The following is a 72,089-nucleotide window of genomic DNA, read 5'->3' on the forward strand; positions in this document are numbered from 1 at the left end:
GCCCCCATGATCCAGTCACCTCCTACTCGGTCCCTCCCCCAGCATTAGGAATTAAAATTTGACCCAAGATTTGGGTGGGGACACAGAACCAAACCATATCAAATGGTTTAGCACCATCCCTTTGGTGCTTTTTTGCCATAGTGAGTTCTTGTGAGATCTGGTCTTTTAAAAGTGTGTGGCACCTCCCCTCCCCGCAACTGTCTCTCTTTTTCTTGCCCCTGCTTTTGCCATGTGAAATGTCTGCTCCTGCTTTGCCTTCTGCCGTGAATAAAAGCTCCCTGAGGCCTTCCCAGAAGCAGATGCTGCTATGCTTCCTGTACAGCCTTCAGTACTGTAAGCCAACTAAACCTCTCTTTTTATAAATTGCCCACTTTCAGGTATTTCTTTATAGCAATGCAAGAACAGCTTGATACACTGCCTAAATCCCTTTTTCCCCTAGTTCAGCTCAAAATAAACTATGTCCTATTAAAAAGGTTAGCAGTTTATGAGATAACTCCTGGCCCATATACATGAGTCTGTTCACTTCTACAAGCTCTGCTCTTTCTATGTTCTAAGACAATGGGATGGGCAATTCATCTGTTGTCTCAAAGCCTTTGAAATGGATCAGAGAAAGAGTTCTTAGTTAACCTCCTGTACTCAGGGCCCCAAATTCATCCTCTGTGGCACCTCCCTTTCAAATTGTGTTCTGTCACGATACCCATCAAAGCTCTTCAGATACCCACAATGAGCTCAAATAACACAATAAAATCTTTTAAAATTCCCATCTTCTCAGTTTTGTATTTTATGCTTTGATTGTATATTTTATATAAAATTTTATATTTTGCCCAATAGCAGACCATGCTTCCCTTTCTGCAGATAAGTTTACCTTATCTACAGAAAAATGGAAGCCATCATGTGGGGAGATTCTCCCAATTTTACATACAAAACCTTTGGCTACATCTGTAGTATTTTCTTATTTATTGTATTATCAATCTATCTATCTATCTATCTATCTATCTATCTATCTATCTATCTATCATCTATCTATCTATCTATCATCTCTTAATCCATTCACCCATTCATTTAATTCCCCCGATCATGCCTTAGAGTTAATCACTTTCTGTCTTGATCTGCTAATTACCCTATCTCTCTTAGGTATAGTCAACAGTTTCTTTTCATGGGGACAGGTGAAATTATGAGAAGCTTCCCATTAACACACATTCATGTATACACACACACAACTCTCTCCAGCTCCCAAATTATCTGTCCCTTTCCCTTGGTATTAAAATTTCTTGAAAAAGTAGTCTAAATTCATTGTCTAATTACGTCACCTCTCACCTCTCAACTGACTCTGGCTTCTTAAATTAAAACCACTCTATCTAATCACCATTGACTTCCATATCACTAAATCCAAACGGCAGTTTTCAATCCTCATCTCACACAATCCATCAGAAACATTTGAAATTGGAGTCTACTTTTTATCAGAAACATCTTCTTTACTTGAAACACCCTCACACCATTAAAACCAAGCATTAAGAGGTTTGGGGCCCATATTCCTTTGGTTTTTCTCTTCCCTCTCTGGCCTCTCCTTCTCAGCCACCTTGAAAGAACATTCATCCTTACCCATCTAGACATGAAATGTTCAAGTTCCACGAGCCTCTGTTCTATGCTCCCTTCTTTCACTATATAACTTTTCCTTAGGCAGTATCATTCATACCCATGGCTTGATTTCTGACTTATGAATAATACAGCCAAATGTTGCAAATTTATTTCTCAAGCAGAAACCTCTCATCTGAGCTGCTGGCTCATATATTGTGATTACTTGGCATATCTACTTAGACACCTCAAAAGTTCCTCAAACTCAGGTTGAATTTATGATCCTCCCTCCAAGCTCCCTCTCTGTACAGTGTTCCCTGTCTCAGTGAATTACACCAGTGCTCATCCATTTAATTACTTAAGTCAGAAACCAAGTAGCAATCTTGGATACCTTCCATACTCTAATCTCTAGTGTATAATCAAGTCCTGTCCACTATTACTTCTTTATAATAAAATGTCTAAAATTCATCAATTTATCTTCATTTAACGCCCTAATTCAAGATTCTTTCATCTCTCATCTGTACTATTCCAATAGTTACTTTAAATTTATCCTTCAGCTTCTTAACTTCTTACACCTTCAGCCTGTTGTGTTTTTGGAGCAAACTTTTCAGAACCAAATCTGTTCCCATCACCTCATTGCTTAAAATTTTCCAGTGGCTTTATAATGCTCTTAAGATAAAAACTAAAGTCTATAACATGGCCCCTGAGGTCCTACATGACTTTATCCATGCCTCTCTCTCCAGCTTCATCTCTTACCATCTCGACCTCACATTTTGCATTCCACCTACACTGGTTTAATTCATATTTTTAGCATATCAGGCCCTTTCTGTGGCAATTTTTGTCTCAAAAGCTCTTCCTCTCCTTAACCCTACTAAAATTCTACTCTTCCTGTAGATTGCAGTTCATAGCGTTTTCACAGGAGAGCCTTCCCTGATGCAGGTTCTTTTGGTAAAAGCTCTCACATTACAAATGTTTCTTCCCTTTAGAACTCCTGTTTCTATTGAAAAGCATACATTCATTGCGTGATTATTCAGCTATTGTCAGTCTCCCCAAGCACTGTGTTTCTGCTCATCATTATGCTCCAGAATTTAGAACAATTCCTGGCACCTTGAATGTGTTAAATAAATGCTTGCTGAATGTGTGAATGAATGAAGAGGAGTCCCATTCAGATGCCTGGTTCCTCTGGCATTCACAGTATGGATTAGAATAGGTGGCAGTAGAATAATAGATGCCACTCCTTCAGCATCTCTAGAGGTGAACTAATTCTACTCTGTCATTGTCCATTTTTGATTTTTCAAAGTTCCAAAGTAGTAATGGAACACATATAGCAGCAAACCCATAACTAAACAATTTAAAGCCAATGTGATTCTTGCAGCAAGAGCATTTTCCAAACAAAATCAAGAGCAAAAAGAAAAAAGTAATAGAAAAAAAAAATCTTTCAGCCGCATTGGGATCAATAAGTCATTTGGTTTTAGTCTTCTGGGAGTTGATGACCTGAAAATTCAACTTCATTTGGGAGAAATGCCCGCCAATAAGTTAAGTGTGACCCTATTCATTTCATATGCATGAAAACAAGCTTCCTTGTGTTTTTGGCATCTTTGATCAAAAAGAGGCCTTTGAGACAACCTCTCTTCCTACAAAATGGTGATATCCTCCACATTCAAGTCCCAAGGCACTCTATTTCCTCTTAGTACTAATTTACATATTTAAAGCCATTCAATTTTTATTTTCCTCTAGTGTTCCAAAAAAATCAATGTTGACTCAAGTAGAGTTTCTGTTTAGTGACCACAAGTGCCAATTCCTGTGACCATGGTATAGCAGGTACCTCTCTGGGCATTAGTCAAAGAAAGGTCTGGCTTCTCCACATACACTGATATTTCCTCTGTGTTCTTCATCCTCTGCAGGGTCTTAGGCTTCTTTTCTCTGTGCTTTAGTTGGCTGATTCCACGGACTTATGCTCTGGAATACCTTTGCCCCAAGAATCCTAGTCTCTAAAAAATGTTCCATAGGGTCCCTCAGTTTTTGCATATCAGATTCTCACACTTCCTGAATTGACTTCTCACAATTTTTGCCTATAAGATTCTCATACTTCCAGAATTTGGCTTCCTGAATTGTTCCTAGAGATAGCACTATTAGTAATTCTGAACACTGTGTCCTTAGGTGTCCATTGAGGGGTAATACGCCCTTTGCCATGTTGTTTTTTTCCCAAAATTTTGCTTTTTGTCTTATTTTAAGTTATTGGGAAACTTGCTCTCTTTCAATGTCAGCAGAAACATCTTGCTGTCTTTCCTTTGTAGGGTTCTATTTCCCTCCATTCAAGTGGGCCCTGCAGAGGCTTAAAAAATTTAAACCATTTCTTAAGATGGTTCTGTTTCTTCACTACCACATGTAGGGCAAAAAGTGTTTATGAATCAGGATATCTTCCTTTTCTTTAGGTTCCAGTCACTGGTTTTCTCATATGCTTCTCCAGATTTTGTCTGACGAGATCTGTGGTGAGAAATAGGAAGTTAAAAAGGTTGTCTCAAATGCTTCTTTTAAAATATAAACTAGTCTTTATGTCATGAATAGCCTTACCCCAGTTTGAGAATACACAGTGGAGTGGGGCATTGAGTACCCCAGGAGCCTGTGGATAACAGGATGACTCTAAGAGTCACCAAATTCCACCTTTGTATGAAACACTTGATAGTAACCACTCAAAGATCTCAAATCTCAAACATGGGTGGCCTGAACTTCTTGTGGAATTAAGCATCCCCTAGCCCCTTCAAGCATTCAAATTTTGCTAATCTAGTGGAAGATCGTAATATCAGTTGTGACGACAGTATGAACCCCTTCAGCCTACAGGAGCCAAAGGAAACCAAAGCCAGCTGTTGAAGCCACTGTATAAAGCTAGGTACTGAGTCTGTGGTGCTACAGGTATTTATATTAAAGTGAAAGAGCTTTGATCTCTCTATTGGATATTCTGGCCCCAAAATGCTAGTGCCTGAACCTATACCCAATGAACTCCATGGCAAGTCAGTGGATTGGGATAGAAGGTGCCACTAACCTTCTCATCCTTTCTAGGATTTTGACAGATGGAGGATATACATAGAAATTACAGGAAAAAAGGGAAATGAGTGCAGATCTTATCAGTTTTTGTATGACTCCAGTTACTACCAAAAAGACTAGAAAACTGTTTTAGCCAAGACATCAATCAGATACTCAGATTAGCTGCCCCTTCTCCTTGGAAATGAGGAAATAAACAAACACCAACCAAATAAGAAGAGTTTGCTATTGCAAGGGAGTCAGCCACCACTACTTCAACTTTTGCAGAGATTCAAAGGCATTCAGAGGAGTGGGAAAGCCTTATAGTGGAAAAAGGGGAATCTTTAGGTATGCCTTGTTTGGAGGCTGTTGGTATGGGGAGGCTGTTGGTATGGGGAAGCTGTAGGCATGGACAGCTAGAAATAGGGCATCCTCTGTGATGGGTGGGGGTGCATATTTAGCTTTCATTAAAGTTTTAAAATTGGAATCAGGCACAAAATGAGGGAATATGTCAATTATTAATCAAATCATGGCCATTTTGGGCCAATTATTACAGAGGTTGTTATTTGGCTTCCTGAAGTGTTCCTAGAGATAGCAGTCTGACTCCAAGTCTGACTGGTTTCTTGGTTTGTCATTACAGAGTAAGGGGTTGGTTTCCTGGACAGGTTGCTGCAGGTTGTGAATCAGAGTTCTATTTTTAAATATAGACTGGGCATTGCTGGTTTGTATATTCAGACTCCCAGAAGTAGGGAAAGGCCAGGAAGAAGGGGGTAAATGCCCTTTCTCTACTGCTATCTCATACTCCCAGAGAAGGTGCAGGTTTTAAGGGCAGAAGCATAAATGTCAGGAAACGGTCATAGGTAGCCCTCCTTTGCCCATCACTTGAAAATTATTAAAAATTCTCATTGAGGACTTGTCCCCTAAGTAATCAAGAAAAATAGCATACAAATATGAAGAACCATAAACTGAATTCAAATTAAAGTGTGCCCATAGCACAGAGATTTCTATGCAAAATAACTTTCCCTATAAACATACTAATGACATGTTATTTTGTATCAACCAGTATCACCATGTATCAACCTGTATCCCCATGTATCAACCTGGTGATTGGATGGAAGGTGCAGTATGTATACAGGTGTGCTTGACAAAGAGTGGGAAGGAGAGACCAAAATCCAGTGAGAGCCTGAGAGATCTGACTTGCTCCATCAGAGCTGTGCATGCTTCAGAAAGACTTGGGAAGTGCTCCTGTTAATTTTGCCTTTGAAATAGATTACTTTGGTTGAGATGCAAATATAAGGGCTGTTCCAGTGATGCAGAAGTGAAACTCCTTAGCCTTGCTAGTTGATTTGTGTTTCTGATCATTCTGTTGATGGGCTGGCTTTAGCAGAGTGTGCCCTGGTTGGTATTTATTGTGATTGATTTTACAGTCTGACCTTGGTCTCAGCAGACACATGGCAGTGAAAATGAAAGGTATTTAGGAGACCAGCCAAAATATCTACATTGAGGCTATGAAAAACGGAACGCTAAATGCCCTGATATCCACTCTAATTTGCCTGGTTTACCTGGTGTTAATTGCTTCCTGGCCTTACTTCTCAGAATGGACCTTTACATTTCATATCCTGTTCACTTGGAAGTCTATTGTTTTAATTCTTTCCACAGTATGGAAGTGGATGCATTTTCATTTTCTTTTTCTGGCTTCACTAAAGACAGTTCAATTAACCTCTGAGCAGTAGGTTTGACAATTCTGACTCTACATCTAACATTTTCTTGAATTTCTGCTTCTACTGGGCTCTTGGTGGTAAGATCAGGAAATTATCATGAGCAATTTATTTGTTTCCTAAATCAAATCGAGCAATGAGAGCATGAGCAAGAGTGTTTGTTTTTGTCTTTAAACTAATTTTTAAAGGAACTGATTGTTAAAGAAAATATTTCCTTTCTTCTTTTGTTAATGTACCTATTATCTTTTTTGCTATAGATTTAGCTTGCATACATTTTCCATTTGTCTTGTTTCTCTATAGAAAACGCCTCTGTAGATTGAAAATAAAAAAAGTAAGTAAACAAATTAGTCCAAGGCCTTTGGACCACCCTTTTATATAGATGGTTTGTTCCCCCGGAGCATTTTGAAACTGCACTACTGCCCTTCCCTGTATTTAATGAGACCTTTGGGCAAACACATGATTCAGTGGAAACTAAGAGGCAGAGTTTAAATATGCTCCGATGACAGCTGGCTTACTTGTGCGAGCTGTTGCAAAAGAACTTTACTAATGGTTCAAGCAGATGGACAGAAGGAAGAAAGCTGAATGTTAGAATGTGTGAGAGGCCAAAGGTCAAGGTGAATGAGCCTGGTGATTTCCTGAGGTCTGTGGGTGTTTTGTGTTGCAGTCTAAATTGAGGGTTGTTTTTAATTTGATGCATTTTTCCAAACTTTAAATAGCTTCATTAAATCTCTCCCCATCCCAAATGTCTCAGGTCTTCAATTAGTTCTCAATTAAATTTTAGCTTTTACCTTTTAAGATAATATGGTATTTACTTGTAAAGTATAGACATTTATAATGTTTTTAAGGGTCAGTTTAAAGTGGTCCATTTAATGAATATTTTTTACAAAACATGATCCCATGAGGTTTTTCTTACCAACAATGTACATATGCTATATCCTCTTGCCCTTTTCTAACTTAAAAATAATTTTTCCGCTGGTGCACGGTGATTATAAAACACCTTAAATATATTGCATAAAGAATAACTGCCATTTGATTCTTTCTGGAAAACCCTACTTTCCAGATACTTGCTGCGATTTAGGTTAAAAATCCAATGTCATTTTTGTATTTCTTCTGATTTTGTAACTCTTATATCTTTCAGCTTTAATCAAGTTCTACTGAAACCAAGACATTAACTAACTTTTAGTTTGACAATCAAGCCCTTTAAAGGAGGTCATAAATTTAAAAGGAAGATTGTTTTTGTTCCAGAAGAGAGATTATTTTGAAAGCTAAAATATATGTACCACTTATGGGAAGAAACAAAGTAAATCTTTGTTGCAAAAGGTACATTCTTTATTTCTCTGGTTCAGGCAATGGAGCAGGCTGCTGGAAGAAGTGGAGAAAGGTGCTCATCTAGCTGCCTGGGTACCATGCCTTTCTTCCCATAGGGGATGGCATTGCATTCGCAGTTTCCTTGGGGTCTAGTATTTATTTATTTAAAGATATAATTTTAATTATATGAAACCCCAAATTTAAGAGTGTGTAAAATATTAACACAGCAATTAGATGTATTGTTTATCACCTTGATTTCCAAGCCCTGTCAGACTGAAATCCATTTGGGAGTCATAAAAAATCACCAGGACTGGCCATTTAAAAAAATTACATCAAATCACAATTAGCAGCTCTTTATTTGCAGTTTTCATACATACATGGAGGTGCTGTTTGTGTTGCCATTTCAGAAATAATTCACTATGACCAACTACACTGAAAAATAAGTGCACAGGTAGAGGTTGAGGTCATTTAAAATCAAACACATTCAAAATTTGAAGATAAATAGTGTACTTGCCATAGGTGGTTAATTTTTCTCATACTTTGGTTTCTGGTGATCTTCTGAGTGAGGACTTTGAAGTTTATAATTCATTGTTAAAGAAATTCTTTAGGTGATGGGAAGGATCTCGAAAGAAATCTATAAAAGCAAAATATAACACCTGTGGAAAGGAAGGGAGGAAGGGAGAGAGGGAGGAAGGGAGGCAGGGAGAGAGGGAGGGAGGGAGGGAGAGAGAGAGAGAGAAATAAATAAAGAATACTAGTAGATATGCAGATATTTATTTCTCTTCATGTTTTCAGCAAAAGACATTGGAAAAATTTTAAGTTGTATTTAATTGTATTAAAAATGATAGTCATAAAAAGAAAAATATGAGTTCCACTGACTTAATAAATTTCTCTGCACAACTTTAACCTAACCAACCACTTTTATGAGCAAAAAGTCATTGGAGACTTGATTGGGGAGCTAAGAAATTAAAGAAAGAAAAAAATGTCAATAAACCCGACTTGACTATGTAAACTTGACTTATTTTTGAATATAATTAAAATATATATTTTAAGTATTAATACAAAATACATGTTTTAAACTACTGTGTAGTCACTGTCAGTGATATAACAATTTTTAGTTTTTGCCTTTTAGCACTTTTTAAACACATGTGCCCAGAAAATTTCCCTTTTAATTGATGTGCCACTGAGAAGACAGCCTGGTGTAGAGAAAGTAGCAGCGGACTTGGCAACAAACAAATATGGCTCCACCCACAGCTCTACATCCAATTGCTTTTGTGAGCTTGAGTAAATTTGTTAACCTCTCTGAGTTATTTCATAAAATGGGGATGAAACCTACCTTGCAGGGTCGCTGTGAGTTTTAAGTGGGTTAATTCATGTGAAGTGGCAAGCTCTGCTCAGCAAATATTAGTTCCCTTCCTCTTTAGTTCACTTGAATAAACATTTATTCAGACGCTGTGTTAGGCTAAATGCCTTACGTGTAATTGTCTGGTTAATCTTCAAAACAAAACAACAAGTCATGAGGTTGGTTCTCCAGTCATTGTTGTTCTGCACTGAGGAAACTGAAGCATAGAAACAGCTAATAGTGAGTGACTTAAACCTGGGTCGGCCTGATTCTAAAACCTGTATCCTTAACTACTGAATATGCTGTGTAAAGAGATGGTCATATGAGCACAGAGAAAAAAATAGATTAGTAGTGATATAGGGATCAAGGAGTAAGAGACCAAAAGGATTGAACACTTTTGTAACTCTCATATCTGTAAAATGAACTTGAACTTTGTTTAGATATGAGAATGAGAATAAAAAAACATATTTTAAATGCTTGGCCATAATACATAGATACAAAACAGAAAAAGTCATGCAAAAAACAGAGCTGGTAGGACCCAAATGGACAGAATGTCTGTTGGTGAATCCTGTATAAGGAGGTTATTGTGATGTTGGCATGTTGGCATTATTAAGCATTTTTCCCTAGCACATACTGTATTAGTCAGGCTAGGCTAGGTTATGGTGTGGTGCAATAACAAACAGTGCCTAAACCTCAGTGGCTTGATACAGCAAGATTTTATTTTTCATCTGTGCAAAGTCTACTGTAAGTCTGATTGCCTTCCAGGACAACTGACCTCCATGAGGTCACCCAGGAATCTAGCTATTTCCATCTCAGGGCTCTATGGCTTCAACATGAAATCTGCGCTATGATAGCTGCTATAGGGGGAGAGAATGCTAAAGAACTTTCCTGGAAAAGTAAATTTTTCTACTCCTAACCTATCAACCAGACCTAAATACATACTCTGCCTAACTGCAAGGGGAAGAGGACTGTGTATTGTGTCACAAATCTGCACCATGTATACTTAAGACTGTTGGTAGGCTGTTTATTTTCAGACTGTAGCTTTTATGACTATTTAACTGAGATAATTTCTACAAACTAAAACTCCTCCCTAGTAGAAAAGTGTCAGTTTTATCTCAGCCATTTCTGATTAAGACATATTAAAATACTTAAGATGATTTAAGTGGGAGTTGTTATCTGGAAGTGATTTTGAAAACTAAATATTCATTGCTCTTCAATCAGCAGGGATTATGTAATGTTTGCTCTCCCCTGTTTCAAGCAGTAGAATGTGATCTTACAGTTACAAATCTGTATAACAAAGAAAAAAAAAACAACAAAAACAAAAGAACTGCTCTTTCATTCTGCCATAGTTTGTGGTGGGACTTGGTTTATATCAGAGACTGTTCATGTATTCTTAGGCCATTGAGCAGCAGAATGAGTGGTGAGGCAGGGTGAGGGTTATGACAGCTTCAGGGCATGCATGTTCTGAGGGTTCTTCCATAGTGAGACTGCAAAGAGCAAATGGTCAAAGCTCTGGTTTCTACATTTCCCCTATTTGAACAATAATGACAATTTACCTGTGGCTCATGTGGTAGCATAAGCAAATAATTCCAGCCAAAGTAAACAGCATTTCAGTAATTCAGAAAGCAAAACCATCTCATGATCATGAGAAAAGATAAAAATATAGATGCACATTGGTGAGGATTTTTAAAATAATTGTTATCCATGGTGTTCCTTCGGAGATTATTCCGTTACTTCTTAAGAAAGCGGAATTTACTTCTTGTTTATGAACATGGTGAAAATACAGGGACAGCAGAGGGTAGGAGAAACTTTCTAGTGGCTTAAATCAATTGTTTTCCTTGGCTTTGAATTTTTATTTTTAACAGGTAAAGTGTTGCATTTATTAAAAGCAGTAAAGTGGACCACGAAGAAAGGTTATTTCAAAAACTGTCAGCCAAGCACATTTATTGAGCACTCAATAGCTATGATCCAAAAATGTAAAAGTAAATAAACATAATAAAATAAATCAATTAACTGAACCAAGCAAACCACACTTGAAGCTTTTATCTTGTTCTTTCCTTCGTTGGCGTCAAAGTCTGGCCACTCTTTGGAGATTTACATCTGCGGTGGTTTCATTGCCAAAATGCCTTCTTCCTAACACTTATCTCTATGAGAGGGTCCAGTAAAAAAACACTTTTATCATCACAAAATTTGGGAGCTGTAATTTCCTGATGCAGTTGCTTGGGGTAGGGCTCTGAAATTTATATTTTATAAAGTTCTTCGAGTGATTCACATATGTACCTGTTTCCAAAACTTGAATTTAGAGTGCTCCACAGTAGTGGGATTTGGGATCCAAGAGAGACATAATTATGACAACACTTTATGGCAACTGTTTTACACAAAGACTACTTTTAAAAAGCCCCACTGATATAGTTTGACTATTTGTCCCTGCCCAAATCTCATGTTGAATTATAATTCCCAGTGTTGAAAGTGGGGCCTGGTGGGAAGTGTTTACATTATTGGAGTGATCCCTCATGAATGGCTTGGGTCATCACCTTGGCGATTAGTGAGCTCTCCATCTGAGTTTACACAAGATCTAGTCATCTAAAAGTGTGTGACACCTTCCCTTCCCAATGCCCCCCCTTTCTTGCTTGCTCCTGCTTTCTCCATTTGACGTGCCTGCTCCCTCTTCACCTTCTGTTATGACTGTAAGCTTCCTGAGGCCTCCCTAGAAGCCAAGCAAATGCCAACACCATGCTTCCTGTAAAGCCTACAGAGCCATGAGCCAATTAGACTTCTTTTCTTTGTAAATTACCCAGTCTCAGGTATTTCTTTGTAGCAATGCAAAAACAGCCTAATAGACCTACAACTGGGCAGGTTACACTTTATCTAGTGCTTCTGATTCTCACCTGCCTCATGGGATGTTTGGGTTAAAGCTCTGGCCAGCATGGACAGGTGTGCATCCTTGGCTCTTTCATTTCATAGCTATATGGTCTTTGGCAAGTTTTTAATTCTGAGCTCTGGTTGCAGTTGCCTTGTCTAATAAAGGAGCTAATTTTATCTGTTTGGTAGTATTAGAATATTTGTAAAAAAGCACTTCATTTGATATCTGGAATATGGTAAATGTTCTGTTTCCATCTTACTCAGAGTAAAAGTCAAAAGGCCCTCATAACCTTTGTCCCCACTTCCATTACCCCTGACCTCTTCTATTAGTTTCCCTGTTGCTTGCTTCACATTGGCCTCACTTCTGTTCCTGAAACCCTCCCTGGACACCTTGGCCCAGCCCCTGCACCTGCACATGCTTCTACCTGGAATATGCTTCTCTCAGCTACCTGCAGGTTTCCTGGCTCCCTTCCTGGCCTGAAACAAATCCACTCTTCTCAGTGAGGCTCTCTCTCACCTTCCTGGTTTAAGTTGAAGCTTCTGCTTTCACCCTCTATTCCCCTTTCCTGCACTTATTACCATATACTGTACTATATATTTTATTAATTTACCTTGTTTATTCTATCACCAGAATATAAGCTCCAGCTGGGTGGAGTTCTTTGTTTGTTTTTGTAATTACTTCTTAACTTTCTAACAGCAATAACAATGCCTGGCAGACAGTAGGTGTTTGTTTAGTAAAACACGATTGTGAGTGGTGGTAGGTCAGTCTGGATAGGGGAGCATCATCATTAGGCCAGAGAAATTCTGGGCCAGGAAGTTTTGGTTTCAGATTGTCCTGGATGTCAAACCTTAGTATTATTTGGGGTGAACAAAATCACCACATTGTTCCTGTGAACATCCCAGCCACCTAAAATATATTTAGAAGGGTAATGACTCCGAGTTGTTCTAGATCCCACTTCCTTCCATGTCTCTCCATCTGGAATCACCTCTCAAGGCCAAGATGATACTTGGTCTACATTTAGGGAAAGGACAACTGGGAAAAGTTTGAAACTGCCAGCTCAGAGATATCTTGGGACATCTGTTTGATGACACCTGATGATCAATGAATGATATTTGATTAATGATCTTGATTCACACTTCTCACCAATAAAATTTCTGTTGTTTTTCCTGAGATTCACCCTAGTGAACTTTTCAAGCTTCCTTGGAGCCATGAAGAGAAAAAATTCTCATGTCTCCTCTCACGCCTTCTCTGTGCTGCTGAAAAAGGATCAGCTTCCTTAGCCTTCACTGTGTCCAGAGAAAGGGTCTCCCTGCCTTCCTCTATGGAAAGGGATAATCAGATGGGGAGCTACCCCTATCTTCTCATTTTCCCACTAAAAATAGTTTTTCCCCCCAAATGTAGTTAAAAGAAACCTGGAAATTATAATTTATGACAGAAATGTCAATTTGTTGAAAAAATGTCAGTTTTACCAGATGCTTCTGGTCTTGGCTGCCTCATCCAATTGCTCTCTCAACAGCTGCAAGCCCTTTGTCGGACCCCACACCTCCTCCCATGTGCTGTCTCTATCAGTTGGAGCCCAATTGGTGCCCGCTGCGGGCACTAAACTTCAGGCAAATAAAATAGCAGGGGTGAATCATGAACAAGACCAGTAAAAATAACCTTCCTCTGTGCCTCTAAATTACACTATTAAAATTGCACTCCTGACTGCTCTTAGAAAGCTGAGTCGATGATTTGGAGGATAATTTTTCAGTTGGGGAATCCAAGGGTATTGCTGAAAAAGGAAAATAACTCATATTTATGAAAGGTGTATTGCTACAGATTTTGCCATGCAAAATTAGATTATATTTTACTGAATTCTCACACACCCTGTGATGATGAAACCCTTGTTTTACAGATGAAGAAACTAAGGCTCAGATAAATCAACTAAGTTACCCAAAGTCACATGTCTAATAAGTGAAAGATTTTAGGTTGGATTGATTAGGAAGTCTGTACTTTTGCTGGCATATCATGCTGTTCTGCACTTGCCTGGCACAAATCCTGAGGGACATAACAGGTACTCTTGCCCTTGCCCTGATCCCCCATTCTTTTGAGTATTTCAAAACACCCTAAATTTGTAATATCTCAATAAATGCTGCCATGGAAAGTTGCCATGATGGAATATTGTGTACCTACAAGAGACTCTGACATTTTCAGACACTGTATATTGAAAATGTTCGAATCCTCAAATTCAGAGGACATTGTGGTTTAAACTTCTCCACAATTGCCTCAAAGCTATACTGCAATGGGCTGGCTAGGTGGTGAGTAAGGCTCAGTCACTGGTTACGTGATAGGCTTCTGCAAGCCAGCCAAAAAGATTAAAATCCAAGCCTTAGAATAATTGCAAATTATTACATTGTGAAGATTGAGAGTTGATAGTGAATAAAATGTTAAATCTAACAGCCTATGGCACTACATCAAAACTTGACTAGGACTTCTCTTTAAAACCAGTCTTAGAGTTAATATAGGATTACGGTTAAAAGCAAGGACTTTGGAGACTGACTTCCCGGGCTTAAATCCTTGGTTTTGCCACTTACTAGCTGTATTTTCCTTCCTCTTTGCCTCAGTTTTTTTAACTTCAAAATAGTGATGATGCAACCTGCATCATCGTGTTGTGTTAGCATTGCATGAAATTGTGGTTGTCAAATGCTCAGAACAGTGGCACTTAGTAGGATTTTGTGTTAGCTATTTTTATTACGTATAACAATGCAAATTTTATTAACAAAGTTCATTTGTTTATGGTTCCATTGAATTTTGCCCAACATTCTACCCTTCAATTTACTTACTCTGGTCACCAGAATTGGGGCTGTACAACTTCATTCATTTAAAAATTTCAGATTTATACTCAAAAGAAGAGGTTTTCTTTTACATTTATTTATTTAAAAAATTCAACTTTTATTTTAGATATAAGGGGTACATGTGCAGGTTTGTTAACATGGGAATAATGTACAATACCATGGTTTGGGGTATGGATCCCATCACCTATGTAGTGAACATAGTACCCAATAGGAAGTTTTTCAAACCATGCTCCCCTCCCTCCTTCCCCGTTTGACTAGTCCGCAGTGTCTATTCTTCCTACGTTTATGTCCATGTGTGCCCAATGTTTGGCTCCCACTTACAAAGACAGTTCTGTCACCCAGGCTGGAATGCAGTGGCATAATGATAGCTCACTGCCTGAATTCCAGGGCTCAAGGGATCTTCTCAAATCAACCTCCCAAGTAGCTAGCTGTGAGTCACTGTGTCCGGCCAAGAAGAGGTGTTTCCATTTCCAAAGAAAGACTTTGCTTCAGTTTCTGACAGCAACAATTAGATGAGTGTAGTGTCTTCAACATTATTGTTTTTCAATGGACAACATTCAATTTGCATGTATAAATTCTTCAATGTTGATTAAAAATTAATTCTATTACTTTATAGTTATACCTCATAGAGGATGATCTCTTTGGCTTATTTCCTAAGATTTCCAACTTCATTTGTGATTTCATGAACATACTGAGATCTGTCCAATATACCGTACAGTGCTCTGAATTAAACACAAACTCCAAAGCATCTCATCTGTAATTGCTATCAAAGACTCAAGGAGTTGAATCTAGTCTTACACTTGATACCAGCTGACGGAGATCAATAATTTTTGACCAATTACCCTTTTCTAAGTGGCTTAGACTCAACAGGATTTAAAGTTCTGAGAAACTATTTTAACTTTCTTCAAACTTAGTTTACTTTAGCAAAGAAGTAAAACAATTAGGCAGAGACAAGATGGTAACTTTTTTTTAATGTGGAGGTATGTCTCAGTTTTATGTTTTCTTAGCAATTGTATTAATAACTAAAGTTTCATAAAATGTTATGGAAAAGTTTGCAACTCTATAGAATATTTAATAATAGTTCTTTCCTCATATAGACAAATGGTTGGGTTATAATGTCAGATATTTTTGCAGTTAAAAGTTATTCACTGGCATGACTGATTTTGCTTATTCCACAAAGCTTTTTCCTCTGAAAAAGGAAAGCTAGAGAAATGTTGATATGACAAATTGCTGCTAAGTTTTGGGTCATTGGTTACACTACTAAAAACTGTGAAGAACTTCGCTTTTGCCATCTTCTGGTTTTCTGTTTTGATTCCCTTCTCTATATCTTGGCAACTCCTCTTTAGTTCCTTTTATTATAACCCTCCTTTCTCTCTCTTCTTGTCTTTAATGAGATCTACTGGTCTCTTTCATTTCCTAGTAGGTAGGAGATTTAGTGCTCCTGATGTTCCCCCCAGTACCTAGAACGGTGACCCCCAAAACTCATGGATGTGCAAATAATTATTTCTTAAATTAAATTATTTCTCAATATACTGTTCATAGCCAATATAATTTAAGGGCGTTAGCTTGTAAGGATGATAGTGGGAAAGTGGGGATAGTTCACAAACTGTTGTTAGGATTGTTTTCTTTTGAACTGTGAACTATTAGAGATAAAATATCTAATAAGAAGGAATGAATTCTGTTAGTAGACCCTGAGACCTAGTGGTGGACTAGTGAGGAGAAACCATGGAGGTCCAGATGGTGAAGTCCTTTCCTGAATTCCATAAGTATGTGATGTAACACACACACAAACACACACACACATGCACACACACATGCACACACACACAGAGAAAGAGAGACAGAGAGAGAGCGAGAGAGAGAGAGAAAAAGGATGTATAAATGCATCCTTTGCTAATAAATAAAACGATTTTCATTGCTTGGATTTTAAGAAAGCTCATGTACTTCTGAGAGCCAGATTTTGTTTGCTTGAACAAATCAGTGAGTCCAAAAATTGGCTTCCTACGCAGTTTGGATAATAAAAAAATATTGAAATAACATTATTTTTCTGTGGGAGCTACAGAATTTGAGACTCCATGAAGAGAACTAGTATAGCCTTTCTATTTGTTTTATTTTGTTTTCAGACAACTAAAACTATGAAAAATATTAATTCTGTAGATTTTTTCTTAATGTTATTTTACATGAGGAATATGACTGTACCTTTCAGATATTGTAGAAAGGCAATGCAAATGTTCTCTAACACTGGGATAAAATCTGGTTGTTAAATAAAGTGTACATCTTTTAGCCTGAATAGTAAGAAAGATCAGTCCCAGAAGAAATAAAAACTTATTTTGAAATGGTATTTTAGGCTTTAAGTATACAGAAGGTTTTCCAAAAATGGAAGAGAATGATTCCATTCTGCTTCCCTTTAAATAATGAAACTACAAAATAGTGTCCACATCATGGTGTATAATATCCTTCCATTAGAGCCTTATTTTCTTGTCAATATTTTTACTTCAAGCCTAATCTTTTGATGTGATGGAGACTTCAAATTAAATCACAGACAGTGGTTTTCATTTTCTTCCTTTAACATGACATTATTTCCAGCTCTAAAGTGATTGTGAAGAAAATGCTTAACTCCCTAAATTGGCTGTTTAAAGCGCCACAGTAGATTTGACTTCTCAAATCGCATCCGTGGTTAAAGTTCACCTTGCAATGCATTTGAAATGGGTGCTTTGTGTTGAAAAACAAAACCTGTAAAACTTTTGGGGTTTCAAGTTTTCTGACTCCAAGTTAGTCATTTTCCGTTAATACTAGAAGAATTAAAGATATTAAAAATCAGCTGTTAGTGCATGTAATTGTGGCCTCTCATTTTTTGTTTTTCTGGAAATGAAAGGAATGCTGAAAGTGTTCCTGTTTTATTATGTAGGAGGTGGCCAAGCATTTACAACTCTATATACTCCTCCAGTAGAATTCTTCTAAACCTCAGACCTGGCCAGCAGGTTTCTCCCAGACGATTTTCATTTTCATAACATTCACATCCAATAAGCTGCACAAAACATAGTGTGAGAGAAAACGGGGGACAGGAAATGGCTCTGTTGCATGGTTATTACATCCTATTGCCTGTGGGTTGCTTGTTATGAGTTTTAACTATGTAAATATGACGTATATGACATCAGAATTTAATCTTAAAACTTCTATGTGGGAGATAGAGTGTGACTTTATTGTTAGGGTTAAAATCAACTGGGTGTTGACAGGTCTCAAAAGTCACTGAGTAAAAGCTTAAAAAGAAAAAGCTCAGACTGATAAGCTGTTCTTTGATTGACAACTTCAGGCCTGACTGCCACTATTGAAAACAGTTGGGTGAAAGTTTGGTTGGGGGGAAAAAGTGTTATTTCATAAGAAACTATATTGGGAAATATAGGATGATTTATAAGCTGATATAGTGCAAAACCCAAAGAAAAACAGGTGTAAGGTTTAGAAAATCTGGAAACTGGGAGAAAGGACACTGTCTATGAATGATTTAATTAATATTGTAAAAGGACTTTACCAAAAGAATGCTGACTCAATCAGAAAAATACATTTCTGCCTACTAGCTTTGGGTTTCAGCAAATCATTTGTCAACAGTTTGTGGTGAAACAATCTAGTAGGGGGTGGGAGGAAAGAATAAAATGCACAAGCAAAATATTCCAATGGAAAATACATGTAGGAGGAAAAAGAATATAGTTCTTTTTTCCATCTTTCTAGTAGAGTAGAACCAATTGGCACTGTAAAATTCATTATGGAAACAATAAAATAAATGCATTCTAAAGTAGCCATCACTGGTTGATTGAAATGTTATGATTGTTATACATGCCATATCTTATCAAATATTATCCATAAGGAAGTATTCAGTTCCTGTTGTGCCAATTAGCCTACTATGTGCATCATAAACTTTTATGGCTTGTTATGGAATGTCACTTGGCTAACTATTTCTCCCTTCAAATATTGCATCATCAGATTCAGATGGAAAACATATTCTAATGTGGCAAAGTGTTAAAGAAATTTAATACTCTGGGGCTAAATGAAACTGCTATGGTTCATCTCCTGGATAAGAACAACAATTTATGAATGCAATATTCATTTCCTGAGGTGAACACAAGCAAAAACCTTGTCTGAAACTTAAAACCTAGATGTTTGGCCTCTGGTAGTTTCCTTATTTAACTCATTGATGTCATATATTAAGGCCACTGGTAAGATCACATCTGGGGAGTGCTCACTTTTTCAACTTCCCTAATTACTTTTACAGGGGAATCCTGGCATAATTGCATCAGCCAGCACCAGGCCACAGAGTTTATGAGATCAATCTTTCACTTTTAATATATTGCTAAAATGTCAAAATAATCGATTTGTTTTCTCTTGATTGTGAAAACTGATGAAGAGTTTGGAATTTAATTCACAGAGGCATCCATTCAGATCTAGGTTCTAGAATAGTGCATACATTCTATGGAGAAATCATGAAATGTTGAACTTAACATGTTATGTCTTTAAGACCAGAGAACCCAGAGAAGATTCCAGTCATTTGTATTTGTAGAAAAAGACAAATAACAATTGCCAAGAACCATCATTTTTCTCCTTCCAAAAACTAAACATCTGCATTATAAATTTTAGTATATTAAACATAATAAAGTAAACTTACAGTGAAATTCATTTGAGTCTTATCTGTTATTATCAGGGAGAAGTAGAGGACACATCTAGACAGCAATATTTTGAGCTTTTAATGCAAACTTCTTTCATGGACAAGAAACCACTTTTATTTAAATATTCTAGAATTCACAGAAATTCTAGGTGACAGGGTAAAATGTTCAGATAAATATATGAGAAGTTGATTATTTGTCCATCTGAGATTTCTACAGAATCAGGAGCAAATTTTGCTCAAAGTACGATTTTGCATCACTGTCAGCCATCGCAGGCACCTATAACTGGGGAAAAATGAGACAACAACAGAGACAAAAAACACATTGCAAGTTTTCATACAAAACGCCTCTTTGCCTTTCATAAACTCACCTCTTCTGACCACTAAACTAAACCACGTACAGAGTTGAAAGATGCTTTGACTCTGTTAAGATCCAGCATTTAGAGACTTCAGCTTTTGTGGAAAAAGTGCTCATTGTAAAATAATCAACTGATGTGAGGGGCATAAGAACAGTAATAATAACGAGAAGAAGAAGAAGAAACCATTTTAGGTGATGACTGGAGAAAAAAAAAACCCAGCAAAGTGTGGGGCAGGCTCTATGCATAAAATTAGAACTCAAACCTGTCATACACTTTCAATAAGTGAGGGCCATGTGGAGGCAACTTGGAGGGAGAAGAATAAAACACAAAGAGAAAAGAAGAAAGAAGCCTAGACCCTTCTGGAAGCAGTTGCATCTACCATTCTTGGCACGCAGTGTTCTTTAGTTATTCTGTCTTCTGACACTGCAATGCTCTGCTTGAAATTCCTTGCAATTCCTCACAGGTCTTTTTCAATTCACCTTTAAAAAATTCTCAATTTTTTTTCATTGGTCGGACATGCAAAGGAGAAAAAAGCAACTTTCTCTATCAGACAGTCATGGCATATTGTTTTGGCTTAGCTAGAATTTGCTAGAATGAACCCATTATTACCCTTCCTCTGAGTGCTGACAATGTCATCATCTCTGCATTCTGCAAGTAAACTTGAACTGTGAGTCAAGAATGCCTATTACAGGGAGATGCTAGGCATACATAACTGCCTTCTCATCTGCTATCCTCTGCCTCAGAGAAGAGAGGTAGAGCAGGCAGAAAGGAGGGTATGGATAAAGTATTGGGTCCTTACTAATGACTCACATATTGCAACCGGTACCTTACATTCTTGAATTATCTCACTCCATCCACATCACAATTCTATACTGTAGGTAGGCAAATATGGTTACCTTTTTTTTTAACAGACAAAGAAACAGATTGAAGAGCTCACATAGCTTATAAGAGCTCAGTTTGACTCCAAGTTTGTGCTTCTTTCACTACTTTCTGCCATAAACTCCTTTAATATATTTCTTTTCAAATATATTAAAGACGTTGTCTTTGAAATGCTGAATGGACAATGAATGAAGGTATGTTTTTAAGTGTTTTATGAATTTTAATCTTTTATGCCCAAGTAGACTTTATTTTATTTTATTCAAGACAAGGTCTTGTTCTGTCACCCAGGCTGGAGTGCAAAGACTCAATCTCAGCTTGCTGCAGCCTCAACCTCCCAGGCTCAAGCGATCCTCCCACCTTAACCTCCCAAATAGCTGGGACTACAGGCACCACCATGCCTGGCTAATTTTTGTCTGCTTTTTGTAGAGACAAGGTCTCACTATGTTGCCCAGGCTGGTCTTCAACTTCCAGGCTCAAGTGATCTTCCTGCCTTGGCCTCCCAAAATGCTGGGATTACAGGTGTGAGCCACCATGACTGGCCTAAGTATTTTAAAAGTAAAAAAAAAAAAAAAGCCGCTTTTCTAGCAGGTGATCAGGCAGACACCTTTTCTATTGAAATACTACACAAGGAGCTGCCAGTGTATCATAAAGCAGGATCAAATGAAAAGATTCAGATAAACAAAGGCCTGTGGGGGAAGTAAGGCAGGGAGTAATATAAATCTCACGTGCAGTTACAACAGTGGATTCTCAGTGGGTTGGAGCAGAAATTCCAATCATTAGAAGTTTGTCAGGGTTTACAGATCCAATCATGTGTCAAGGACATGGATCACAATATGGCTGAGGTGGTAGGCACCCATCTGGGTGAAATCCCAGGCGATTTTCTTAGTTGTATTCAAGGGTCTTATGGCCATAGTCTCTTCTACACTCTTGAGTGAAGGGTCATTCTTGTCTTCCAGGAACAGTTGGCCTTTTTGGATGAAGGTGTAATTACTGGAAAGGAGTACTGCTGGGTGATAAAGTAAGAAGACAAAGGTGCAGACAATCAAAAGCAGCCACATCAGTCTGGTGATGGGCAAGGGAACACGTGTCAAAGCCAGCTGACCTTTACATACATCACGGCTAACTAGAAAACTATTTGGTGACTTGCTAGTTCCTCGAACTTCTGGGAAAGAGAATGGTGTTATAGGTGAGAGAATGGGGTGAAATCAGGGAGGTATAAAATAACAGGATTTATTGGAAGGATAAGATTTTCAATGCAGTTGAAATAGAGGATTAAGGTGGGGGGGAATGTGGCAACAGAATTTTTATCATCACAATAAACCAAAGGCACAATAAAGTACCTAAGAGATGTTTTGCTCAAAATTGTCCAAAATGGCACAGCCAGAGCCCTCTCTTCTAGAAGTTTATCAAGAAAATGTGTACTGATACGGAACATAGTCATAGCTGTGTGGAGGAGACATAGCTAAAATGCACAGAGAGCTTTACATGTACCATCTGATTTAATCCCCATACAACTTGTTGTGTTGTATCTACTATCATTTTCCCTACTTGATTTATGTGGAAACTAAAGCTTGGAAAGGGCAGGTAACTTCCCAGGGTAAAAGCTAACCCAGAATTAGGGCCCAGGTCTTTTGGACTTCAGGGCCTATGGTGATGGCCAATAGGCAGTGCTGCTCCTCAGTACACTATTCTGTGAGTATTGTATCTGTGCCTCACTTCAATATGCTAAACTGTAGCTATCAAAGGCTACTGGATTTTTTAAAAATTCAGACATTCATAGATTTAAGAAAATATTTCCATCATTATTAACTAAGAGTTGACCATATGCTTAGTACCGGGGCAGGTTGTTTGCCTTAATTAAAGATGCAGGCATTAATCAAACATTTCCATATGAGTGTGTTGGCTAAGTTTGGTGTTCTAGTGTGAAATACAAAGTCTGTGATATTTAAACATAATTACAGAATCAAAACTGTGTGTATTCAGATGAAATTTTTCCATTGGTATTAATACATTGGATACAAGTGTAATTTTGTTACATTGATGTCTATAGTGGTGAAGTCAGGGCTTTTGGTATATCCATCACTAGAGTGACTACATTGTACCCATGTGTGTATTATCATTGTCCTATTTTCAAAGCAGTGCAATTGCTTTTCAGAATTAAGTTTACACAGACAAGTGTTTTTCCAAATTGATAAGTAAATGTCCTTGCTGTAGTCAGGGTCCTAACTTCAGTCATGGGGTAGCTACTGAAATTATATATTTTTAGATGTGTGTTTGTGTGTGTGGGGGCCTGTGTGTGTGTATGTGTGTGCACACGCATGTGATGGAGGGGGTGTCACATAATTGAGAAGAATATTGAATAGACTGGCTCAGGTGGGGAAGTAGAATGAAACACCGAATCAAAGGCAAGACATCAACTGTGTGCAGTGTTGCATAAATCAAAGGGGCACCAGATGATACGGATATGGTTTTAGTTGTGAAAATGAAAAAGAAAGGATATATTTAGAAGAAAATTGACTGCTTAGTAGAGATTAAAAAAACATAATTTTAAGGATGTGTGCTTTAAATAGGAAGATAATTATAAAATTAAGTATTCAATGAAACTATTATAATAGGGTTTTTTTCCCAATGCCTGTTGAATTTCATAGGACTTACCAAAAATTGAATACAAGTTTTTTCTTGAATATATCATATGTATAACCTATCAAAATGGTTCAACACTTTCTCTAAGTCTTGCAACAAATTAAACAGCAAATTGAACTTGCAACAAACTAAACTTTAAGCTTCAGCAAAGACTAATATATTTACATGTAGAATCCTTATACTGCCTTAATGTTTATTCTTTTATCTTAAGGTCCCTGCCTGGAGAAAATTCATTTTCCTTTCTGTTTGATTGAAAGATTGTAACAACCTCCTCCCATATTTACAATAAGATCAAAATGGCATTTTATTTGCCCATCTGGAGATCACCAAATGCGTAAAGCTTGTCCGTGTGGAGGCCATCTGTTGGGAATGGAGGCACACATGGAAACTTAATCCTTGAACTTCTTTTTTAACTTTCTCTTTTGCTTGCCTGAGTAGAAGGCAATTCAGACCTGTCACTTGTGATACAAACTGTAGGCCAGGACACACTGCTGCCTTTTAATGTCACAAACACTTTCATTTGCCCAACTGTGAATACCTCTCTGAGAAGATCTAAAGGGTGAAAAAATTTTGGCACCATCTTTCATTACACAAATTGAAGGTTAGAGTCAGAGCTTTCCCTAATGGGCTATTGCTTGGGTTGTACTTAGAACAAGCGAAGAGTCTTGGGGAATCATAACCATACTTTTTCTTTGAAAGTATCCATGGTCTCTCTAAGTAATTTTGAATGTTGGTGAATATGGAGAAAAACACTTTCTGACTCAATTTTTTTTTTTTACTTTATGTCCTCACATGTTTCTATTTCAAGTTGAAGAAAATAATTTGGTTTAAAAATCATTTCAGAATGATGTTACTTGTGGTGTAGGACAAATAAATCACCAGGGCCTCGACTTCTCAGAGACACTTTTGGATGTGGATAGAATTTTGCAGACTTGCACTGTTTTTGTCTTACTTAGATTATATGCAGGTATAATTTCGTGTCTTTATATATGCAGGTACAATTTCATGTCTGTAACTACCACCAGTCAGTATGTTAACTGGACTGGCTTGATGCTAAAACCCAACGCACAGCTGTGAGCAAGGAGGCCACACAGTCCTTGTCCACAAGATTTCTGCATCAGACTGTTTCATGAACCTTAGACACTTTTAGCACCTGACTGGTTTGCCATTAAAGTCAACAAAATTGCTTCTTAAACAATAATTTTAAGATCTCAGCTTTGCACTCTACATTGCCTTGTTCTTTTAATTTTCCTCATATTCCTTTTCAACATTTCTGTATGTAGTTCTGCTTTCTCTTATACTCTTTGCTCAAATGCTAGTTATCTCTCCCATTCATGATTAGAACTTATTTCTTGAAGTCATCTTAACCTTTATTTAAACCACCCTCTAAAAATTCTCAAAACTGCTACCAAAGTGATCTTTTCTTTCTGGCTTTTTCACTTCCTTAAATTGATTTGTGTAGTGTTCTAAAAAAAATTCAGTGGTAATGGCAATAGCAATTTATTGCTTACTATTTTTAAAGAAAGTTGTGCTTTTGATAATAGCAAAAAATAGAAAACAAGTTAAATGTTAGACCTTAGGGAACTGGATTAATGGATTATGGTGTATAAACATAATTGAATCTGAAGCAACCACTAAGGATTATTTTAGAGGAGTTGTTAACAATTTGGAAAATGTTCACAATAAATTAAGGGGGAAGACTGTGTTAGAAAATAGTATGTGAGGTATCACCACATTTTTGTAATAAGAAATTTACATGTTTGTATAGAGAAAAGGACTGCAACTACAGAATCAAAATGTTAATTATGCTTATCTCTGATTGATGGAATTACTGGTGAGTTCATTTTATTCTTTATGAGTTTTGTATATTTTTCAAATATTCTACAATGAAAGTATTTACTTTTAGAGCCAGAAAAATTATTTTAGAAAATGGGCAGAAACGCATCACTTAAGAAGTGGTGTGATATGGTTTGGCTGTGTCCCCATCCAAATCTCATCTTGAATTGTAGTTCCTGTAATCTCCATGTGTCTTGGAAAAGACCCAGTGGGAAGTAATTGAATCATGGGGGTGGTTTCCCCCATGCTGTTATCATGATAGTAAGTTCTCACAAGTTTTTATAAGGGGCTTCCCCCTTTGCTTGGTTCTCATTCTCTTTGCTGTCACCATGTGAAGAAGGACGTTTGCTTCTCTTTCTGCAATGGTTGTAAGATTCCTGAGGCCTCCCCATCCCTGCAGGAATGTGAGTTAATTAAATCTCATTTCTTCATAACTTACCCAGTCTTGGATATTTGTTCATGGTAGTGTGAGAATGGACTAATACATGGTGTTTGCCTTCTATTATTTTAAAACACTTATCTAAACTCAGACCTAAAAACTGGGCAGGTAAAATGGTGTCACACCTCTAAACCAAGGAGCGGATAAGAATTCTATATTATGTATAGCAAATGAGCCAAACATCTGGGATTCTAGGACACTTTCTGCTGTTGAGACCAGTAGGTGATCTGATAACATTTAAGTCTACTTATGTTTCAACATTTCTAGAAATAGTCGCATGTACCATGTTTCCTCCACTCTAAATAAGACCTCCTGGCAGCATCTTTCATTAGAGATCATGGTCAAGAGCATTAGGTCTTCTGTGTAAATCCTTTGGCTGAGCCCATCTCCTTCAGCTTCTTCAAAGTTTCACCTTAATCTCTTACTTTGTTCAGTATCCTTTATATTGGGTTATCTCATATCAACCTCAAAACTTTCTCACGATGACATATTTTTGAAATGTCTTTCCTGTCCTGTAAGAATATGTTAAGACATTCCCATGGCTATGCGACCATTCTCAGATCCCAGCCAGGCCCAGCTGTGTGCGTGTAGGGTTAGCCTCCACCCAACTTGTAGCCCAGCCTGGCCTGGACAAAGAGGAGAGAAAAGGCTGCATGAGGTTACCTGCAGGGAGATGTGCCTGAGGCAACTCCAGATAACTTTTGAGCACTTCCATGAGTGGGGGTTGAGTATGGAGAAGGAGGAAGAGTAGCAGCATGGTTGAGAGAGGTGCAGGCATGGCAGAGAAAGCTGTTTTATTTTTTGTCTTTTTAATTATAGCCATTCTAATTGGGGTAAAATGATACCTTATCGTGGTTTTGATTTGCATTTCCCTGATGATTAGTGATAGTCAGCATTTTTTCATATATCTGCTGTTCATTTTTCCACATTTTAATGAAATATTTGTTTTGCCTTGTTATTATTGAGTTGTTTGTATATTATTGTATATTCTAGATGTTAGTTCCTTCTCAGATGAATAGTTTGCAGATATTTTCTCCCATTTAACATGTTGTCTCTTCACTCTGTCAACTGTTTCCTTTGATGTTCAGAAGGCTCTTAGTTGCATATAATTCATCTATTTTTGTTTCAGTTGTCTGTGCTTTTGAGGTCTTAGCCATAAAATATTTGTTTAAACCAATGTCTGGAAGTGTTTTCACTATGTTTTCTACCAATAATTTTATAGTTTTAGGTCTTACATGTAAGTCTTTAGTCCATCTTGAGTTGATTTTTGTATACAGTGAGAGGTAGAGGTCCAGTTTCATTCTTCTGCCTATGGACACCCAGTTTTCCCAGCACCATTTATTGAAGATGGTGTCCTTTCCCCAGTGTATGTTCTTGGCTTCTTGTCAAAAATTAGTTGGCTGTGAATAGGTAGATTTATTTCTGGATTCTCTATTCTGTTCCATTGGTCTATGTGTCTACTTTTATACCAATAGCATGCTGGTTTGGTTACTTTACTCATATTTTGAAGTTAGGAAGTGTGAAGCCTCCAGCTTTGTTTTTTCTGCTCAGGATTGCTTTGGCTATTCCGGCTTTTTTGTTTGTTTGTTTCCATATGAATTTTAGGATTTTTTTTTCTATTTCTGTGAAAAATGGCACTGGTGTTTGATAGTGATCACATTGAGCCTATATATTGCTTTGGGTTATATGGCCATTTAAATGATATTAATTCTTTTGATCCAGGAGTATGGGGTGACTTTCCATTTGTTTGTGTCCTCTAACTTCTTTCATCAATGTTTTGTAGTCTTTCTTGTAGAGATATTTCACCTCCTTAAATTTATTCCTAGGTATTTTTTTTTGTAGCTGCTGTAAATGGATTGCCTTCTTGATTTCTTCTGGCTATTTGATTATTGGTATACCAAAACACTACTGATTTTTGTACATTGATTTTGCATCTTCCAACTTTACTGAATTTGCTTATCAGATCTAAGAGATTTTTGGTGGAGGGAGTCTTTTGGTTTTTCAAAATACGTCAATGATAGACTAGATAAAGAAAACATGCTACATAAACACCACAGAATACTATGCAGCCATTAAATGAACAAGATCATGTCCTTTGCAGGGACATAGATTGAGCTGGAGTCCATTATCCTTAGTAAACTAACGCAGGAACAGAAAAGCAAATACCACATGTTCTCACTTATAAGTGGGAGCTGAATAATGAGAACACATGGACACATGGGTGATGGGAAACAACACACACCAGGGCCTGTCGGAGAGTTGGGGGTGGGAGGAGGAAAAGCATCATAGCTAATAAATGCTGGATTTAATACCTGGGTGATGGGATGATCTGTGGACCAAACCACCATGGCACACATTTACCTATGTAATAAACTTGCACATACTGCATGTGTACCCCAAAACTTAAAATAAAAATTGGAAAAAAGAGATTATGTCATCTATAAAGAGGGAAAATTTGAATTCCTCTTTTCCAATATGGATCCCTTTTATTTCTTTCTCTTGCCTGATTGCATTGGCAATAATATGCAGTACTATGTTGAATAGGAGTAGTGAAAGTGGGTATCCTTGTCTTGTCCCAATTCTTAGAGGAAAGGCTCTCAATTTTAACCCATTCAGTATAATCTTAGCTGTGAATTTGTCGTATATGTCCTTTATTATTTTGAGATGTAATCCCTCTATACCTAGTTTGTTGAGAGTTTTTCTGATGAAAGGATGTCCAATTATATCAGATATTTTTTCTGTGTCTATTGAGATGATTATATGGTTTTTGTCCTTCATCCTGTTGATGTGATATATAATGCTTACTGATTTCTGTATGTTAAAACATTCTTGCATCCCTGATATAAATTCCACTTGATCATGGTGTATTATCTTTTTGATGTGCTGTTGAACTCAGTTTGCTAGTATTTTGCTGAGGATTCTTGTGTTTATGTTCAGCAGGGATATTGGCCTGTAGTTTGTATGTGTGTGTGCGTGTGTGTGTATGTGTGTGTTCTTGTCTGGTTTTGGTATCAGATTAATGCTGGTGCCATAGAATGAGTTAGGGAGAATTCTCTCCCTTCAATTGTTTGGAATAGATAGAGGAGCATAGATATTAGTTCTTTTTATGTTTGGTAGAATTTGGCAGTGAATCTATTCAGTCTTGGGCTTTTCCTTTTTGGGAGACTTTTTATTATTGATTTAATATTGCTACTCATTATTAGTCTATTCAAGTTTTTAATTTCTTCCTGATTCAGTGTTGGTAGGTTTTATGTTTTCTGGAATTTATTCATTTCCTCTAGGTTTTCCAGTTTGTTATCATATAGTTGTTCATAATAGTCTCTGATAATCTTTTGTATTTCTGTGGTATCAGTTGTAATGTCTCCTTCATTTCTGATTTTGTTTATTTGGGTTTCCTTCTTTTCATGGTTAGTCTAGCTGGTGGTTTATTGATTTTGTTTATATTTTTGAATATAATATATATTTTTTTTGTTTTGTTTTGTTGATTCTTTTCATTTTTAAGCTCTATTTCATTTTCTTCTGCCTTAATCTTTATTATTTCTCTTCTTCTGCTACTTTTGGGTTTGATTTATTCTTTCTTTTCTAGTTCTTTGAGGCACATTGTTAGATTGCTTATTTGAGACTTTCCTATTTTTTGATCTAGGTGTTTATTGCTATAAACTTCCCTTTTAGTACTGCTTTTGCTGTATCCCACAGGTTTTGGTATGTTGTGTATCCATTTTCATGTGTTTCAAGATATTGTTTGATTTATATCTTGATTTCTTTATTGACCTAATGGTTGTTCTGGAGCATGTCATTTAATTTTTATGTATTTGTATGCTTTCCAAAGTTCCTTTCATATTTATTTCAAGTTTCATTCCATTGTGGTCTGCAAAGATACTTGATATGATTTTGATTTTTAAAAATTTGTTGAGTTTTTCTGTCGTCTAACATATGTTTTTTTCTGGAGAGTGTTTCATGTGCTGATAAGAAGAATGTGTATTCTGCAGTTGTTGCATAAAATATTCTGTAAATATGTGTTAGGTCCATTTTGTCTAAAGTCCAGTGGGTGTTAAAAATCCCCTGTTATTATTGTATTAAAGTCTATCTCTCTGTTTAGATCTAGTAATATTTGCCTTATGAATCTGGTTGCTCTATGTTGGATGCATATATACTTAGAATTGGTATATCTTTCTCCCTGGATCAATCCCTTTATTGTTATGTAATGACCTTCTTTGTCTTTTTTAAAAACGGTTTTTGACTTAAAATCTCTTTTATATGATATCAGCATAGCTATTCCTGCTTGCTTTTGGTTTTAATTTGCATGAAATATCTGTTTCCATCTCTTCAGTTTCAGTCTATATGTGTTTCTATAGGTAAAATGTGTTTCTTATAGGCAGCATACAGTTGGATCTTTCTTATTTTTTATTTTTGACAGGCCCTCCCTTTGTCACTCAGGCTGGAGTGCCGTGGCAAAATTATGGCTCACTGCAGCCTTGACTTTCTATGCTCAAACAATCCTCCTACCTCAGCCTCCCAAGAAGTTGGGACTACAGGTGCATGCCACCATGCCTGGCTGATATTTAATATTTAATTTTTTTGTAGAGATAGGGACTCACTGTGTTGCCCATGTTGGTCTTAAACTCCTGGGCTCAAGAAATCCTCTCACCTTGGCCTCGCAAAACGTTGAGACTACAGGCATGAGTCACCGCAACCAGCCATTTTTTAAAAAAACTCTATTCGGCCAGTCTGTATATTTTGAGTGGAGAATTTAATTCATTTACATTCAAAGTTATTATGGATATGTGAGGTTTTGTTCCTGTCATCAAATTGTTAATTATTTTCTGGTTGTTTTCTATCTTCTTTGATCCTTTCTTTTTCTCTTACGTTTGTCATCATGGTTTGGTGGTTTTCTGTAGTGATGATTTGAATCCTTTCTCTTCCTCATTTGTATGTTTGCCTTACCAGCGTATTTTTTAATTTTGTGTGTTTTCATGATCGTAAATATCATCCTTTTGCTTCCTGGTTTAGTTCTCCTTTGAGAATTTCTTGTAGGGCTGGTTTAGTGGTAATAAATTTTCTCAGCTTCTGTTTGTATGGGAAATACTTTATTTCTCCTTCATTTATGAAGGATAATTATGCTGGATATAGTATCTTTGACTGGCAGTTTTCTTCTTTCATCACTTTAAATGTATCATCCCATTCTCTCCTAGCCTGTAAGATTTCTGCTGAGAAATTCATTGTTAATTTAATGAAGATTCCTTTATAGGTGACTACACACTTTTCTCTTGCTGTTTTCAGAATTCTTTCTTTGTCATTGACTTTAGATATCTTGACTAAAATGTGCTGTGAAGAAGAGCTTTTTTATTGTATCTGTTTGGGGATTGCTAGGCTCCTTGTGTATGGCTATCCTAATCTCTTGCTGGACTTGGAAGCTTTCATGTACTATTTTGTCAAATAAGTTTTCTAAACCATTTATTCTCTCTTCCCCCTCTAGTACCCTGATAATTTGAATATTTGGTCACTTTACGGTGTTCTATACGTCAGGAAGGCTTTACTCATTCTTTTAATTTTTTTCCTTTTTTTTCTTACTGGGTTATTTAAAATGATGTGATTCAAGTTATCAGATTCTTTCTTCTTCTTCATTTAGTCTATTGTTGAAGCTTGTATTTCATTCAATAAATTATTCATTTCCAGAATTTCTGGAGTCTTTTTAATGATATCTGTCTCTTTGGTAAATTTCTCATTCATATTCTGAATTGTTCTTTTTAATTTCTTTTTCAGAATTTTCCTGTATCTCACTGAGCTTCTTTTGAATCAATAATCTGAATTCTTTTTTCAGGATCTCATGACTTTCTTTTTTACTGTGATCTGTTGCTGGAGAATTATTGTGTTCCTTTGGAGGCATCATATTTCCTTGCTTTTTCATGTTTCCTGTGTCCTTGTATTGATATTTGTGCATCTAGTGTAATAGTCATTTCTTCTACTTTTCTACTTTGTGAATTTGTTTATATATGGGAAGATGTTTTCCTGAAGATGATTTATCTGTAGTGCTGGTGGGGTAGGGCACTTTGGCTGTAATTCTTGCTGTGTGCAGTAGTGTAATCTCTGCATCATTTCTTCAGCTGTAAACAGTACCAGTGGTATCTGATTTTTTTCAGTGTCTCAGGGTGCAGTTATTAGTGGAGGCTGTGGTGAAGTTTTGCTGGGGACTGGAATGCCATGTAGGCCAGTCTTTTGGTTCCAGTGGTGGTAGCGGCAGGCTGAGCATGCCTGTTTTGGGGCCCTAGGGTGGTGTACACTGGTACTGGTATTAGCAGGTCCAGGCAGGCTAATTCTTGGGCCTTCAGGTGGCATACTCAGATGCCAGCAGTGGCGGCAGTGGGCTGGGCAGGTGGGTGGGTTCTCAGGTCCCTGGGCAGCTGGTGTGACATGGGCACTGGCAGGGGCAAGATGACCCTCTGTGTCCTGAAAGTTGTGTTTGCTTGTGTAGGCAGTGGCTACAGTGGGCTAGATGGTTCAGTCTCCAAGCCAGCAGGTGGCACATGCAAGTAGGTGCCAGCTGAGGATGTGGTGACCCAGTGGATAGTCCTAACTTCAGGGCCCTGTGGGGGAGTGTTAAGGTACCAATAATGGTGGACTAGGTTGGGAAAATGCCTGGCCTCCAAACTGTGTGCGCTGGCTTGGGGTGGCAGTGGAGGGTTGGGGACTTGCACAGCTAGGACAGGTGGTCTTATCCTCAGGCCTTCTGATGAAGTGTGTGGGTGCCAGCCATAATAGGGAAAAGTGGGGTAATCCCCAGCCCATCTGAATAATGCTCAACTCAAGGGTGGCAGTGGCTGCAATCCTGCCCTGTTATTAGGGAGGGCAGGCTGATGGGTGGGGAATATACACACCACTTGTGACTCAGCTCTGGTAGTGTTCATGCTTCAGTCCCTGCTTAGCAACCCTGCCTCAGTCATGCCTTAGCTGCAGCTGCAGTGGCCTGTGGTTGCTCATGCAACCCTGGAGGCATCAGTCTGTGCTTTTCTCTTTTTTTTCTCTCCTTGATTTCTTTTAATTTCTGGAAACACTGGATTGTTGGATGTTAGGAATATTATAAGGCTTAAGAATATGGTTTAATATTTCACAGTTGTCAACGTGTGTGTGTGTGTGCGTGTGTGTGCATGCATACACATGTGTGGGATCAGCAATATAATTTGCAGGGCCCAGTGCAAAATGAAAGTACAAGTCTCCGTGTTCAAAAATTATTTAGAATTTCAAAATGGCAACAGCAGAGCATTATACTAAGTTCTGAGTGCGAAGCCATGTGCATAGGTTGCATGTCTGTGAAGCTGGTCTTGTTTGTATGTTTTTTTTTAATTCAACAGTTTTAGGGGAACAGGTGGTTTTTGGTTACATGGATAAGTTCTTTAGTCATGATTTCTGAGATTTTGGTGCATCTGTCACCTGAGCCATGTACGCTGTACCCAATATATAGTCTTTTATCCCTCATCCCCCTCACCGTCTTCCCCCTGAATCCCCAAAGTCCATTATATCATTCTTACGCCTTTGCGCCCTTATAGTTTAGCTCCCATTTATGATATTTTCTGCCTGGACCTGCTAATACCAGTACCAGTGTACACCACTCTAGGGCCCCAAAACAGAGATGCTCAGCCTGCCATTGACACCAGTGGGACCAAAAGACTGGCCTGCATGTTATTCCAGTCCCCAGCAAAACTTCACCACAGCCTCCACTAATATATGATATTTGGTTTTCCATTCCTGAGTTACTTCACCTAGAATAATGGCCTCCAACTCCATCCAAGTTGCTGCAAAGGCCATTGGTTTGCTCCATTTTATGTCTGAGTAGTATTCCATGGTGAATATGGAATTTTCTTTATCCACTCAGTTGATGGGCATTTAGGTTGGTTCCATATATTTGCAATTACGAATTGTGCTCCTATAAACACGTATGTGCATGTGTCTTTTTTATATAATAACTCCTTTTCCTTTGGGCAGATACCAAGTAGTGGAATTGCTGGATCAGATGATAGTTCTACTTTTAATTCTTTAAGGAATCTCTGTACTGTTTTCTATAGTGGTTTTACTAGTTTACATTCCCACTAGTAGTGTAAAAGTGTTCCCTTTTCAACATATCCATGCCAACATCTACTATTTTTTTATTTTTAACTATGGCCATTCTTGCAAGAGTAAGGTGGTATCTCATTGTGGTTTTAATTTGCATTTCTCTGATAATTAGTGATGGTGAGCACTTTTTCATATGTTTGTTGGTTGTTTGAATATCTTTTTTTGTGGATTATCTATTCATGTCCTTTGCCTAGTTTTTGATGGGATTGTTTTTTTTTTTTTTTTCTTGCTGATCTTGTTGAGTTCCTTGTAGATTCTGGATATTAGTTCTTTGTTAGATACATAGTTTGCAAATATTTTCTCCCACTCTATGGTTTGTCTGTTTACTCTGCTAATTACCTTTTCTGCTGCACAGAAGCCTTTTAGTTTAATTACATCCCATTTATCTATTTTGCTTTTGGTGCATTTGCTTTTGGGTTCTTTTTTTAAAAATTTAATTTAATTTAATTTAATTATTATTATACTTTAAGTTTTAGGGTACATGTGCACAATGTGCAGGTTAGTTACATATGCATACATGTACCATGCTGGTGTGCTGCACCCATTAACTCATCATTTAGCATTAGGTATATCTCCTAATGCTATCCCTCCCCCCTCCCCCCCCCACCCCACAACAGTCCCCAGAGTGTGGTGTTCCCCTTCCTGTGTCCATGTGTTCTCATTGTTCAATTCCCACCTAGGAGTGAGAACATGTGGTGTTTGGTTTTTTGTCCTTGCAATAGTTTACTGAGAATGATGATTTCCAATTTCATCCATGTCCCTACAAGGGACATGAACTCATTATTTTTTATGGCTACATAGTATTCCATGGTGTATATGTGCCACATTTTCTTAATCCAGTCTATCATTGATGGACATTTGGGTTGGTTCCAAGTCTTTGCTATTGCGAATAGTGCCGCAATAAACATACGTGTGCATGTGTCTTTATAGCAGCATGATTTATAGTCCTTTGGGTATATACCCAGTAATGGGATGGCTGGGTCAAATGGTATTTCTAGTTCTAGATCCCTGAGGAATCGCCACACTGACTTCCACAATGGTTGAACTAGTTTACAGTCCCACCAACAGTGTAAAAGTGTTCCTATTTCTCCACATCCTCTCCAGCACGTGTTGTTTCCTGACTTTCTAATGATTGCCATGCTAACTGGTGTGAGATGGTATCTCATTGCAGTTTTGATTTGCATTTCTCTGATGGCCAGTGATGATGAGCATTTTTTCATATGTCTTTTGGCTGCATAAATGTCTTCTTTTGAGAAGTGTCTGTTTACGTCCTTTGCCCACTTTATGATGGGGTTGTTTGTTTTTTTCCTGTAAATTTGTTTGAGTTCATTGTAGATTCTGGATGTTAGCCCTTTGTCAGATGAGTAGGTTGTGAAAATTTTCTCCCATTTTGTAAGTTGCCTGTTCACTCTGATGGTAGTTTCTTTTGCTGTGCAGAAGCTCTTTAGTTTAATTAGATCCCATTTGTCAATTTTGGCTTTTGTTTCCATAGCTTTTGGTGTTTTAGACATGAAGTCCTTGCCCATGCCTATGTCCTGAATGGTAATGCCTAGGTTTTCTTATAGGATTTTTATGGTTTTAGGTCTAACGTTTAAGTCTTCAATCCATCTTGAATTCATTTTTGTATAAGGTGTAAGGAAGGGATCCAGTTTCAGCTTTCTACATATGGCTAGCCAGTTTTCCCAGCACCATTTATTAAATAGGGAATCCTTTCCCCATTGCTTGTTTTTCTCAGGTTTGTCAAAGATCAGATAGTTGTAGATATGTGGCATCATTTCTGAGGGCTCTGTTCTGTTCCATTGATCTATATCTCTGTTTTGGTACCAGTACCATGCTCTTTTGGTTACTGTAGCCTTGTAGTATAGTTTGAAGTCAGGTAGTGTGATGCCTCCAGCTTTGTTCTTTTGGCTTAGGATTGACTTGGCGATGCGGGCTCTTTTTAGGTTCCATATGAACTTTAAAGTAGTTTTTCCAATTCTGTGAAGAAAGTCATTGGTAGCTTGATGGGGATGGCATTGAATCTATAAGTTACCTTGGGCAGTATGGTCATTTTCATGATATTGATTCTTCCTACCGATGAGCATGGAATGTTCTTCCATTTGTTTGTATCCTCTTTTATTTCATTGACCAGTGGTTTGTAGTTCTCCTTGAAGAGATCCTTCATGTCCCTTGTAAGTTTCATTCCTAGGTATTTTATTCTCTTTGAAGCAATTGTGAATGGGAGTTCACTCATGATTTGGCTCTCTGTTTGTCTGTTATTGTTGTGTAAGGATGCTTGTGATTTTTGTACATTGATTTTGTATCCTGAGACTTTGCTGAAGTTGCTTATCAGCTTAAGGAGATTTTGGGCTGAGACAATGGGGTTTTCTAGATATACAATCATGTTGCGTGCAAACAGGGACAATTTGACTTCTCTTTTCCTAATTGAATACCCTTTATTTCCTTCTCCTGCCTGATTGCCCTGGCCAGAACTTCCAACACTATGTTGAATAGGAGTGGTGAGAGAGAGCATCCCTGTCTTGTGCCAATTTTCAAAGGGAATGCTTCCAGTTTTTGCCCATTCAGTATGATATTGGCTGTGGGTTTGTCATAGATAGCTCTTATTATTTTGAGATACATCCCATCAATACCTAATTTATTGAGAGTTTTTGGCATCAAGCATCATTGAATTTTGTCAAAGGCCTTTTCTGCATCCATTGAAATAATCATGTGGTTTTTGTCATTGGTTTGGTTTATATGCTGGATTACATTTATTGATTTGCGTATATTGAACCAGCCTTGCATCCCAGGGATGAAGCCCACTTGATCATGGTGGATAAGCTTTTTGATGTGCTGCTGCATTCAATTTGCCAGTATTTTATTGAGGATTTTGGCTTCAGTGTTCATCAAGGATATTGGTCTAAAATTCTCCTTTTTGGTTGTGTCTCTGCCAGGCTTTGGTATCAGGATGATGCTGGCCTCATAAAATCAGTTAGGGAGGATTCCCTCTTTTTCTGTTGATTGGAATAATTTCAGAAGGAATGGTACCAATTCCTCCTTGTACCTGTGGTAGAATTCAGCTGTGAATCCATCTGATCCTGGACTCTTTTTGGTTGGTAAGGTATTGATTATTGCCACAATTTCAGATCCTGTTATTGGTCTATTCAGAGATTCAACTTCTTCCTGGTTTAGTCTTGGGAGAGTGTATGTGTCGAGGAATTTATCCATTTCTTCTCGATTTTCTAGTTTATTTGCATAGAAGTGTTTGTAGTAGTCTCTGATGGTAGTTTTTATTTCTGTGGGATCGGTGGTGACATCCCCTTTATCATTTTTTATTGCATCTATTTGATTCTTCTCTCTTTTCTTCTTTATTAGTCTTGCTAGCAGTCTATCAATTTTGTTGATCCTTTCAAAAAACCAGCCTCTGGATTCATTAATTTTTTGAAGGGTTTTTTTGGTCTCTATTTCCTTCAGTTCTGCTCTGATTTTCGTTATTTCTTACCTTCTGCTAGCTTTTGAATGTGTTTGCTCTTGCTTTTCTAGTTCTTTTAATTGTGAAGTTAGGGTGTCAATTTTGGATCTTTCCTGGTTTCTCTTGTGGGCATTTAGTGCTATAAGTTTCCCTCTACACACTGCTTTGAATGTGTCTCAGAGATTCTGGTATGTTGTGTCTTTGTTCTCGTTGGTTTCAAAGAACATCTTTATTTCTGCCTTCATTTTGTTATGCACCCAATAGTCATTCAGGAGCAGGTTGTTCAGTTTCCATGTAGTTGAGGGGTTTTGAGTGAGTTTCTTAAACCTGAGTTCTAGTTCGATTGCACTGTAGTCTGAGAGACAGTTTGTTATAATTTCTGTTCTTTTACATTTGCTGAGGAGAGCTTTACTACCAATTATGTGGTCAATTTTGGAATAGGTGTGGTGTGGTGCTGAGAAAAATGTATATTCTGTTGATTTGGGGTGGAGAGTTCTGTAGATGTCTATTAGGTCCTCTTGGTGCAGAGCTGAGTTCAATTCCTGGGTATCCTTGTTAACTTTCTGTCTCATTGATCTGTCTAATGTTGACAGTGGGGTGTTGAAGTCTCCCATTATTATTGTGTGGGAGTCTAAGTCTCTTTGTAGGTCACTCAGGGCTTGCTTTATGAATCTGGGTGCTCTTGTATTGGGTGCATATATATTTAGGATAGTTAGCTCTTCTTGTTGAATTGATCCCTTTACCATTATGTAATGGCCTTCTTTGTCTCTTTTGATCTTTGTTGGTTTAAAGTCTGTTTTATCAGAGACTAGGATTGCAACCCCTGCCTTTTTTTTTGTTTTCCATTTGCTTTGTAGATCTTCCTCCATCCTTTTATTTTGAGCCTATGTGTGTCTCTGCACGTGAAATGGGTTTCCTGAATACAGCACACTGATGGGTCTTGAGTCTTTATCAAATTTGCCAGTCTGTGTCTTTTAATTGGAGTACTTAGTCCATTTACATTTAAAGTTAATATTGTTATGTGTGAGTTTGATCCTGTCATTATGATGTTAGCTGGTCATTTTGCTCGTTAGTTGATGCAGTTTCTTCCTAGTCTCTTGTGTTTTTAAATAATAGCCATCCTAACAAATGTAAGGTCATATCTCGTTGTGGTTTTGATTTGCATTTTTGTGGTGATTAGTGGTGTTGAGCACCTTTTCATATACCTATTGGGCATTGGTATGTGCTCTTTTGAGAAATTTCTATTCAGGTATATTGCTTATATTTAAATTGGGTTATATGTTTTTTTACTATTGAGTTGTATATGTTCTTTACTTATTTTGTATATTAACCCCTTGTCGGATATGTTGTTTGTAAATGTTTCCTCCCAGTCTCTAAGTTGTCTTTTCATTTTATTGGTGGTTTTCGTTGTTATGCAGAAGATTTTTAGTTGATATAGTCCCCTTGTTGGTGTCTCTTTTCATTGTCTGTGCTTTGGGCATCATATCCAAAAAAATTATTGCCAAGAGTAATGTCAAGGAAATTTTTCTCTGTTTCCTTCTATAAGTTTTACAGTTTCAGGTCTTACATTTATTCAATTTTTCAATTCATTTTGAGGTAATTTTTGTGTATAGTGTAAGATAAGGATCCAAATTCATTTATTTGCCTGAAGATATCCAATTTTCCTAGCACCATTTATTGAAGACCCTGTCATTTCCCTGTTGTGTATTCTTGGTTTCTGTTTCAAAGATTATCAACCACATATGTGTGAGTTTATTTTTGGGCTATCTCTTCTGTTCCATTGGCCTATGTGAATGTTTTTATGCCAGTACCATACTGTTTTGATTACTATAGGTTTGTAGTGAACTTTGAAACCAGGTAGTGTGATGCCTCCAGCTTTGTTTTCTTTTTCTTTTTTAATTGAAGATGGCTTTGGCTATTTGGGGTCTTTTGGTCCCATACAAATTGTAGTGGCTTTTTTCTATTCTGTGAGGAGTGACATTGGAATTGTGATAAGAATTGCATTGAAACCTATAGATAACTTTGGATAGTATGAACATTTTAACAATATTAACTTTTTCAATCCATGAACATGGGATGTCTTTTCATTTATTTGTATCTTCTTCAATTTCTTTTATCAATGTCTCATTAGCATACATATCTTTCACCTCCTTGGATAAATTTATTCCTAAGTATTTTATTCTTTTTGATGATAAATGGGATTTTTTTCTTAATGTCTCTTTTTCAGGTAGTTTATTGTTAGTGTACAGAAACACAACTAATTTTACATATTTACTTAGTATCCTACAACTTTACTAAATTAGTTTATTAATTCTAACTATTTTGATAGAATCTTTAGGATTTTTACATATGAGATCCTGTCATCTGAAAACAGAGATAATTTGACTTCTTTCTTTCCAATTTGGATCCTTTTATTTCTTTAGCTTCTCTAATTGTTCTGGCTATGACTTGAATATTGCAGTTAATAGAAGTGGCAAGGATGGACATCCTTGTCTTTTTCCTGATCTTAGACAAAAGCTTTCAGCTTTTCACTAGCAAGTATGATGTTCATTGTGGGTTTGTCCTATATTGCCTTTAGTATGTTGAGGTATTTTTCTTTTGTGCTTAAGTGGTTGACAAGTGTCTTTTTTTAATTATAAAAAGATATTGTATTGTGTCAAATGCTCTCTCTGCATCTATTGAGATAATCATGTGATTTTGATCCTTCATTATATTAATGTGATATGTTTATTGATTTGTATATGTTGAACCACTTTTTCATCTCAAGGATAAGTCCCACTTAATCATGTTGAATGGTTCTTTTAACATGCTGTTGAATTGGGTTTGCTAGGATTTTGTTGAGGTTTTTTGCATCCATACACATCAGAAATATTGGCCTGATCTCATGTTCTTGTCTAACTTTGGTATGAGGGTAATGCTGGCCTCATAAAATGAGTTTAGAAGCACTCCCTCCTCAAGACTAAGCAAAAAGAAGAAATCTGGAGGCATCACATTACCTGACATCAAACTATACTATAAGGCCATTGTCACCAAAACAGCATTGTACTGGTATAAAAATATGCAAATAGACCAAAATGAAACAATAGAGAACCCAGAAATAAAGCCAAATACAAACAGCTAACTGATGTTTGAGAAAGCAAATCAAAACATAAGGTAGGGTAAGAATGCCCTAGTCAACAAATGGTGCTGGGATAATTGGAAAGCCAGGATCCAGTAGAAGAATGAAACTGAATCCTCATCTCTCACCTCATACAAAAATCAACTGTGTATGGATTAATGACTTAAATATGAGACCTGAAACCATAAAATTTCTAGAAGATAACATCAGAAAAACCCTTCTAGACACTGGTTTAGGCAAAGACTTCATGTCCAAGAACCCAAAAGCAAATGCAGCAAAAACAAAAATAAATAGATGGGACTTAATTAAACTAAAAGTTTCTGCACAGCAAAAAAAATGATCAGTAAACAGACCACCCACAGAGTGAGAGAAAATCTTCACAATCTATACATCTGCCAAAGGACTAATATCCAGAATCTACAAGGAACTCAAACAAATCAGCAAGAATAAAACAAACAAACCCATCAAAAAGTGATCTAAGGACATGAATAGACAGTTCACAAAAGAAGATATTCAAATGGCCAACAGGCATATGAAAAAATGCTCAACATTGCTAATGATCAGGGAAATGCAAATCAAACCACAATGCAATACCATCTTCTGCAAGAATGGCCATAATCAAAAAATAAAAAATATAGATGTTGATGTGGATATTGTGAAAAGGGAACACTTTTACACTGCTGGTGGGAATGAAAACTAGTACAGCCACTATGGAAAACAGTGTAGAGATTCCTTAAATAACTAAAAATAAAACTACCATTTTATTCAGTAATCCCACTACTGGGTATCTACCCAGAGGAAAATAAGTCACTATACAAAAAAGATACTTGCACGCACATGTTTACAGCTGCACAATTCGTAATTGCAAAAATATGGAACCAGTGAAAATGCCCATCAATCATTGAGTGGATAAAGTAATTGTGGCATATATATATACCATGGAATACTATTCAGCCATAAAAAGGAATAAAATAATGGCATTTGCAGCAACTTGGGTGGAATTGGAGACTGTTATTCTAAGTGAGGTAACTCAGGAATGGAAAACCAAACATCGTATGTTCTTACTCATAATTGGGAGCTAAGCTACGAGGATGCAAAGGCATAAGGATAATACAATGAACTTTGGGGACTTGGGGAGAAAGAATGGGAGGTGGGTTAGGGATGAAAGACTACAAATTGGGTACAGTGTATACTGTTTGGGTGATGGGTGCACCAAAACCTCACAGATCACTGCTAAAGAACTTACTCATGTAATCAAACAACACCTGTTCCCCAAAAACCTACGGAAATAAAAATTTTAAAAAAGAAAAAAGTGCTCCCTCTTCTTCAATTTCTTGAGAGTTTGAGAAGGATAGGCATTCATTCTTCTCAACATGTTCAGAAGAATTCATCCATGAAGCTACCTTGCCTTGGACTTTTCTTTGTTGGGAGGTTTTGATTACTGCTTCAGTCTCCTTACTCATTATTGTTTTGTTCAGATTTTCTGTTTATTCATGATTCAGTCTTGGTAGGTTGTGTATTTCTAGAAATTTATCCATTTCTTCTATGTTATCCAATTTGCTGGACTGTAATTATTCATGGTAGTCTCTCACAATGCTTGGTATTTCTGTGGCATTAATTGTAAGGTCTCCTCCTTCATTTATAATTTTATTTATTTGAACTCTTTTTCTGTTGGTTAGTTGAGCTAAAGGTTTGTCGATTTTTTTTAAGACAGATCCTCACTCTGTTGCCCAGGCTGGAGTGCAGTGGTGCCACCTCAGCTCATGGCAACCTCTGCCTCCTGGGTTCAAGCAATTCTCTAGCCTCAGCCTCCTGAGTATCTGGGATTACAGGCACCTGCTACCAAGTCTGGCTAATTTTTATACTTTTATTTGAGATGGAGATTCACCATGTTGACCAGGGTGGTCTTGAACTCCTGACCTCAAGTGATCCACCTGCCCCAGCTTCCCAAAGTGCTGGGATTACAGGTGTGAGCCACTGTGCCAGGCTGGGTTTGTCAAATTTTATCTTTTCAAAAAGCCAACTCTTAGTTTAGTTGATCTTTTCTATTGTTTTTCTAGTCTCTATATTATTTATATTTGCTGTGATCTTTATTATTTTCTTCCTTCTACTAATCTTGGGCTTAGTTTTTTCTTCTTTTTCTAGTTCCTTGAAGTGTAGCATTAGATTATTTGAGGTCTTTCTGTTTTCTTAATGTACACATTTATTACTATGAATTTTCCTTTAGAACTGCTTTTGCTGCATTCCATAAGTTTTGATATTACAATTCTCTTTCGAGAAGACTCAGCTTTGAGAAGACTCCCTCTGTGATCAATACATTTTCCTCCAATTTCTTAAGAGTGTGGTCTCTTATATAAAATCTTTTTACAACTCACTTCAATCAGTTAAATATTATTTAAAATTAATTTTATTCTAAATCTGCATGGCAATTTCAAATTATGTTTAAGTTTTTCCATCAACTTTGGCCTACACCAACTTTATAGGCTTTGCTCCCATATGCCAATGTTGTTTTCACCTCCATTTCATCTGTTTTCTCCCTCCCACTTTTAACAGCTAATGTGTGGATAACATTATCATATCAACTCTTTAGGAGTCCATGGTGAAATCACTTTAAATCTACATTGGTTTTCTGTTTAAATATTAACTTAAACATATGAAGTGACGACAGCAATGTCATGAAATTAATTTGGATTACTATTAAGAAAGTAATTGGATTGATTTTTCAAAACTTGACTTGCTATTCATCAAGTGTTTCTGTATAAAAAGTCAGATAAAAATGGAACCAACCTGAAAAATGGCACAGGATTTTGTTCAGCCTTATAACTATGACCAAAGCCACCCTGTAAACGCTTGCCTTATCATTTCTTTCCATCTTTCTCCATCCATTAGCCTCTTAGTTAATATTGAAGACTCAACTCTAACCCTAATTCCTTTGTAAAGTCTTCCCTCACTACCTCAACTGCTAGTGCTCTGGTACCTCCTCTGACCTTCTAGTTTAATTATTCTTTGAAAAATAGTTATTGATCACATATTTATTGAAAGTTGTATTTGTTATAAAGCAGTGAAAAAACAAACCAACAATTCTTTAAGCATATAGTCAACCGAGGTAAGTTACATGAGGAAAAAGTAGAAGATACTATGGGAAAGGATAATGGGGGACCATTCTAGAGGGGGGATCCATGGAAGGTCTCCTTGAGACAATGATTTTTAGTTGATGTCCTGATTGTTGGAGAGGATGAATTAAGAGGGGAAGAAGGCAGTAGGTTCTAGTTATAGGGAACAGTGTGGCTCCTAGTGTCCTGGAACTTGTAAGAATTTAAAGCATTTCAGGAACAGAGAAAAGCCCAATGTATTTGGAGTTAGGCAAGTGAGGGGAAGAGTGGGGCTGGATTATGCAGGGCTAAATAGAATGTATTAAAAATGGTGAACTTTTCTTGACATCAATGGGAGGCCTTTAACATCAAGCAGGGCTGTGACAGGGTATATTTGGATTTTATGAAAGATCTCTTTGACTCTTGTGAGAAGGATAGACTGAAGGAGGCAAGGGAAGATGAAAGAAAGCCAGTTAGGAAGTTTCTGCACCTATTAAAGGTAAGAGATGATGGTGGCTGGTACTAGCGAGGTAGTAATGGAGATAAAGATGTGAACATATTTGAGATGCAACTGATTATCTGTATCACTCATTTGGCACTTATGGCATATTGCTCTGAAATTTAAAAAATTATGTGTCTTTTCCTCACTTCTACCTCTCCTTCCTGAAGATAGAGACTATACCTTTTATTTCTCATGGTGTCTTGAAGAGAGTGGACACCATATGAAGACTGGTGAGTTGATTTAAAAATGTAATAGAGGAGCAGACTTTATATTTCTGTTATTACCACCGCCTGACTTCTTTTAAATCTAAGCTTGATTTCTTTTAGGATCCTATAGTCTTCACTTTCTCGTGGCCCCATCCCCATCCTCGCTTGTACTTCCTTATCCTGGCAGCGCTTAAAAAATATGACTTTGAAGCAAAATGAAGTTAAACATGGTAGCAGAGAAAGATATTAATAAATTTTCGTTAGTCTCTCCTTCTGTATGTTGTAAAAATATATTTATTGAAACTCTTTATGAATAAAAAATGCCTTCTTTTTAAGGAATTCTAGAAAACCCCAAAGAGACTACCACATCAGAAGTAGAGCACAGACCATTATTCACTTGTTTCATTTTCTCTGTGGCAGGTGAAGGTGTGAATTATGCCACAGAAGTTATTCCAGCAAGAGCACCTGCTGGGACAGGGCTTCTAGAATGAGCAACATTTGTTGGGTGTAATCTTAGAAGCACCAAAATCTCCTCCTCTCCTAGGTTTCTCTTGTTCAGCTTTGCCAGGCTGCGTGGCCTCTGGAGTCCTCCAGTCAGCCCTCCTTTGGGTTAGTGCCTGAGCATGTTATTAGACACAAGCACTCCCTAATATCCCAAGGTTTTCTGCAGTCAGTGTGGCCTTGTAAAACTCCCTGTGTCTCTATGCTGTGATAGATGAAGTCTATGGTACTTTTAAATGCAAACTTTTCAGGATTGTATTATATTAGTATCTTTCCATGTATTAATCTAGTGGAGTGACTTCAGATATCCAAGGAGATTTCTGAAGGAAAGCTCTAGTCCATGGGGCATTGCCTGGAGCACTGCATGGAGCACAGCTGCCTCCCCCTCACCACTGTCCATCAGAGCCATAGGCCTCACAGGCTTTTTAGGGAACAAACTCCTGCTTTGCCTGACAAGTCAGATGACGTTCAGCATCAAGAAGATTTTTAGTCATGACCATAGGAATATTCAGGTATAATAAAGCCCCTAAAAAGGGACAGGAATTTCTAAATATAGGCATATGCTGGAAAAAAGGTGGAATAGTTCTTATTCCAAGGCCCCAACCTGAAATAAATGAATAAATAAAAGTTAGGGAAGGACAACTGGACTCTGTTATTCTTGCAGCAGGAAGAACTCTGGGTAGGCATGTTTTTTATGATTCTTCTCTTAATCTTTGGCACCTAGCACAGTGTGGCATACCATAAGCACACTGTCAGTGTTTATTGAATGAATGGAAGACGCATTCCAGCGCCAGCAGGGTGGGAGTTCCTTAATGTGCACACACCGCCTGCCTTGAGTGGGTAAGGAACAGTCCCAGCTAGGCTTTAAATGTAACACCTTCTTAAGGTGGCTTGGTAAGGCATGCAGAATGAAGGTGCAGAGGGAGGGAATGTCACCCTTGGTTTCCCAAAGGCTATTCTGGCCTTTATTTGACCCCAGGAATAATGCTTACATAGGGTGGCGTGCTGATTCAAGCTTGTGGGAAAATTACCCTTTTCAGCGAGAGTTGTCAGAAACAAGACTCCAAAGCAGAAGAAAATGGAATCTGCTGTTTTTCTTCTTGTGAGTGTCTGGCTGTCTAGAAAAATCTCAAAGCCTTGACTTTGAGGATTAGCTCTGCCCAGGTGCAGCCTGGTTTTTTTATCCCCATTAAAATCCACCAAGGGGACTTGTAACATGCCGCAGAAATAATAGAGATGTAAGGTGGAATTTACACATCTGGAGAGCTTTTAATGAATGAGGAAATAGGGATGGTTACCTGGCAACCCTGAGTAAGTGCAAATTAATCCATTTTTATTTGGTGTCAGGAGGGCAGTCCAAGGCTTCCACTTTGTTGGGTCAGAATGAAGGCTGATGATGCTCTAGTGGAGTTTTGGGATTTTGCTTAATTTTAATTTCACCCTCATCTCTATGCTTGGTACTTATCCTGCGGCACAAAGTTGAAATGGGTTGACTCCACTATAGGACTTTATTTGGAGCAGTTATTCTAACCCATGAATCCTTATAAAATGTTGGTGAGGCACGCCAGTCAAGTTCTGTTTCTCAGTTGGAAACTTGTGAAGATCAAGGAGTTCAGTGTTAAGTTACTCTTCTGGTGTTGGACAGAATAAAGGCAGAATTGTCAGACTGGTCAGTTTGTTTATGGCTCCCTTTAATTGTGCCCTGTCTACACAGGCTGTGATAGTCTCATGGTATCTTGACTTCAACCTGAAGATAATTTATACTAAGGTATTAACAATACCATGATACTGTTTTAATTCAATAGAAATTAATTTTTGTTAAATTTCATTGCATTTTTTTGTTACGAGTTTTTGTTACAAAAAATGCAATGGATAAAAATGATAGTTCCTTTTGGTTTGTAAGGAAGAGATGATAGTTACAGGCAGAGCTAACATCTCTGTGCCTAATACATTAATTTTTATTAAGAAGAAATATTGTTAATACCTTTATTTATGTTATTGTAGCTTAATTAAGATTTTATAGGTAGTATTGGTGACCACAGCTAATTCTGGAGGTTGTCATATTTTGTTTAGAGTTGCATATTACATGATATAGTGCAAAGTATATTAACTTGGGTAGCAGAAGCTGTGTTCCTATTCCTTAGCCATTCTGAGTCTCAGTGTAAAATGACAGTTATTCTCGATAAGTGCAAAATTCCTACCCACGTTTAAGTTCTATGACTTCATGACTATGTTTAAACCAAGATTAGGGAATGATTATATCTTAAAACTAAGAGAATTAAGTACATGCATGTGTACTCTAATAGAGTCTTATTTGTTCAAATGTTCTCTTTTTGGTACTTAAAAAAAATTCCACTGGTGTTGTCTATTTATTGGAGACAGCCTGGGGGTCCTTAACCCCTGACTTGATTCTTTTTTTTTTAACTCAAAACACTGCTTGGCTTTGGGTTTGACTTTTTTGATTCCAGCAGCCACCTGATCAGTCCTGCCTGTTTGCACCACACCCCCCACCTCCTTCAAAAGCTCGAGAATCCGACCTGTATACTGGGACAAGCCATGTCGGAGAGCAACACTTTCCAATATGGACCTGAATATACTTTTCCTGCTAGAGATTTTTCCCATCAGAATAATGAAGCATTTAACATAGTTTTTCTAATTCCTCTATTGTTATCATGGTTTAAAAACAAGAATGCTTGTTTCCAGATGTCTCATTTGACAGTACCCAGGAACACATGGGAATATTTTGTAGTGGCTGACAGAGTGGGTTGGAGAAAATAAAAAACAGATGGACACAGATTAACCCTATCTGTTCCTGGTCTAGGTTTCTCTCCGGATTCTAGTCATGGGATTTTTTTTCTACCAGTTTCATCTCATGAGGGCAATCACAAGCTTGGCAATGAATCAGAGGAAAACACTGAGTACTGGTTCAAGCACCCTGTGTGTAAATTCATGTTACATTATATACTGCCTGGTGTTGGGCAGTATTTTGTATCAGTTGATCTCTAGATGGAAAGAGGTAGATTTGGCCTGAATAAAACACTCTTTCACCAGCCACTCCTACTGTTCAATAATTATAGCGACAGTTAGTACTCAAAGACTCTCTGGGTAAATTAACATTGCTTCCTATTAGCCATAATTTGAACCTTGAATATGTATGTGGTCTTCTTTTATGCTGAACATAATAACTTTTTCTACATAAGATCTAAAGATAAAGTGGACTTCTTGGCCCCATTTCTTTGAGTCCATTATCATGATCTCAGCCTTCTGGATCTTTTTACTCTGATTATGAGAAGACGTATGAGAAGCGGACAGAAACAGATATCTTCCTCAGAGGGATGAGCCTCACCATCCCTTCCTTGAACGTCACAGGTTCAGCACATTTTTGAGGACAGGAGGCCTCTACTTCCAACTAGGAGATGGTTCAATTCTGTCTCCCATCACAGTCTCATAGGCATGTCTTAGGTCCTACATACAGAACCTATGATAGGGATTATTGTCAAGCAATTGATTGATGGAGTACACTCCAAAGAAGAGAAGTGAGAGAAGCAGGGTAGGGCAGTAAAGAATGCTAACCAAGGAAGTTGTCTGTCCTGGAAACTAGTTTCAGTCTGGCTGCATAAAGAAGCCTTGGGGCACAACGTACACCACAGAGATGTTCTTGACTTGAGGCAAGAGGGCTGATCTGGTCTTTTGTACCCTCAGATTAAGTCAGTCTTTGGCCACGGGCTGCCCCTAAGAAGGAATAGGGTAATCTCCTAGTCCTGTTTGGTCAAGGGCAATTACCTGGAGAAGAGGGAAACTGTGTACCTTTTGCAGCCAAAACCCACAGCAGCCAGGGCATGGGCACACTAGCCTAGGCAAGGTGATCTTGGGGGGCACCAAAAGGACCCACTATGGATGGGAAGAGAGAGAAATAAGTCATGCCAAAGTTATTATAATGCAAGGAGGAAATAATTTATTCACTTCTTTTACCCAAAGCTCTACTCTTTACAATGGAATGTTCTTGACATGTATCAGAGCTTCTTCTTCTTGACAATAGAGCTGGTGGGAAGGAGAATCTTGAGCTGTCCCCAGGGATTAGAGAATGTATTTAATTTGGATCCAAAAGCTTCTGCACAGGATTCCTCTGGCAATAGAGAATAACAATATGCTTGATAGCTGCCCAGTTAGTTTTTAACATGGAGAACAGTGATGTCTTTGAGATTTTCTCTACTTTTATTTAGTTATATCACTTTTGTATGTTTGTACATCTTGGAAGATTGCTTCCATTTTTCATAGCTGGGATCCAATAAAAACTTCCTGAAAGGAGGCACTAGGTTCGTGTACTTATTTTATTACTTCTGGGTCTCTATTTCATAGATTGTCATTCTATCATTTTGGTAATAGTTGGAAAATTGTAGACTCTTGGAACCTAAATATTAGTTTATACAATTTCTTAATTTCAAAAATGAGATTCTAGAGCCCAAAAGTTAAATAACTTGTTCAGGTTATAGAACAAATTTGTCCTAGAGGGAGAGAAACTGAGCAGAAACTGGATTTGTGCTATTGATTTTGATTTGCAATGCAGCTACTCATTGAGTTTTTTACCCCAGTTTTCTTTTCTTATCAGTGATGACTATGAAGTAATCACTTTTTGATAATATTTTTTCACAGTCCTCTTAGGGTGAGGAGAGTTTTCAATACCCTCCTTGTAACAGGGGAACATTCCTCCTCCTCCTTCTTCATTCTTTCTTTTACTTAAGAAGAAATTATAATCCAGTTGTTTAGATTGAAGGAAAATGATTACATCATGGTTGCCATGGTGTAGTGCCTAGCACAAATGTCTGGCATGTGGTATAAGCTCAATAAACATTGTTGAACGAATGATTGAATAATGAATAACTATTTATCTGAGGTCATTTAACTAGTTCCCTATAGTGCTGAGATTCAAAATCCAAGTCTGTTCAACTTCAACATCATAAACTTTTTATTAAATTATATTGTCTGACAACCTTACAATAAATTTTTAGGGCTTATGTTTCAAAGTAGGAAATTAATTTTATATTCAATAAGATAATAATCAGATACTGTGTTTATTACCTGGGTGACAAAATAATCTCTATAGCAAATCCTCAGGACATGAAATTTACCTGTGTAACAAACCTGCACATGTACCCTGGAACCTAAAATAAAAGTTTTAAAAAAAGAGATGGTAACATACCTTTTTACTCAGCTTAAATAACAAGTTCATGGTCATGAGTGTGGCTACCATGTATAATTGTTCATATTGATTGGCCCACATTCTAGCCTAGAGAGAATATAATACCTGCATCAATGATGCATTTTAAAAACCTATTTATTAAGTACCTTTTACAAGCAATAATTTGTGCTAAATTCTTCAGAAACTAAATAATCTAAAACATGAGCTACCCCTTCTTTCAAAGAATTTATAAATATAGTTGTAGAAAAATACATCCATATCTAAAGGCTAACAATATAATCAGGTATTTTTATGTAGCAAAACCAAATGGTATGAATTGAAGAACAGTAAGACTGACTTTTCACTTCTATTCCCAACAACATGGCAGAAGAGATAATCCAAAAGATCCTACTCAAAGAAACAAAAAAATTCTGATGAAAGTATCAAAAATCATCTTCTAAAATATATTATTGAGTTGGTACAAAAGAGAGGAATGGTCAGAGCCTTAAAATCTTAATTTCTCTTAAAATTAAGAGAAAGCAGAAACCCTGGGTGTCAAATTAAAAAAAGGAAACGAAGGAAGGAAGGAAGGAAGGAAAAGAAAAAGAAAGAAAGAAAGACAGAAAGAAAAAAAGAAAGAGAAAAAGAAAGAGAAAGACAGAAAGAAAGAAAGAAAGAAAGAAAGAAAGAAAAAACCTCAACACCAGCTCTTATCCTAAGGGTTTGTGCTAAATCCTGGCAATCCAGAGTTTCAACCTTGATAGTGGCATTAAGGTTAATACTCTATGAAAGCATCTATATACTTGGGTTTTATACTGAGCTCATGTGAACAGCTGTCTATAGAGTCAAGGACTTACAAAAAGTAGGGAAAAAAGTAGATTTCAAAGTAGTGTGCACAGTCTGACTGAAATGTCCTTTATAAAACACGTATTATATATAAGAACTATGCCAAGGTATTCCTCTCTGCATAGTGAGGTTTTGAGTGATTTTTATTTTCTCTTTATATTATTGTAAATTTTCCCGGGTTTCTGTAATAAAATACTATTGTTTCTATAAAAAAAAATATGCTGAGGACTTCCTACATTTGTACTTGGGATGTAGAAAACTGGAAAAAGCATAGGTTCTGCACTCATACAACCAAAAAACAACAAATAAACTAGACAAATTGCAAATTCACAATTTTTCCTGATCCATCAGAGAACTGAGCACACAGAGACTTCAAGGAGAAATGAGACATGAACCCTTGTTTATTTGGGGATTTGGGGCAGACACAGCTGATCACTAGTAAGAAGAACCTAGCTAAAGTTACTAAATTAGTAATGGCAAAATGTGGGCTAGATTATACAAACCTTTAGGGAGGATAATATGAGGGGAATTTTTATATACTTACAGGCAATTCACAACAGAGCTCACCAGGTACTCTCAGAAAAGATTGGCAAGAGTCCTGAGAAAGTGTCCCTCATGGCACAGGCCTGGGGCAGAAAACGGCAATCTCTGCAGAAAAGACACAAAATCTCATCCAAATCTTTTCTTCTCACTGGAAAAAGAAAGCCTTAAATATTGTGTGTGTGTGGGAGGAAGTATAGCAACTACTGACATGCTTTAGGAAATAGAATCCATTGCAATTAACAGACATGTGAACATAAAACAAAACAAAGCAACAGCAAAATATAAAACTTCCTCCCATAAGGGAGCAGTGGGAATAAAGTTCTGGGCCCAGAACTACAGACAGAAGAGGGACTGGAGTGTGGAGAAGGCCGTACTTTCAAGACACATGAATACAGCCTAAGACTGAGGCTTAATCAAATCAAGAGTGAAGGCTTCCCACCACTAGACTAATAAATGTTGAGTAAAAAGTCTCATAAGTGGGAGCTGAACAATGAGAACACCTGGAGACAGGGAGGGGAACATCACACACCAGGGCCTGTTGGGGGTGGTGGGGGGCTAGGGGAGGGGTAGCATTAGGAGAAATACCTAATGTAGATGACCAGTTGATGGGCGCAGCAAACAAACATGGCACATGTATACCTATGTAACAAACCTGCACATTCTGCACATGTATCCCAGAACTTAAAGTATTAAAAAAAAAGTAACAGTAGCATTTGGGTTGATTCCATGTCTTTGCTATTGTGAATAGTGCTGCAATGAACATATGCGTGCATGTATCTTTGTAGTAGAATGATTTATATTCCTTGGGTATATATCCAGTAATGGGATTACTGGGTCAAATGGTATTTCTGATTCTTGATATTTGAGGAATCACCACACCGTCTTCCACATGGTTGAACTAATTTATTTTCCCACAAACAGTGTAACAGCCTTCTTATTTTTCTGCAACCTTGCCAGCTTTTTTCTTGACTTTATGTGGTACATATACACCATAGAATACTATGCAGTCATAAAAAGCAAGATCGTGTCCTTTGCAGAGACGTGAATGGAGCTGGAAGCCATTATCCTCAGCAAACTAATGCGGAAAACCAAATACTGCATGTTCTCACTTCCAAGTGGGAGCTAAACAATGAGAACACATGGACACAAGGGACACAGAGAGGGGGACAACAGACATCGGGGCCTGTTGGGGAATGGGGTTGGGGGAGGGAGAGCATTAGGAAAAATAGCTAATGCATGCTGGGCTTAGTACCTAGGCGATGGGTTGATAGGGGCAGCAAATCACGATGGCACACATTTACCTATGTAACAAACCTGCACATCTGGCACAAGTACCCTGGGACTTAAAATACAAATAAAAATTAAAAAAAAAAGTAACAGTGGCATACCATTGGAGAGTTACAAAAGCACAGAAAAACCCTCACTAAAATGCTATACAAAGGAATGACTTAAATCTGAGGCTTAAGCAAGATGAAAAAAATAAAAGCAAACACAAAAGCAAACCAAAACCCTGGTAAACCAGCCTTCACCAAAAGATGAGGTATCACTTAAAGAATTTGAAGCCTCTGACAGGGAAACAATAGCAACAGCAAATTTTAAACCTACCTAATTTCTGAACAGATTGTCACAAATCCCCCAAATTAAAGACCTAACACAAGAAAAGTGGGCTTCTTTTTAGGCATAAAAAGTATTTACTTCAGTTTCTACTAACCTACACAGAATGTCTGGTTTTCAACCAAAACTTACAAGACATATGAAAAAGCAAGAAAAAAAAAAACACACTGACAAAGCACTTAATAAAACCATAACAAATATGACACCAATGTTGAAACTATCAGTTAATTTAAAATAACTTTAAAATCACTGAATTTAAACTCTTTACTGTTAAAGGTGGGAAACATGCAAGACCTGGTGGGGAGTTTCAGCAAAGAAATGGAAACTGCAAGAAAGAATCAAATAGAAATACTAGACATTAAAAAGAAAAAAATAAAAAAGGATCTGAGATGAAGAATGTCTTTGATAGGCTCATTGGTAGACTCAATACAGTTGAAGGACTCTGCAAACTTGAACATAAGTCAATTGAAATTTCTGAATTTCAAATACAGAGAAGAAAGAGTGAAGAAAATAAAGTAAAACAGAACAGAGCATTCAAGACCTGCGGGACAATATCAAGTAATCTAATATATGTATCACTAGAGTCCAAGAAGAAGAAGAAGAAGGAGAAGAAGAAAAGAAGGAAAAACAGAGAGAGAGTGAGAAACAGAGCAGAAAAAATATTTGAAGGAATATATTTGAAGAAATAATGGCCAAGTATTTTCCAAAATTAATGACACATACTATATTTATTTCTTATTTCCACTGAAACATATTACCAGAAATCTCATTACTTAAAACAACACAAATTTATTATCTTACAGTTCTGGACGTATTTTTGGGGGCCGTCATTCATCCTGCAACACACACCAAAGGATCAAAGGATAGGTGCAAGAAGCTCAGAGAATATCAAGGGGGATCAAAAAAACAAAACAAAAAACTTAGGTTCATATCATAGAAGCAGCTGAAACCCAAAGACAATTAAAAAAAGGTCTTAGAAGTGACTGGGGACAGCGGGTGGTGGGAAATGACACATTTTTCACATAGAGGATCACATGAGAATTTAAGCAGACTGCTTGTTAAAAACTGTGCAAGCCAGGAAACAATGAAGTGTCATCTTTAAAGTGCTGAAAGAAAAAGTGTTGTCAGAATAGAAATCTACACTCAGCAAAAATATCTTTCAAGAAGTGAAGGGAGAAGCAAAAAGACTTTCTCACACAAAAACTGAGAAAATTCACTGCCAGCAGATTTGCCTACAAGAAAAAAGAAAAGTTAAAGAAATTAATTAGGCAGAAGGACTATGATGTCAGGCAGTAGCTCATATAAAGAAACAAAAAGTGGAGAAATTGTAATAAATACAAGTAAAATAAATTTCTTTTTTCTTTTACTTGCTCTAGAGGATAACCATAGAAGCAAACAATAGTAGCTTATATGTAATAGTAAAATGTATGAACAAATGTTCACAAAAAAGGGAGGAAGAAATACATGTAAGGTCCTTATACTACATATGAAGTAGTATATTATTTGAAGTAGAATCCTACTAATTGAAAGTGTGCACCAACCCAGAAATAAAATAAAGTAGGTTGGTTTTTAGGAATAGCTATTTAACTTCAACCTCTATTGAATCTCTCCATCACTTCACCCTGAGTATCTGTCTGGTTCTTTTCCAAGGTTTGATTCACATTTCCTCTTGGTTTATGGCACAGTGATAGGTCTGTTTGCCCAAATTTCAGCTGGTCATAGACTTGAAAACCAGGCAGATCCTTAAGTGAGATGTTAGGAAGCAATTTCCGTTTAGTAAAATAAATGTGACACACTTACAGGAAGAGTTATAGCCTTCGAGAGAGCCAGCCCTGGGCTTTCTGGGACTCCTGTGCATAAGGGTTTGACAGCCAACATTCAGTGGGCTGAGGGACTGGTAAGGATTTGAGAGAAGGGAGGCTTTAGGGGGAGTTGGAGGTGGGGCAGAGTGAGAATGGTTGGAGACAGGCTTTAACTACTTCTGTCAAAGATCTAGACTCTTCTGCTGCTTTCTTTGTGGCCACATACTTGGCAACCATTATAAAAAATAACTGAAAATAAGGTGCAATATAGTAAATAAGAACGATCGAAGGAGAATATATGTTAAAATTAGGGCAGATTGTTAGAATGAATGAAAATGGGAGTAACATAAGATAAAACTAAGAAATAAGGACACAATTGAATTTTTTAAATATCCTAATAAAAATCCTAATAGAAACTAAAAATTTAACAATAATACTGACATAAACACATATTTGGAACAAAAGATGAAAAGATAAAAACCACTAACATAAACTTAATTTTTAAAAAAAATGCATACAAATAAAATAAATGGAAGGTTAAGATAAAAATCTAAAACTAGTGAAAAGTAAAAGGTATAAAAGGATCACAGAGTAAGGTTTCAAAAAGATATTAGTAACTGGAAACAGAAAAACATAGTTAAAGGAATTAATGAAAATACTTTTAAACAGAGAGCACGGCTAATAAAGAAAAGGAGACAAGAAATGTGTAACATTGGGAAATATAAAGGATGTGTAACCACAGGCACAGAGATCAGATAAGTTGTGGACTACTGTGTAAAATTCCGTCCAATTATTAGCTATGTTGTAATCCGTATTATTAACTATTTTGCACTTCTGCATTGCATGCCTTCTTCCTGGAGTATCATTTTTCCTCTTCTGCAATCTCTTTTCCTTCCCCTTAACCTCACCAGATTTCACTTGTCTTTCATATTTGGGCTTAAATGCTGCTTCCTCCTTGTTTTAAATGTTAGTTCCCCACAAGCATCTGAGTTTGCAAATCCCAGGTGTGACATTCCTGGTGGTGTTATTGGATAATATTAGAAATCCAAATCTCTCAAATATGTTAATCATTAGCTCACAGAATGACACATGATCTGCATATATTCCTTACATGAGTGTTACTATTGGAGAGAGTGGTAGCTATTTGCACTGGCCCTGGAGTCTAACAACCTTCATTTGAGGTCCAACTCTACCATGTACTAACTGTCTTGGCACTAAGGTGTTTCCCATTTTATAAATGGGGATCAAATTAATACCTAACTCATTAGGTGGTTGTAGGGATAAAATAAAATGATACATTTAAAACACCCAGCCCAGTCCTTGAAACAGAGCGAACCTTCAATAGATTAGAGTTATTCTAGAGAGCCTTGAATTATTTTAGGGTTTGGGGAGTGGCCGTAGTTTTAAACTTCTAAGAGGATGCATCAAGTTCAAATATTTCTTTTTGATCTGATTTACAAAAGATATAAAATGGGAGTTCTGTTTCACTCTGCCTGCCTATTTGCACCATTCACTGAGCTATCATGACGTAATCCTGGCAAACTACCTGGATTTGCCAAAATGAATGATCCTGAGAGCTTGGTCACATGGTCCTATTGAACTCTAAGTTAGCACAAAGCCACTTAAAATCTCAGAGTATTTTTCCTGGTGTCTACAGTGCTTCAACTCAATGCTGCCTGTTCTGAGTATATTTGGATCAAGTCTGTGTATGGACCACTCTGACCTGAGAGAGTTCTGGGTAGCAGTCTCAGAGAGTGGAACACTTATATGGTTGCCCTAGTTGGTTTTCACCCTTTTGCATACAGTGAAGCCATCATTGACATGCTGAAGGTTTTCTGACACTTGGCTCAATTATTTGATGAAATGTTCACAACATTGGAGCAATACTCTGCAAAATCTGCTTATTTTACAGACTTAAAATGCATATTCTTCACCGTTCAGGGCTGGTAGAAAACTGCAAGTTTTCTTAGGACCTTGAATCTGAATTCTGCTGTTGCATCTAAAGAGATCTCTTATGGAACTAAGGAGTCTTTAGATGTAATGGTTGTTGTATTTCCAAAAATCAGGAGATGACCTAACTGTAATTTTGCAATATAAAGACCCAGATTCCTCTTCTGTTTTGCCACCGATTAAACAGGTCATTTTTATTTCTCAGTAAAATGTCCTCCACATGTCAGAAAATGAGGAGAGGTTAGATAACCCCATTAAAATCTTTAGGTTTATCATCTCTTTTACTGAGAAGGTGATCTCTCCTGGGCCCCATTACAAATATTTTACGAAGACTTGATTTAGATAATAATAACTACTGCTATCATTTAATCATACAAATGTATACCCACTTTGCATGTGAGAAAACTGAGTTTTAGAAAGATAAAACAATTTTTCCAAGGTCATATAGCTAGTAAGTGGCAGAGACAGGGCACCAATACACATAAGGCTAACTCCAGATCAGCTTTTCTTAAATACCACGTTCATGGCTGCTTATGCAATCTGTGTAAATTTGGATTCCAGGCATATTTTGCTACTGAGGAATTTTGCTATTCAACTTGACTTTTTAGATTATCTCTTCCTTGGTGAGAAGATATAAATTATGGTATATACAATCAAATGCGCAGTACATATTACACAACTGTACATAATTTTTGAGGAGAACATTTATCAACTTTCACACCAATGTGGCTATACTAGTCCTGGTAACTTTAGGATGACCCAGTTATTGGCAGTGGTCTTTCAGAGAGGATTTGAAAAAAGTTCCTGTGCCTTGTCAAAAAACACATTGGCAGAACAAGATCTGAAAAAGCTTGTCATTAAAGTTTCAAGTTAGTTGCAAGGCCAGAAAGAAAATCACTGGAATTCATAAAGTAACAGAGCAGTTGTGTTATGATATTAATGTGTCCCATTCTGACCCTGGGTTTAAGAAGCAGGCTGGGCGCGGTGGCTCACGCCTGTAATCCCAACACTTTAGGAGGCTGAGTTGGGTGGATTGCTTGAGGTCAGGAGTTTAAGACCAGCCTGGCCAACATGGCAAAATCCTGTCTCTACTAGAATACAAAAATTAGCTGGGCGTGGTGGTGCGCGCCTGTAATCCCAGCTACTAGGGAGGCTGAGGCAGGAGAATCACTTGAACACAGGAGACGGAGGTTGCAGTGAGCTGAGATCGAGACACTGTACTCCTACCACTGCACTCCAGCCTGGGTGACAGAGTGAGACTCTGTCTCAAAAAAAAAAAAAAAAAAAAAAAGCAGCAGCAGAAGAGTCAATTATATTGAAGACAACCAAGGCCAGACACCAGTTACCAGTTGGGGAGCACAAATGAGAGAAAGATATTGTTAAAAATGCACTTGGAAAAGTGAATTTGAATTTGAGAGTTGGTTACAATTCCAAGATCAGCTATAGTGAGAAAAACTGATTGGGTCTGAGCATAATTAAACTTCAAACAAATCAGGCTCTGAGTTGCCCTTCCATATTGCAGTGGCAATAACTGGGCATGTGGGTTCATGATTGTGGTTCAAACAGCAAGCAATCATTGGAGGTCCAGAAGGACCTTGGATCCAGGCATGAGGCTTAAGGACAGAAAATCAGTCCTAAGGGGACTGAGGTCTCATGTGGCTGGAAGGACTGCTGGACATAGTGGAAACTGAGCTACCAAAAAAGAAGGAACAGGGCATGAAACTTGCAACTATGAATCTGGGATATGGGACAAGAGTCCATCACTAGGGGATAATAATTGCATTAACAATAATAATAAAGCAGTGAAGTTTATATAAGCACTTGGTATCTACTGTGCATTATGCACAATGAACTGTGCTGAGTATGTAGATAATCTCATTTAATCTTCACAGCCAACCTATGGGGATATACTGTCACTATTTCAATTTTATACATGGGGGAACTGAAGCTTAGAGAGGGTTTCATAACTTGAAAATAGATTGATGACTATTTACCTGCAGTCCTGGAGCTAGGGGTGAAGCCCCAGCTGGCTCCACCAGGTGCAGGCTGAAGTGGGGGCTGTGCAGAACCAGTATGTTTCTGACTCAGGGCTCAGGTCTGGTGCTGTTCTCTCATACAGGATAGGGAGAGGCTCTCAATTCTGAGTTTGGAATGAGTGCATGGGTTAGGAGGATTGGCTGAGGGGAACTCAGAGACTCAGCAACCCTGTCCTCTTGTGAATATGAAGGTTTCTATCCTGTGTCAGACCTACCTCACAGCTCCTTTAGTAAAAAAAAAAAAAAAAAAAAAAAAGGCAGCACACCCCTTAATATACACATATAGATTTGATTAAAACATGGTGTACTTGAATTTGTTTGGGCCCAAGGGTAGATACATAGTATCTTAAATTTTTAGATGCTATTTAATATCTTTTAAGTTTTCTTATCATTGATAGCAGCTTATATTTATAACATTTATTTTTAATCAAAACATTTCTGTGGCCAGGAGTGGTGGCTAATACCTGTAATCCCAGCATTTTGGGAGGCCAAGGTGGGCGGATCACCTGAGGTCAGTAGTTCGAGACTAGCCTGGCCAACGTGGTGAAACTTCATCTCTACTAAAAATACAAAAATTAGCTAGGTGTGGTGGCCTGTGCCTGTAATTCCAGCTACTCTGGAGGCTGAGGCAAAAGAATCACTTGAACTTGGGAGGCAGAGATTGCAGTGAGATGACATTGCGGCACTGCACTCCAGCCTGGGTGACAGAACGAGACTTTGTTCCCCTCCCCTCAACCCTAAAAAAAAAAAAAAAAAAATTCTGTGACATAGTGGATAGGCCTAAGGACCTTGTTTTACAAAGAGGAGTTTAATAGGGAAGTACAACGCCTTACACATGCCTGGACCCCTGAGCTACAAACTGTAACATTAAATTCAAGGTAACTCAAACATTGCATGTTTATTTTATTTGTTTATTTGTTTATTTATTTATTTAGAGACAGGGTCTCCCTCTGTTACCAGGCTGGAGTGCAGTGGCGCAATCTTGGCTCACTGCAACCTCTGCCTCCTGGGTTCAAGCAATTCTCATGTCTCAGCCTCCCAGGTAGCTGGAATTACAGGTGCAAACAACCACACCTGGCTAATTTTTGTATTTTTAGTAGCGATGGGGTTTCGCCATGTTGCCTAGGCTGGTCTTGAACACCTGACTCCAAGTGACCTGCCCACCTCGGCTTCCCAAAATATTGGGATTACAGGCGTGAGCTACCATGCCCGGCTGCATATTTATTTTTAATACCTTCTTCCCAACGTCATTATAAAAGTTTAAAAGTGTATTGTTTCTAAATCTTCATTATCTAGAGAAAAATATTTTTCTCTGTTTCTTTCCTTAAAAAATTCCTTCTAGAATAATTCATATTCAAAACAGTGACCTGTTTGACATCTGATTTTGTTTGGAGAGCATTTGCTTTCTAGAGTACAATGTTCTGAAATGTATACACTTAATTATTTAAATAATTAGTTACAAATATGAAACATGGTCAAGTTACTTAGGTAATAAGACAGGGGAAAAATCTAATCAATATAAGCTTCGAGTGTTAAATGGCTATTTCATATAACCTTTGTTACAATCACTGCCATTATATTACCAGCACTTCTTTATAACACCTTAAAAAACTTGCCTGTTTCCAAGAATGGCATTATAAATATGTTTCTTTATTCTCCTCTCATTATAACAAGAGGAGGTCAATGGTCTAAAGGGTGGTTTCCTATTATGAGAGGGATAAAAACTAAAATCAATAAATCTTCAGATCATAAATGTTGCTACAGTCTGGCAAGGCTGAGAAAATTATGAGCCGAGCCCCATGATGTCTGGATATTGCAGCTTGTAAATTTCTACATACATATGTATATGGTTATGTATATACTTACTGCTGGGTCCTTCCTAGAATTTGCTCACAAATGGTAGAGCAAATTTTGTTCAGTATTGGTAGAATATACCCAGCATACAAAAATAAAGATGTGACACTAATTTATTTAGAAAAATGTTTCTAAGATTATAAAGTGACATTTTTTCTCAATTGGCTTCATTACTTTGATCAGGAAACTCAAACAGGAAATTATTTGCTTCCATTGTTCAATAAATTACAAATATTGAGATTAATTGGCAAAACTTTTACCTCTGTTACAAATGTTCACACTGAGTGGTGATAATTCTAATAGGCCCACCAAAGTAAGAGAGCTCATCAGAAACATAATAAATTGGCTCAGTTAAAGACAATATATAATGAATAATTATGCAGTCCAGCATGAACTTTTAGGCAGTGTTGTCTAGCAATTAAGGACAAGGACGCCGAAGCCAGATTATCCATGTTCGGTTCTTGCCTCTGCCACTTAAGAGCTATGTGACTTTGGGCAATATTCCTAACCTCTTTGTGCCTCATTTTCTTCATCTATAAACTGGGGATAAATAAAAGTTCCTACTCAGAGCAAGCTGTTGTGGGAATTAAGTGTGTGAATATATACAAAGAGCTTCTACACATAGTAAGCATTGATGTGCAGGTGCAAACACTTCCATATCCCTTAAATATAATACTTTCTTATTTGATAGTGTGTTAACTGATATTCAAATGCTAATTTTAATTCTAACAAACAGGTTGAACGTGGTCCCAATTTTTTTGCTTAAACAGGCAGGTAAATGAATACATTAAGCAGTAAGGGGACAAACTCTTCTTTCTAGACACAAATCATGCGACATAAGTTCTGAGCATGTAAGGCTTTTATGTAAATATAAAAAAAGACATTGGAAACACCTTCTATAATTTGCTTGGAATCCTTGCAGACATTATTATGCATGTGCCAAATTATACCTACCAATAATAAAAAATGGGAAATAGTACAGAGATCCTTCATAACACCCTCAGTAAAATTTGTTGAGGACATTTTGCATATTGTGGGAAATATAGGGTGGCTTCTTTAGTTTGGAAATGACTGAAGACAATTATCAATATCCCCACTTCATACCCCATCTTCTAGTTTAACCCCACCTACCCTGATTTCCATCAGACCATACTGTTGTATGTAACTGACTTGCCATCTTAGAGGCTTGCAGGGGCTGCTCAGATGTTGCAATTCTTATTAAATCGGTTTTAGAAGGTGGGAGAAGGGAGTGGAGGCTTAAACAGGAGCATAGCAACCAGAAATAGCCATCCTGTCACCAGGGATTTGTTACCATTATCCACTAAATGATTAGCCCCATAATTTACAGGCATCACTATTTGCAAAGTGTCCTTCCTCCTGAGAACCAAAAGTAATCAATTTTGAAAAAATTGCTGAAAATGTATGCACTCATCTTCTTACAACTCAAATGCACCTTTTATGATCATGAGAGAGTCCAAAAAATTTGAGAATTCATAGGAATCTTCAACATGTTCATTTTAATGAACTTTTACTATTGCCATGTTATTATAATTCTCTCACAGATATGTTAAGACCACTACCTCCTATATCCTTATCCTCATGTCTAGTCACTGTGTTCCAAAATGCATGGAAGAAATCTCAGAATTTATTTTTTGTAAGTCTGGACTGTGGTCACTAAAATACAGCAGGCAGCCAGAACCAAGGCCAAAGCAGAACTGAATATGCTACATTGAGGCATGATTTGCTAGAATATGCCCATTCTATGTAAGTAGCTGGCAACAGGTAGTTATAGTGAAATCCAGTATCAGAAGGTAAGCAAATGGTCCAGAAATTGAACATGCAGGTCTTTGGTGTTTGGAGACAGAAGAGGAGCCTAATGTAAGGGCAATTCAAGCACTAGATGGAAAAGTCAAGAAGTGAATCAAAATTAGATAATAGCCAAAGTACAAACAGAAGTTAGAGGTCAAAGCAATACAGCAAGTCTTTCTCTTTCAACCAGCCAAATATCTCATTTCAATGGCTGACAGATACATTTCTGTACTTTGCTTCTATCCCCCATTTGCTCCCCCTTTTTTGGTGTGAAAAATAAGTCTTCTATGAGACAATGTAGTTGGCAAGTGGGAGTGGGCAGACATCCCATGGGAACTTTTCAGAAGATTATCCATTTTCATAAATTATTCTCAAATTGCTCTTTTCATTTTAAGGAGTGAAGAGTCACTTGGGAATGTATTTGATCATCAAAAAAAAATTCTGGTGCTTTGTGTTAAGAATACATAAAAGTTAATGGAAAATTTATTAAGGCTGACAGTCCACTATGAAATTCAGTGTGCTGCAAGCCAAGCTGCAAAATTCTCTTTAACAGGAAAGAGAAATGGGACAATGGAGCTAACCTATCATATCACTTCTCAATGGCAGCTCTCATGGGAGAGGCTTTGTCAAAACCTGTTTGTCATTGTTCTGTGTTCTTTGATGATTTTCTTTCTTAGCTTTGGGCTCCAGGAACATACTCAAGATGGAACTTAACTCTACTACATAACATCTGCTAAGGGGTTTCAAAACCACAAAGCAAGCACATTTAATGATTCAAAGTTCACAGCTTTATCAACAGCAACAACTGTTCACAATCAGAGTCAACATGCCATCACCACATGTTATTGACGTGATTGTAAATGGTGCTGATGATTACCACATTCACATGGTACCTTTCCCAATGATCTGTTTTCAAACACTAATTAATGAATCCTCTCTGGACCTGTGTGAAGAAATACTATAGCACTTTAGTTGGTTGGTTTTACAGGCAGGCGTGTTAAATGACTCTGCTAACTTTCTCCACTCACCACCCTTGTTATCTTTCAACTCTCTCCATCGCCCCCACCTCATGTGCTTCCTGAGGCTAGAGTATTTAATGTTGGGAGGAAAAAGCACAGGCAATATGACATTTCAGATGTAGCATTTCTGACATGTATATTCACAGTATAATGAGATGCTCTGTGCAAAGATTTGTCAAGCAAACTTGGAGATAATGCATCTTATATCCTCCTTGGAGATTCCTAACTAACATTACCAAATTAAAAGCACTGAGTATTTCTGTAACATTGGTCTCCTTTTATGTGATGTGTTTCACCTGAAGTTGGGACTTTAGGAAAAGTTTAAAGTGATTAAAAGATGTAGAAGTGGGAAGGGATATGGAAGAGTGAATAGATGATGGTTGTGTTTGAAATGTTCAGCAAACACAAGGGAAATGCAAAGTCATAAGAAATCCACCTGTGTTCTCAAATACTTAAAGCAAATTAGTAGTTCCTTATAAATTATGAAAGCCTTGCACAGGAAAAAGATTTGAAGTCTTCTTCGACTCTTATAACTAATTAGCTGAATGGCATTAACTAAGCCATTTCATCTCTTTGGATCTCTTTTCCTCATCTGTAAATAAGGTTTTATTCTTATTTATATAAGGTTTCTTTAAAAAAGATACTGAAAGCATCTTAAGTATTTTGTCATGGTTTAGTATGATCTTTAGTCTCATATGGAAGCAAGTAATGTTCTCATGCTTAAAAACTTTTTATAGTGTTAAATAATTTTTAAAAGGCACCTTGGAAGAGCACAGTTTTGGTATTTCCCCTGGTGACTTTATCACAGTCCAGACTGTAGTCCTGAAGTTTGCAGCCCTCGGATGTTGCTGGTGACTAATTTTTCAGGAGAATACTCAAATTCACAAAACTTATAGAGCTAGATGTATAAGTAACTAACTTATTATTTTACCACCGATCTGTCAGCACTGACAGCAGCTTTGTTAATGAATTATCTCCTGGTAGCATCTGGCAGGGAAGCCATATCATCATTAGAAGAGGTCTTGGGGTCTGTGGAATCAGACAACATAGAGTTTATTTTGTAACTCAGAGGTTAGTACCAAGGGACCCTGGTTACCCCTAAAAGGTAAACTTAGTTTTGAGGTTGACTAAGTCACATTCTAGAGCCAGAAGCAGCCCCTCCCGCCCGGACATGCACCTAAGTCACCCCTTCTGAGGCATCCATGGCTGTCCCATCTCTTTGTGGATCTCCGTTTTTTTTCCTTTGTGCATATAAATCCCCATACTGAAGTCTCATTCTTGCTCTGGTCTTGGAGACAATCTATCTTGCTTAAAGTCTTTGAAAAAAATCTCTAAGCTCTTCCATTGATTTTTGGTTTTACAGTTTAACTTTCAGAAGGCAGCTCCCCTACCGTTCTTTATAGCCAAAATCTTTGTGGGAGAGGGGCTTTATTGTTACCCTCATGTATCATCTATACAGAAGTTTATGTTTGCTCTTTTCAGGAGGAAAATAATTGAAGGACTTCTATGAACCCCAGTCAAATTCTTTACCTGTCTCTTGCTTAAATGTGACAATGTATGTAAAGGGCTTTGCTTCAAGTCTGGCACACTGAGTTTAACAAATGTTACATGGAAAAAGAAAACAAAAACAAAATACAAATAAGCCTACTTATTTTTATGTTGAAGCAGGGTTCAAAGGTTAAAGGAATAAATTCTTTGCCCAGCTCTGTTAAACATTATCAAACAGAACAGAAGCAAATAAGACATTTTCTGCTAATACGTTATATTATCATTAAACCTACTCTAATGAATTATTCTAAGGAATAAACGAAATAATGCACTATATATTGAAAAGTTTTTTTTCAAGTATATTATGGTTATTAAATTAGCTATAGCTTGTTTCAGATTTTGCTACTCAAAAAATGTAAATATTATGCAAGAACTTCTAAACTATAGATAGTACTGGAAGGTTTGCAAATGGTATGAAAAATCAATTTTTATGACACCAGTCCAATGCTGAACCTTCAAGACCATTATAACCCAATGTACAATTAGTTGGAATATAAAATCAATGCTATAACCTGAGTTGGTCTTTCTGGTAAACTCTTAACAATAGGGCGAAAACAAGTGAACTACGTTGTCTGTGGGCAGCCTTATTATGAGACCATGATGAATGTGGCTGTTAAACATTTAGGCAAAAAAGATTTGCAGCTTTCAGTGCCACAGGGAGCTGCTTTCTCTGTGTCCTTACCCAGTGAAGTGATACAAAGCAAACTTGGCTGCTGAATAATTTCATGTAATTGTACCCTGGAGAGCTGAAATATACAGGAAGGAGGTCTTTTGTGTACCAAGTACCCATTTTAAAAACTACAGTGGAAAATCAATACATCAGTTGGTGGACGCTTACCTGCAATTATCTTTAGTTGAAATTTCCAAATGTCGAACATAATGAAAAATCCCTGGATAGAAAAATGTCCCTGGTTAGCTTCAGTAGCTACTCGTTACTTTCTAAATGTTCTTACCAGGCAAACTGAGCAAAAAGAAACCCCTTTTATGAAAATATTACCTGCAAAGCACAGGGGCAGGTTGGCTGGTCTGTTGCAGGCAGTAATTCCTCCAAAGAGCCTTGTGGTTTTGTATGTGGGGGTGGGGGTGGAATTTTGCTCTATCACCTGTCTAAACCCTTCATAGGCATGGACTTGATTTGGGGGAACCCCTTGTGTCAATCTCCTAAACTGGAATTAATTGGTGAGGGAGACAGTTTCAGGTGAACAATTAGGATTTTCTTTCTCAAGAGAGGTGTTAAATATTTTACACCACACATTACTCATATATCATGCTTTACAACCCCTCATTAGCCCACACAATAGACCAGGGGAGAGCTCCAAGGTATTACCCTCCTGTGATAGTTGAGGGGAAACTAAAAAGGAAAGAAGTTGTCCTTGGCCACACTCTGTGTCAAATATAGAAGCAGAACTAACTAGTTGTTCTACTCATGAACTGAGAGTAAAGGCATTAGACAACTAAATAAGTACTTAAATGCTCATGGAGAGCTAGTTTTGCAGTTCCTTCTCTCTTCCAGCTCCTTCCCTAAATGCATCGTTGGAGCCTTTCCCAGTCATTGCATACTTACTCACTGTGAAATTCTAGGGAACGCCTCATCTCACTGCCGTATTTGGCACTGTTTCCCAAGTGGGATGCCCAGGTTCTTTGCTTACCCTCATTTTTGTTGTTTTGGTTCTATCTTTGGGGGACAGAGGGAATCACCTCATATTTTATCCTCTCTTCCCCCTTTTTGCTACATTGCCTCATCATTTATTAGTATATTCCTTCTTAGTTATTGTGGCCAGCAATCTTCTGCTTCCCTGACATCACTTCTCAGAACTCTTCAGTAGTTTTGAAGGAACAACTCCTGTGTCATTCTCTTTTGCATCCATTTCTCTCACCCTCTTATCATTGCCATCTGAGAAGTTGATCTTAGAGTAGGTACCTCAAATTAATTATCAAAAAAAAAATTGACAAGCAAGCTAAATGTACAACAATTAGAGAATGGCTACATCTTATATGCCTCAACTCAGTGGAATATTCTAAGTGATAATAAAGTTTGCAGAGAATTATGAAAAAGTAATTTTAGTAATGTGTTAAGTGAAAAAATACATATGCGAAGTGTTGTGTTTATTAGGTTCCAATTGATTCATTTGCCTATGGACAAAGCCTGAAATGGAATATGTCAAACAAAAATATAGATCATTTAAGTGGTGAGATTATTGGAACTTCTAAAAGTAAGAATATCTGTACAGTTATCACATTCTTTTTATAATAATCTTCAGTTTTGACCCAGTCTCTGATTCATCCCTCCTTGCCCCTTCCCAAATTACTATTATCTTTAGTAACATGACTTTCTCAAATTTGAGGTGGAGATTCCATTCTAAAGGGAAGGTCTATAAATTCCATCTCTGAATGAAAATGGTCAGGATATAAGATGAATTGCCATAAGGGAAAGGTTATTAGTTAGTTTAAATTTACGAATAGAATTTGTAATCAGTTTTCATTCTTTTAATAATTCAGGCTAAAAAAATCTTTGTGTATTTGTCAAATATAAAAGTTGCCAGGACTGGAAAGAAAATTTGTTTTTCTTCATTGTCTTTTTTCCATCTAGAAACCTACATACTCTGAAATGAAAAAGAGCCTAGAAACATCAGAAAAGCAGGCATTACCACCCTCTAAGTAATACAATGTTCTACGAGTTTCACCCTTATGTTTTGTTTGTTTGGTGTCTGTGAGATTAGGTGTCATTCAAAGTAGTAGTTTAAGACACAAATGTTCCAGTTTGGGGGAATATAAAAGAAACTTCAGACAAAACTAGCATCTTGCTTTCCTTCAGGAGCAAAGTAGAATAAAATGCTTCAGAACTAATTTCGTCCAGTTGTTCTTTGGCTGTGGTCACATACTTCTCTCATAATTAGCCTTCTCTAGCTTACAATTCAGTCTCTGGAAGTATGCATTAGAGGTGCCCCTTGGGTTTCGTCCAGTTTCTCCAGAATACTGCAGCCAGCTCTCATTAACAGTTCTGTGTCTCTTGCTTCTCAGACTGAAGGCTCAGGGACTCAGGCATCAGAGAAAGTTGGGTCTGATTCACAGCATCAAGCAGTTTCACTGTCTCTAAGCTAAAGATAGGTGCAAGGCAAAACTATGTGAGTTTTAAGCTTTCCTAGAGCCCTGAGATTTTAGCCCTGGATCCAGTTCTGTTGGATTGTTAATTCTGAGAATGCAAGAGTGGCTCATACCATGAGCCCAGGGCCTCAGTGCCAGAGCTAAACCTGCCCTGAGCTGAAAACGGAATGGTGCAACATTGCATGCAGGTTATTAAAGATTCTGCTTACTTTACAATGGTCTGTTAACAGCTCTAATGTCTTTAACATGTGCAGCCTATTGACTTTTAAGTAACATTTTATTGAAGTAACTGCCGTGCTTATTAGCCCGTAAGATTTACGCTTCATTTTCAGTCCTGAATCTTGGGGAGTCCTGAACCTTTCCTTAAATGGTGAGGTGGGAACACTATGAGATAAGAGATGCTCAGTGTGAATGGGAACACGTGTGGTTCAGTAGGGTAAGGAAGAGAAACAGCACGTCTCCTAGGATTTGGAGAAAGCTAAAAGGTCATAGAGAAACAATCACATCTTCATTAATGGGTCTGAAATTTGGAGAAAAAAATATTTGCAGATGTGGCCAGTGTGAGTGGCTTATATCGTGGTTGTACTGTTTTATAGTGTCAGGTGGATAGTTAACTTCAATGAGTGCAAAATTTCACATAAATGAACATACAGAGAACCATCAGGACTGACACCTGAATTTAATATGCTGCTTTTACTTAGGCATTTTGGAAGAATCAAAGTTTGCCCACCTATATCTTTTCACTGCTGTTAGCTCTTGAAAACACAGAGTAATGTCACTATGTTTATAAATCATTGTACACAAAATAAGTCAACATCAAATTTATCTACAAAAAAAAAACAAACTGAGGAGTAGCTGGCATTCACTTAATGCTGGGATTTGGGGATTTATCAAATATTTAATTGTGTAATATAAAAAGAAACTTTAATGCATTTAAAATAAACTTTGATTTTATATTAACTGTGTTAGAAATATGTAAACAGCAGAATATCTGTATAGTTTTTCTTTTATTTTTCTTTACTGCTGAGGAAAACAGCTATCTTGTGGATATTTAATAAAAAGGAATCCTCCCACATAACTACATATTAATGAGCTCAGTGTGATGGGAGGGGAAATTAAATCTAAGAGAAATTGAAATCTTTCAGTGGCTCTACCAAAGAACACAGACGGGAGAGCGAGAAACAGTTCATAAGGATAGGCATAAATATGACTTTCACAAGGATCTGATATTTTATAGCCTATGGAAAACTTTGTGTTTCTCATCTCAGTTTTCAGGCTGTGGCTCAGAAATCAGTTGAAGAATATAAGCACAAGGCATGGTTTTCTTATAACTTTTACAGACCAGAGATAAAGCACTCTTGAACATTTGTGGTAAAAACTAAAAGAAGACAGTTAAGAACCCACTACTAACCCTGGGCCAGTACTGTTTCTTCTGCTTTTGAGACATCTCTCCCTTTCTGAGAAATCCCATCACCCATGTTTGAACTGATGGAAGAGAACTGTCTGTCATAGCCACAGAGCTTAAATTACCAGCTTTTCAGGTCTACAGAGACTTTGAGAGATGTACTAATATATTCACAACAGGCGGAAAGTGCCAACAGAAACAGATCTTGAATTGGTTCCCAAACAGGATGACAAAAAATGTTCACCCAGACCACACACGATTCAGCCACATTGCACGAGAGTCCTGCAACATACACTTGTTTTGTTTCACCCACCTATCAGCAGACCAGGACCTCTTCACAGGGGGGACTAGAACGCTCCTGCCATTTAATTAAATTTTGCACTTAGCTCAGTGACGCAGACTCTGTGTTGGTAAAAAGTACATATTTCTTCCAAGTAGTTCAGTCTCAAAAAGATGTTTCCTTTAAGAAAAAATAAGGTTGGGGTGGGTGAGGGAGAAGGAAGGGCAGTGTGCAAAGAAGAGAGTAAAGTTTTTGCTCTTAAATTGCACACACTATACATGCATAAATTCTATGTACATTTATCAATTTTATTTTTTTATTTTAGAGCAATTTTAAAACAATTGTGTGAATATTAGTTACAGTAAAGCACTAAAGCAAGACTAAGCCTGCCTGTTACAAAAGCCTGGAAATTCAGTACAAATTTTATAAAATTAGTTTCTGTTCTGATGGTTTCTGGACACAGAATCTTTTAAAGAGATTGTGAAATCACAGAGACTGCTATGAACTGGGAATATTTTTGACATTCAGATGGTATTCCCTGAAAACTCTTGATTCTATCCACAGCAAGCAAGGCAAAGTCCTTCTTAAAATGACTAAAAAAGATCCCCAGTCTAGCTGCCTTGCTCAAATCTAAGCATTACAGGCACAAAACTGAAATGCTAAGTACTTGAAAGCATCTGTGGTGTCTTACTTCTGATTAATTGTAGATATCCCTATGTGAAAACAATTAATAAAAGGCTGAAAAAGATTGGTGATTCTAAACATTTAAGGACCGCTATATGAGTTTTTTTCAACCATGGTTAATGCTTTAGTCCCAACACCTTTAATAAAAGCAAGGTGACAGACCATGAAAACATTTACTTCAGAACTACAAGCAAATCTGATACTATTGTTGAAAGATGCTTCAGGGCACGTGTACACATGTTCCACAGGAGCAAGGGCTGTGGAGGAGGTGGAGGTGTGGTGTGTGGTGCTCTGCCTCCCAAAATAACTGCAGGGCTTTGATATTTTAAACCTGCTAAAAGAAAAAAAGCTGGAGGACTAATCCTATGCACATTGCAGGGGAGAGAGTATTATCGAAAGGCAAATGTATTTTCTCATAAAAGTTAGATTTTTTTCTGATTTCAAGTAAACTGTGGTTTCATAAACCCATGTTAGTGCTATATGAAGGAGGTTTACATATGGCCATGCAATTATTTCACACTGAAAGTCACAACTCATGCTTCATCCACCATCAAACCCAAACCCTGAAAATGCAAACAGGCAATTTCACAGCTAGCTTAAACATTGATTGTTAAATAGCATCACATTTTCAGACTTCCAAACAGTGTATTTCATAAAACAACAAGAAGTAATTTTGTAACTCCCTGGATAGAAATCAGGGAACAATAAAACTTAAATCATTTCAGGGACCTGAGAGATTTCTGTTTAGCAAAGCCAGTGTTATCTAAGAAAAGAATTGGTTCTGATCCATGTCTATCATGTTCTTCCTAGTTTTTTTGGCTAACATGAGATAAAAATTAGGACATGTTTATTTTGTAATGCTGTGATCAGTATTTATTTCTGAACGTGTTCTTTTTTATTTTCTACCGTGTTGTGATGGCTCTCTGAAAAAGCCCCTGTATGTAATAAGGGTTTAAAATACTGTAACCCTGGGATTTCAGAATACCAACTATTTGAATGTGTCCCAAAGCATGATTACTTTAGAGAGAGAATTGAGGTCTGATATTGCACAAGCAAAAATCAAATGATTGCATGGGGGAAAATACTATGTTGCTTGGGAAAGTGATCAGGGTTCCTATTTTGGGGCATCACACAGCATTTGTTCTCACATGACAGAAAAATTTTTTTTCTTATAACATTATTTAAGTTGTATAATATAGGCTATATTTGAAAAATAAATGAATTTTATGCAAATGAGATATTTGAAACAGAAACAGTTATTTTTTATTTTTTAAACTTTAAATAGTTAAAATGTGGTAAATTATTTCTGATTTAAAGTCTAAATAGATGCTCTCAAAATGTCATAAACAAATGTGAACTACTATGTGTTCATAAATCTAATTTCCATTCCTTCCTTATGAGATGCTATTAAACATTACTTAATAGCATACTATGTAATTCTATTGGGAGATTGGATCTCCATTATTTAGATGTTGTGTCCAATTAAAACCATTTAAATTTAAAGCAATAGTATATTAAGAAAATTCCACTTTAGTAATAAAATTATGTTATCTTCTCTTGTCAACCAAATTCTATGAACGTTTTCTCGAAATTGTAATAGTTTTCTATAAAATCATATATTGTCTATGTTGCAATGTACAGTTATGATAGGTGCTATTAAAGAAAATCTGTTTTTCATTATAATTATTCTCTAATTTGAGCATTATTTGAAAAATCTATGTGTGTGTCTGAACATGTGTGTATGAAACCATATTGTTTTCTATATGTAAGAAAAAAGCATTCCATTGAATTTATTAAGAAATAAAACATATCTGTTGACTTTAAGTTCAAACTAGATGACAATGACTAGGGGTATTGGAAGAAAAAAAAACTAATAAAAATAAATTTCTTACACAAACCCCCAGAATTACGACATTCCTTTTTGAACAAGTTTATTTGTATTGTTAGTCATATTAAGGCAATTGC

Source organism: Pongo pygmaeus, chromosome 5 (assembly GCF_028885625.2).
Source record: "Pongo pygmaeus isolate AG05252 chromosome 5, NHGRI_mPonPyg2-v2.0_pri, whole genome shotgun sequence".
In the NCBI taxonomy this organism is placed as follows: Eukaryota; Metazoa; Chordata; class Mammalia; order Primates; family Hominidae; genus Pongo; species Pongo pygmaeus.